The following is a 72,089-nucleotide window of genomic DNA, read 5'->3' on the forward strand; positions in this document are numbered from 1 at the left end:
ATTTAAGCACTAACTGACTGCATTCACATATTTCAACAGCACCTTTCCCTGATCCATGATTCCATTAAAAATAAATAAATCAGCAGCATTTGGTAATAAAATAGTGATAAAGCCCATGCACCAATACCACGGGAGCGTTCTCCACGAGCTCGATTGATGAACTGTTGAACATAATTTTATTAAAAAGAAAGGTGCATTATAGAGAAATTGTTCAGTGGTAATATCTAAAATGCATGATACTTCTTCCACTGCTGCCACAGCACCTGCTGCTGAGCATAAAGATGATTAGCCACAAACTAACCCACTACAGAATTATTATCAGTATATATTTGCGCGATGAAGAACTAATGGGAATTATGCAGATTGCATTTCCCTTCCTGCTGAAGGCAACCAACCTTCACCATCAACAGCAAAATGAAAACAGAACTCAGCTGTGGAAGAACAACGCAGGAATAGATTTTAGTTTATTTCCAAATACGTATTGTTGATTATTTCAAGACTTTAAGACACGTGTTTCTTTTTCATGTAATTATATGACAAGCAGCCCAGTATCGTTTTTAACGGCGTAAAAATTTCCCGTGCATTTTAATGGCTTTAAGGACATAATAACTCTACTGCTGTATGCAGCAACCAGTAAACACACATCAAAGCAGCTTTTAAGAATTATAACGTAATCAGAAGGTGGTGCAAATCAGCAACGATTGGTTTCCCTAATCTGATTAGAAGTGCTTGAAATGCTCTGCCTCCAGTCAGAGGGTGGAAGCTGGCTCCTGGCTGACTCCTTGTAGGGATGCCGTGGCTTGGGACAGGCTCAGCATAGAAGGGACCCAAACTAGAGGCCAGGCGAGGCCTCCTGATGGCACCACCAGCACAAAGGGCTTCTGAGGTTGTTCCATTTTGAAGGCCACCACCCTTCAAATAACTGAGGGCTCTTCAACTAGCAGAGCTCTGTCTCTGTTCAGCTTGAACATATCACCTTAAGAACAAATTGCTGGGAGAGGTATAAAATAAGAAGGAACCAATGGGCAGAAACAAAAGCAGGAATACTGAGAACTGTGTCCATATTTTCTTGGGCAGCTTCTTCAGGCACAGGGGAAGCGGCTGCAGGATGCAATTTGCTGCTCTTTGATTGTTTGTCTCTTTAAACTTTTGCCAAAGGTGATTGGAATGCCAGATGCACATTTTTTTGGTACACTTTAAAGCCCAAACAAATACAAATAGCATGAAGTTGGTTTGGTGTCTCCTTTTATATATTTTTTTCCCCGATATGGAAAAAGCAAATAGTAGAAAAAAAGGTATTTGCATTCTGTGATGAGAGCAGCCACAATGAGGATTCAGTAAATCGTTCTTAAAGAATCACTTACAGAGGGACTGCAAGATGAAGAAACATATTTATGCACATGGAGAGATGTGTAATCAGTGGTTTTCTTTTGTACTGTAATTGATGCTTCACAAAATACATTTACTTGAGTACCAGCATTTAATGTTTCAGACTGGAAAAACAAACAGGAACAAGTAAAAACAAATTCTCAGATGAACGGCTTCGCTGCATAGGTCTTCTATGGTTCACTTGAATCAACCAAATGCTCAGAACAACGTCTTTCATTCTAAAACTCTTTTATGCCAACAGTAAGAGCTCCTACATTTGTTGTACGGAGCAAGTAAGATTATTTAAATATAGTCTTAATGAAGGCTGACCAGGATGCCTTCAAATGCTTTTTTATAAAGTAGAATATTTAAAAATAGGGAAGGGTAATTAACTGTATTATAGTCAGTGTGTTGGTTCATTATATCTACAAGTGCAATTTAACTTTCCAAAATATATGGAATATTCTTCAGTACAGCCTGAAGCGTTCAAGGCTTACGAAGACTAAAAATTTCTCTGCGTGTGCTGAAGATACGGACTGAGTACTGGAAAGGAAATCAAATGTGTGTTTGATTAATTGATGTAGTCACATATTAAAAACTTTTGCTTCTTATCCCATTAAAAGTAACACTAATGAGCAATGGCTGTGACCTTCAAGTGGAAAGCCACGTGTGCTTCAACCCCTCAATATTTACCACCCAAATTTAATCTTTATAATGGACACCTTAAAAGGAATCGGATAGAAAATACTAAGAGCTGCTCCAAAAGTAAAACACTTAAGGAAGATTTTGATTAATGCCTCGTGATTAATCAATTGATTAATACAGTTTTCAATACAGATGTTAGGACACTGTCTACTTTAATCAACCATCCTGAAAATGGTGAAGACAAACGATCTATTTTTCTGTTGATTGAAAAAAAAAGAAAGCCTATTTTAGCAGTTATGTAAATTATAAGACAAACCCTCCTTACGATGCCCAGATTTTCCTTTTTCCCTTAAGCACCAGAACTATTAATAAGGGAAGTGTCATCCTCTTGGGCACGAACTTGGTATAAACCCTAAAAGAAGTCACACATTCAACCAAATGAGTGCACTTTTTTAAAGAAATTGTTCTAGAATTGCACTATAATCCATACTTAAAGTCCCTCTCCATGATATTTTTTTATTCCGAGCCGCTTTCTAATTTGTGATTATGCCTTCTACCATACTAAAACTGAAATCTTTATTCCAGTCAAAAATAATCACCCTGTAATTACTGTGACAAACTGCCCAAGCTGTATCATTGTGGCCATTTCGACTAATGATATTGTATTAGAATGCCTAGCAATAGACTTCAAATGGAAAATATAATTATGTGCATTAGTTTGTCTAAGCATTTATAAGATCACATATCCATCAGTTATCAGGTCTCATAAAAAAAGCCATATATCACTGTCACTGCTAGTTTTGTTATTGGAAATGTAGGCCGTTATGAACTCAGCTTAAAATGTGTGTCTTAAATTTCACTTATTCTGTTGTCCAGTAAATCCATGTAGGCTGATTTCCTATAAAATGAGCAGAATTTTCAGCTGATGGCACAGGAACAAAGTATTTGACGGTCTTGCCAAACACAAACTCAATGTTTACGGTACTATTTAAAGCTAACAGCCTTAATCTTGGAGATGGGGAGGCTCACGTTGTACTTCACTCACTGGGCTACTCAGTGGGCATACAGTTAAGTGGCTACACACATCTTCACCCAACTTAATCTATCTTTGCTCCTGTTTTGCAAAGCTACGGCGTTGTCTGAGCAATCTCTTCGCATCCAGTGCAAACTGAGTGCCTGGCTCAGCTCCAGCTGGTCAAATTGCAGCTCTGCAATAGCAGCTGCCTTCACTTCCCCCATGCTCTTTCTATGCGTGCTTTTCTTTGAAAAAAAGTAAACGGACTATTTTGCATTTTGAAAGGAAACATGACAAGTCTCTTCTATTAATGATCCCCAACATCCAAAAGCCAAAGTGGAAGGAAGACAACTGTTTCAGCCACCAAAACTGTGAAGAGAATTAAGTAAATTCAAAGCAGAACAAGAAAGATGTGCCTTTCTGTTCAAACCCTCTTACTTGTTTTATCTTCAAACAAGATACAAAGCAATCCTTTTGCAGCTGGGAGCCCACATCACCACGGCACCCCATTGCCAGGGTACACGGAGGCAGGAGCATCCCCCAGCATCTGATGTCATGGTGCTGCACAGCGAGGACAAGTTATTACATCATCTGTTATTACATAACCGTGATGAGTTACCCTCAGAAAATATAACTCACATTTTTCTTCCACTTTTTTGGGTCATCTGACATGCCTATCTGTGGTTTCAACGCCACACTTAAATAATATCTCTTGCTGTGTTTTGGTGCCAGCATAAATTTAAGCCATCCAAACAAGATTGTATATTTGAACTGACAAAGAATAAATTATTTGCATCTGGCATAACTGATGGTTGTGTCAAAGCCCTAGCATATAATTCTTAATCTTATAGATGCCTGTTTACTTGTGCACACGATAGCTGCGCTGAGCCTCTTCCCAGAACAATTACCAAGTTATTGCTATGGGCTAGCCTGGGACTTCCAGGGGAAGCACCATATAAATGCTGCAGTCCTGGAGCACTCTGGAAGGCATACTGTGGACCAGAGATCAACACTCTGCTTTTTCCTCTTTATTATCCAAGTAAAATGGGAATGGGAGTGTGTCAGGCGGGCGCAGAGCTGCAGGTATGTTTTTTGCTTGCATGTGCTCTCCAGCACAAGTACCCCCAAAAGTGAATGCTGGGCAATTGGAAGGGAAATGTTATTCACTCTCCTCCATGGTTGAAAAGGTGCTGTGATAATCCAGCCTGTGTAATACAATTTATTTCTTAAATGAAAACTGTCTTTCAGTGGGCTGGGGTATTTTATGGTCGGTTTTAATTAATATTGATTTTATATGTTCAGAAAGAAAATCCACCAATTCAGACCTGGGAAATGTTTAAGATATGTTGTTTTTCTGGGAGAATTTTCATTGATTTTTATTAATCCTGCTATTTGCGATGGCTGGGTTTTATCTGCTGCTGTGTATTTTATATTAGAATGCTAAAATAATCTATTGTATTTGGTATTCAAATACGTAACAGAAGAAATGTGAACTACAAAACCTTGGAGGGACACTTCTAGGATCTACCTGTTCTGCCCCAATAAAGGGCTGGGCTCTTATTCTGAGAGATCAATAGGCTACGAAATCTCTGCCTCCTTATTAGCAGAATTAATTTTAAAGTGGCAATACACATCCTAGAAAATCTGCTTCATATTAAGAAGTCCAGATGTTTTTGGTCTCTCTGTCTGACATTCCCACCATCAGAATAAATTGTATTTCCAGACTAATGTAATAGATAAGAGATATGAATAAATCTCATACAGTTCAGATGATAAAATTAACATGCTGATGATATTTTAATGTTTCCATATAATCAAGGGGGCATGGATCATGCTTCCACCAGTTCCAATGTAATTCTGTTCTTTAATCTTTTCTCAAAAAAAGAAAAAAAAAAAAAAAAAAAAGCATTAGAGAGGATTATACAGTAAACAGTATGTGCTCCAGTCTTAAAGCAAGTTGTTTGTGATACGGTTGAACGGCTTTGCCCAAAGGTATTGCAGCAGAGCAACTAATCCACTGGAGACTTGGGGTCAGAACCAGCATTCCTGCAGTGCAAGTGTGTCACTTACACATTGTAGCTTCCGGTGGAGAAGATCCACTGATCTGGAGAATAGTATTAACATATTAGAACTACTCGTCATCCATATGACCTTATACAAAGGACACAAAATCACACTCATGTTAGAGGCAGGAAATCTAACTGAATTTAAACTGAAGGAGGTCAGAACCTGGCCCAAAATACGACTGTGGGCTTAATGGAGCAAGGCATGGGGACAAGGGTGAATTGAAATAAAAAGACATTTGGTGACCAAAGCCAAACTGGATGCAAAGATATCAAAGGCAAAGGGGGGGCAGGGGAGGGACGAAGGGAAGTGAGGAGTGAACCAAACATGCAGACTAAGCCTTGAGCCTAAGACGTATTTATATTTAGGCAAAATTACTGGCATGAGTAGGAATTCATTGGGCAGAAGCCTTAAAAGGAGCTGAAGGGATCTGAAGACCCAATTCCCATTACATTTTTATGCTGCCTGCTAATCTGACGAACATACAAGGTTTCAGACTCCAGGTTTTATTCTTTAATGTGAGAAGCACTAGGATGTGCCTTGTTCAGATATTTCAAGGGGAGCATTAATCAGCTCCAGGACTAAAAGGCACACTATGAGATTGATAATGCATTATCTATATTACTCTCTTTTTCCTATATATATACTTCTTTTTTTAAGTACAGAAGAAAATCTTCCTTTTTGAGCTAAAAAAGCATGCAATTAAGTGTGAATATCATTACATTAAATTGACAGAAAAAGAGCAGGTGATCATGTACTACAGAGAAGATCAACATCATGAATGTAATATTCAGACATGAATAACCTTAAATTTGCATGTTGAATCCTTTTCTTGTCTTCTAAAGGCATTTAGATTCCAAGTCCTAATATAAGTTTGAATTTTCACATGAAAAGAATTTGCCACCCTGTTTACCATCATTTCTATGAAGAACCTTAACATTACTTTGAAAGCGACAATTAGCTGGTAACGCTCTCAGGCCTAAAAAATAACATTCCAATAATCTAAAGAGCTGCAATGAAGCTGAAGTTAATGAAGATCAGCTGCCAGCTATGTGCACAGACCATGCTCAGGTGATGCTGAAGGGATAAAGAAGTGAGCTCAAACAGAGGTTCCTCTGGAAACTAATCTCCATGTCTTATCCAGAATCAAGACATTCCCTGGGGAACCTGCAGAATATCAATATGCAATATGAAAAAAAAAAAAGCATATATACAATGCAAAAATGCATGAAAAAGGTGTTAGGAGGAAAGGAATCCTTCCGAAGCACATCTCAGTGAATGAAAGTAAAATATCCTCTATGATAATTCAGCCCCTTCACTGTATGGAAAGAAGTAAGCTCTGAGTGAACCACCTTTTCCTGTTGCCCCGAAAAGACCAATGCCATGTGCTAGAAACACAACAGGAGGTGCACAAACTTTCACAGAACTCTTACTACCACCACTTTAGTTCAAAATCATATGAATATATTCACTCAAAACACATTAATATCATCTTGCTACTTTCAGCACCCGAACCTTTCTTTTGATGGAAATAAAATTAGTGATATTGTATGAGAATGTCATTGTAATCAAAAGGACTTTAAGAAATAATATTGGCAAAACAATGACAACACAAAGAGTATTCCAAGTGAAAGCATGGAACCTTTTCAAGCTAAGAAAAGCTCCACAAGTGCTTTGTAAACTTGGAAAAAAGCAGCTCAGGGGGTAAGAGAGGTCAGTAATGGATGATCCACATGGTTCTAAAACATCTAAGATTGTTGTTTCCATGTCAGGAATGGGAGTGCTGAAAGTGTTCTTGAAGGTGAACGGGGATCAGAAATAGTATGCACAAGTTTGGAATTAGGTCTACATTCTACAAATCCTTACCATTTTTTTCTACTGGTGCCCAGTCCTTGCACTCCCACCCTCCCATTTACCACTGCATGACCTTCGAGAGCTCAAGCAGAATTGTGCCATTTCCACCAGAGCACAGGTCTCTTGTGCAAGGCACACTGGGACCATGCAAGAACTGCTCCCCAGCGCACGCATAAGGTGCCACAGAAACAGAAAGCTCAACCTCTGGCTCATAAGTCATTTCTTTCCAAGTGATCTAAGAACACTAAACTCTTCAAGCAACACAGCACATTTTAGACAGTACAAAACCACTCTGAACTGTCAGCATATTTCCAACAGATTGATGACTTCGAAGACCTCCAGTGTAGAGGGTAATGTTAAGGATCTGCAGTTACTCAGCTAAAGTTGAGATGAGCCATGCTTTCCTTCCAGTCTTGGATATTGAATTTGAAAACCCTCATAGGTTTTGCTGTCAGTGCTGTTGCTTAAAACAGACCACTGTAGGAATGAGTTAAAAAATGAAGAATTGAAAAAAGTTGAAAGGATATATATCTATCTTTTCCAAGCTACAACAGGGACAAAATTAAGAGTTTCATGGAAAAGTAAAAAAAAATTACTGTAATAAGTTCTTGTCCTTAGACTAGTGTTCTTCACAGCCAAAAACCCCTTAATGTCCCTAATGTAAGCATGAGGTAACACCTTTTATTATACAAAATTCTACCACCAGAATGCTCAACGTGACCTGAAATGCAACTTTCACATTGCATTTCACTGATTTTACTCAATTTCACAATGAATAGCCTTCAACATCAGACAGAAATATGCAACAGAAACTCAAAATAAAGCCAGATCAGGGCAACCAGAGCAATAAAAATACTGAAAGACTGTGTAACTTGTTACACTATAACTCTACTACTGTAATTCCTCCTTATTTTTTGCATAAACCCACTTATGGTACAGAAGTAAGATATTATAGTAACCATATGACTTCCCAATCCCTCACATTTCTTCTTTTACCCACCTATAATTCCATGAACTAATCACCCTGTAAATTTGGACCTCACTGTTCAAGATATCTCTAAATAATCAGCATTCCCTGTGATGTCTGCTAGAGTTTCATAAGTATAAAAGAATAAATATATGAACTGGAACATGTAAGAAACACCAGAATAACTAACAAACTTAACCCATGCATGGTGAAGCTGGGCATACATGTTGAAGTTTGGGAGAAATGTAATTCTAAGAGATAGTACAATACTCAACATGCACATCTCTCTAGGGAGTTGTTTTAGTGTATTACAAAACCACATATTTGTTAAACAAGAATAATAAGTACATTTTTAAGTACAAGGAAGATAGCCAAAACAGTCTACTATAGCTGGAATGGAAAGCTTTGCTCTAGGAGGAGCAGTTTGAATGCTCCTTCTATTGAACTTCCATCTGTAACCAAAAATTGAGGGCTGTAATATCCTTCTGATGTTACCAACTGCAAGGTCCATGGGAAATACATGACTTAAAAATCTTCATAAGAAAGAGGTGCTTCAATATCGCCTCCTGTGGCATTTGTGTTTGCTAATGAAAGCTACCTTTCTTCCAACCTCCTGGGCATAATTATTTCTAGTTGACCCCCAAGTCAAGCTTCCAGTACCTTTCACAGAAGAACCAGCAGGTTTTGGGCAGTTCCAGAAAGGTCTTTCATTAGCTGTAAAGTGGGCTCATAAATTCAAGTATTCATATATTGTTCCTACATTCCTCTTCCTCCTGGATGGAGGACAGTCCATCCCTGCTTACAGCCAGTGGTCAGGCATGATCCTGAGGACCACCCAATGCATACCCCAGACACCTTATAGAGCTTGTACTTCTTCAGTGAAGCACAGATGTGAAGTATTATGCACAAAACAAAAGGCTAAGCTGCTCACAAGGCTTTTTCCACTAATCTTCATATGACAATGCAATCTTTAATGAATCAATCAATGTAAAGTCTGTAGGCAGGAAGGTTCTAAACTTACTGTATAAAGTAGGCATTTAATTTTGATTTAGTGAGATAGTTATTACTTATTAATTGGATAACATTATGAAAGGTGAGTACGTGTATGTCAGTTACAAGTTAATTAGTTAGTATAGTGAGAAATACTACATACCACAAGAAGCTGCTTACATGCCCCTTGAATAAACTTAATTACATAGAAAGAAGATCAGGAGCACATTCTCTTATATGTATAAACATTAGTATGAAAAACAAATTATCCTGGTAAGTTCCTCAGACAAGGTATGGCTTCTGGAACTTACAGAAATAGTGCTTACATGATCAAGTTTGACTTTTTGTTTTATTTCACTGGTCACATTTTAGGGATGGAAAACTGTTTCCCATTCTGTCTTTTCCTCAAGCAAACCATTATGTCTGTTAATAACCACACTGCTCCTGCAGCACAGAAACAGTCGGGACTAATAAGACTATTCCCACTGGTATAATATGGTCAGAGCAGGCACCTTTGCTCACCTCACTTGGCTCACCTCTCTATGTTTAATGCATGTTCCCTCTCCAGAATGGGCTAAAATCAACTTTCTTAATTTAGTCAATATGCTGCAAAGATACTTCTGGATATTTACATGAGATAATCAGACCTTTTCATTTAAACAGCACATCAAATGCAGATCAGAAGACTGATCTTGCTGAATTTCATGGAGCAGCCAGGTAACCGCCGTGTGAGAGGGCTGCCATCCCGCCCAGTCAATGCTCATCCCTCTCCAGTATCTCCTTGCCACTCAGTGACAAAGTCAGCACCTCTCAATGCACACACATCCCAGAGAGTGTAAAAACAAGTAATAGTCTGTGTCATATGGTGACAAATACAGTTCAAAGTACCATTATCGCTTGTTCTCATGGTGATAATTAATCTCATCATCATTATCATAATGAGAAACCATGTTCAGAAAATGCTGATTGAAAAACTCTGATATAAAAAATACAAGTCATTCACTGCCCTGCCACCCTAACTGATTCTTACATTTGCTGTTGATTAGCGCAGTCTTCCAAATAAATTTTAAACCCCAATCCAAACTTTTCTAGTGTTCTTATGTTTCACTTCATGATTTTTTAAAATGTTCCACTCTAGCATGAAGTGCCAGGATTGCACTTTTGTTCATTAATTTATGATGGATCTTTAATCAGAATCTTTTTCCTGATTCTGCTCCACTCCCAGTGATGTGGTGACAGAGAAAAAGAGAAATAAATGGGGATGGAGAGAGAATGAGGGAGAGGGAAAGGAGGTGATAGTAAGAGAGAAGAGGGAGAGGGGAGGGGGAGAGAGGAAGAAAGAAAGCGATAAAAAAAAAACCAACAACAAGGAAAGGGGCATAAGGAAGGGAGGAAGAGAGATGGATGAATGGATGGAAGGCAGGAAGGCAGGAAGGCAGGAAGGAAGGAAGGAAGGAAGGAAGGAAGGAAGGAAGGAAGGAAGGAAGGAAGGAAGGAAGGAAGGAAGGAAGGAAGGAAGGAAGGAAGGAAGGAAGGAAGGAAGGAAGGAAGGAAGGAAGGAAGGAAGGAAGGAAATAGGTAAAAGGCACAATGGAAAAAAAAAAGAAATGAAAAAAATAAAAAGGACAGAAAGAAGAAAGAAAAAGATGAAAAGAAGAAAGGAGAAGAAAATGAAAGAAGGGGAAAGGAAGGGAAAGCAAAAAAAGAAAGGGCCTTAACTTAATGAATAATCCAACCCTATCATTGGCAAATACAAACTATGATAGATAAGCATTACATATTCCTATTTTTCTCTAGTTTTAAGCTCACAATTAGATACTGCAAACATAAGAGGGTAACTGAAACCATGGGATTTTATATGCCACTGGGAATGTTGTCTGATGTACATTAGGCCATAAGGATGTACTAAGACACTGCAATGCTATACAACATTACTCTTTAATATCATTTAAATCAAGATTGTTTAAAAAAAATAAAAAATAAAAATGCATATAGAATATATCTAAATTCTATACCATTAATCTATATGGAATGACCTGGTAGTGGTTGAAATTGTAGGGCTGCACTGTAAAAGGAGGTGGACCAGTTGATCAAAGTGGCTTCTTCCAATGTTTTATCTGTTCTGAACATATTAATTGACTCACAGCATGGCTATATACATATGCACAATCATTACGTGATAAATTAAAAAGGGGTACATAATAAGCTTAAGTCACCATAAATCATATAATAAACAACTGAATGAGAAAATTTAATAAATGATATGTTTCCACAACAACTTCATCCCCTTCCATTAAATCTGTATTCCCCTAGGACTTGTTCTAATATTCTCAATCCCTAAGTACACATCATTTATTAGAGGGAGAAGAAAAAAAAACACACCACCACAACTCACCCTTCCCGGATGTGTTTCTTCCTCCGACTTTTTAGTCTGGCATTTTCTCTTGTGTGGACAGAATTCAGTCCCCAGACTGTAGTTGTTTTGGATGGAAAATGGCTTCCTGCTCTGTGTAAACTTTTTCATTTTAAAAATGTCTCTAATCTGCGTCAGCATGACACCATGTGAATGGGTGAACAGGGAAGTCACAGGGAGAGAACTCCTTTCAGACTGTTGTTACGTCTTCTTGAGAACAGCAGCTTTGACTTCTGTTGCCTGCATCCTACACAAATGCCTTATGTGCAGAACTGCCAGCCAGCAAGAACTGGCTGAGACCTTCCTTTGGCATGGGCAGAAACTCCAATCTAAACCCAAGCAGCTTTTCAGATAGCATCTGACGCATATTTTGCAAAGAGAAGTTTCTTCTGCAAATAGTTTTGCTGCAACAAGTTCTATCTTTGCTAGAAAGAAGCCTTTTCCTAGCCTACAGACTTGAATTTCACATTAAGCTTCAGAAAGAAAAAGAGTATTTTTCTAATACAGAGGACACACTGGAATTGATACCGTCTTCCCAGCACTCATGAACACAAAAGCATTTTAGCATAGGGAAGGATGAGAATTCTCATTAGGAATAGGAACGTTTTCATAACTTTGCACAAGTCTGTGTGTACACCATGTCAGGATTACACGGTTCTTCATATTGCTCACAAAGAGGAAGAAAGCTGATACGGGATAGGGATACTGTGGCTAAAGTCCAAACTTCCTAAAGTGAAGAAAACGAAAAAAAAAAAAAAAAGTGCTTCATTTAAATTAGCAAAATGAGAGAAGGCTGGGGCTACAACTATTGCAATCACTAAGCAACGCTGGGGCAAATGCAAATAGGCATTCACTGGCTACAGGTAGATTCTCCCTACTAGAATAATACTGTCTAAATGTCATCTTCAGGCTGGGGTCAAGTTCTCTCATAATAGTAGCAGTAGGAGCAAACTGACTTTAGATTAGTTTGGTGTGTTTCTGGTTCATAATGCCATCAAACAATAAACACAAGTGCATAAAGAGAATTTCTCTATTTCCATGAGTTCTAAATACAATTTACAGTACCCTTGCTTTTTGATATCCCATTGAACTGCTTTAAAAAGAGATGGGATGTTATAAATAATTTTTCTTATACTAAAACCTTCCATCTTTTTCAACTAACTTGTCTGATTTCCATGATCATAAAGAACTGTATAATATTAAATTATAACAACAGCAATCAAAGGCATGGGGAGCAAGAGGATTCTCAATTGCAGCCCATGCATCACTCAATATCATCAGAGAAGAGATTGAACAGCACATCAATTCACATAACTTTCTCCCAGTGCCCATTGTCTATTTCAGTTTCTAATGATACTGAAGTGTCTCCATGATTAAAATTTAAAGCCTTCCCAGTAACCAAGTAATTTGCCCCAAACTCCTTATCTAGCACTCACCATGAAGACTCTGATTTTAATATACCATTAATCAAGCTCCAGCCAAGTTTACTACTGATACTTTCAATTACAGAGGAACTAACTTCATTCTTCCTAGTGTATCAGCGAGAGACCACTTCCTTGATTAGCCATAGACCCTAACAACAGACAGAGAAAAGAATTGGGTTTGATGCCCTTTACTGAAGGAACTATTTGTTGTGAATTACAGATCAGTAAACAGAATTGGATCTCTCTACTGCCCGATAATCTTCAGCCAAATTCTGAGCCATACGTATCATATTATAACAAAAAACAACAACCGATTTCAAGTTTTACAGCGTAATAATGTGTGATTTGATTAAATGGAAATTAATGCAATGGTGAGTTTAACAGGCAAGTTCTAAATATCAGCATATTTTACAACACAAACATTTACACAAATGCGCATGATGCGTGCTTAATTTAAGCATATGAATAGGTCCGCACTCCTCAATAGGACATCTCGTGCTCTAAGTGATGCACGTGCGCAAGTGATTGCAGGATCAGTTATCAGAAAATGATCCCTGGTACAATTTATAAGAATTCCAACAGATTGCAAATAGCTATGATTTGTCACACAACATCTGGTCTCTTCTCTCCGCAATCAAATGGACAAATGGAAATAACAATACAGACTGCGAAAGCGCAGCTTGTAAAAAACAATTAGAGGGAGAGGGACCCATACCTTCCCCTGCCAGTGATGGAATTTGCACAGGACCGGCTGGCTCAGCTAACAAAGAGTCAGCGTTTGTTTGAGCTGGAGTGCAATTCTCACAAAACAAGGATTTCATTCTGAAGTTGTTCTCCCAGCTACAGCAAGCACTTCAGGAAAGCCTCAGGCTGAACGGGATCCCATTCACGCCCCAGGGAGCCCCAAAGTTCCAGCAGGGCTAAGCTGCTGCCTACATCTGAATACAAAGTCACCTGAGCGGGAATGCTTAGGAATAATAACAGGGATAATTTGTGCAACACCATTTAAACAAAGAAATGAGATCAATATCCATTCCTAGTCTCTGGATGGCACCATTTGCTTGATTGTCTGGCTTGTCGTATTAAAAATAGGTTTCAAATTTAAAAAAAGAGCAATTATTCAATTCATTGGAATATCTGAGTTCAGTCATTCATATCCATCACATGCAAGCCATCATTCCTAATATCTGTTACCTAAAAGTCTTTAGCCCATCAGCATATTCTGTTGTACTGGAAGGCTAAATCCGCCATCTATTTAGGTGGAGCCTGTTTTATGGAGAGATTTGGGCAAGATAACAGACTTCCTCCAGAACGATGACCGAGAAGCTCTAGACTTGTTTTTTTTTCAGATGATGAGCAAATGCTGACGGCCCCTTGGAGGGCAAAGCCTCACCAATGACCCCACACAAAAGAACCCCAGCACAGCTTCACCACTGGTGAGGACAAGACAACGTTCAGTCAAGAAAGTTTACACGTTGGTATTCATCCAAAACAAAGTTCCCAAATTCCTATTGCTTACTCTTCCTTAGGAAGCACAAAAATAGACCCCTTAAGATTTTTCCTGAAGTTTTACTTTATCCCAAGCATAGTAATACCTTTTTTGTTAAGATTCATAATGTTAACCAATTCTTTTCTGTCAACTAGTAATTTTTTGGCAGATCCCTTTTGCATGATTCATGAAGGACCAGTAAAAGGCTAATTGTTCAAATTAATTTGCGTAAATGACTAAGCAAGAGATAACAAAATTACATCTGCACTTGTTTGGCAAAGATTCAATAGCAGCGGCCCTGTACTGCCAGCTGCTTCCAGACAACACTCTTGCAGAAATTAAAAGCTACAAATATTAATTAATACACTTTTTTGGTACGTTAATTTGCACTGAAAGGTTCCGGAGTACAAAACTGCTGAGAAGATGAACCATGATAATTAGAATTAATGGGATGGATGCATGTTTTTTGCAGCTGAAGTTTTAAAAACCCATGAATGGAACTGGGAACTTGGAACTGACATTCTCATAAATCTCTATGATAATGCCGCTATTAGTATTAGAAGGATTAAGTACTGTGGCTCCAGCGTTATCCATCACATGACACGTTGTATCCCATCTGTCACTGCAGCAGCTAAGACATGATAGCTGTCCTTGAGGAAGCCGTATGAAAAGCTTTGGGAATTCAAGGAATTGTGGTGCTGAGTGTCGGGCGACAAAATGAATCTCTCAAACCTCTGACTCTCCAACAGAAATAATGGCCGGTGCTCTGTACTTGTCAGCTTAGTGCTTTAACAAATACTCCAACTATGGTATCTGTATTTAAGTTAAGTTAAGCAGTCTGAATTAGAGATAAATCAGGCAGAAAAAAGGAACAGCCAAATGTCAGAGATTCTTATCTTTAGCTCGTTTCTCTCTTTGCAGGTTGGACGTCTGTGGGACCATTTTAACTAATGTGCCCCCAATTAATTTTGCATATTTTAGGGCAGGGAGCACCATGGGAGCACCACGTGGAAACAGCGCTCAAGTTTTACTTGGAATCAGTAATGAGAACACTTCCCTACTCCACAACATTATCTGCCCGTTATCACAATGCAAATCCCCTTCTCCATGGAAATGCTGTTCCAAGAAAACGAAACTGTAGATGAATTCTTCATTGATGCTTTACCTTTCAAATTAACTGGTTTTTAACTTGTAAAGCTGTACTTTCACGTTATACACATACTTTACAGGGACACAGATGCAGTGACTCTGCGCTACCTATTTTACCAATTAATTTTTCAGCGCTAACAACTGATTGCAGACAAGACACTTTCAAGCTTTCAAAAGCAAAAACTATTAAATAGTACTTTAATTCTATTTTCAAAGATACTTATATAGACATGCCATGTACATGGGGTGAAAGTACATCCAGAACACATTGCCCCTGCACAGTGTGTCAGAAAAAATATATCTATATCATGCTTTCCCAATTCCTTAAGCCCCACCTGATGTAATGGCTCACCTACCAAGGCTGACCAGTACATCCTCCATCCTCTTTCAGGACAGTCACTCTGGGATTCAATTCATCCAGCTCAAGATTTTGCACAACAATCTTTCCAATCTTTTCCTTTTCCTAGTTGAGTTTGTAAAATAATACCAGAAAAAGCACGTGACCTGCAACAGAAATGTATATCCTATCTTCCAACACACCATTTCACAGGCTCCCCATGTTGTTATGCCTTTACACTGAACTAATGGACCATTTCCCATGTCTACAATGATATAAATCTTTGTCTATTTGCCTTTTAGTCATCTGCATGAGTTAAAAAAAAAAAAAAAAGAATAAAAATAACCACCACCACCTTAAGTCCCATCTCCGATGACATCATTGAACAAGATAAAAAATTCTTCCTGACCCTGATCCTCAGCATCTGGACTGTTAATATTGTGCAGTCAGATGGCTTGCAGTCTCACAGCAAAGTCAATGCAAAGCTCCCCACCCCTCTCTGGGCATCAGACTGAACTGGGAACACAGTGACAGTCGGTGGTGCCATGAGCTCCGTTCTCATTCCAACACACTGCTTTGGTGTACCCCATTTGATAGAAAAGACTGAGAATCATTACGTAGATTCATCCTTCGGAGCTGAGCTGTACCATAATAATAATACTTTGATGGTAACCTACTTAATAACTGAATAAGTTCATGAACCACAACACAACGGATAGCACAGGAGAAATAAAGAAGTAGGAGCATGTGTAAGAACACAACACAAAACCACTTATTTGCTATCTAAATAAAATGGTTAATTATAAACAAAAAAGCAGGAAAACAATTCAAAATCAGGGATGTTTTGCATTTCTGCATCAAGTTATGCCCTGAAAATCCAAAGCACTTCCAAGACTCTTCAGAGCTGTTTGCAGGTTGTGAGTTCCAAATCCCCAGAGAGCCAATCACTGCCACTACAGCCCTGCAGACTGGGAAAAGAAGGATGAAGGGGATAGAAACCTTTGTCCATAGCATAATCTCAAATATATTAATCACCTCTATCCTTTCTCAGTAAAGCTGAGAGGAGTTGTGGTTCTCCTAGCATGGATTTTGCTCTTTTTCTTTGCTAATTCAAGATTCCTAGAGAAGTTCCTTCAGAGCAGGCACCTTTGCAGTGTTCTGCTGCTACATCTGAGGGCTGTCTTGTTTGCCCCTCATTCCTGTTACATAGCAGTGCTCATTTCCTGCTGATTTACTAAAAATTTATGGAGACCTGCAGAGATTCATTTACATGCCCTGTTCACTATTGGAACCCTTGACCCAGGCAGCAAATAGAAGCAGGTGGTACCCAGAGTGTGCAGCAAGATACCATGCAAAGCACTTGCAAGCACGCACACAAGGCCTGGTTTTGGAGAGCAAGTGAAGGTGTAAAGATGGAATTTTTGAAGTGATAAGAGGTAGCCAAGCTTTCATCACATTTTAGTATAATGTATCTCTATGTATCATACACCGCAACATCACCTAATAATTAACAAAAATCTCAACCCATCAGTAGATGCATGCTGTTTCTAATCAGCATTTGCACAGGCATTTCTCTTTGCTTTATTTCTTTTCCTGCATTTCCCTCTGAACATCCCTGCCATGCTTTGCATGTTTTGGTTGCTACCAGAATGTAAGAGTTGTAAAAGAGAACCAGAGTGGCAGCTGTAAAAATCAAAGTCCCCTGCTTCTGTGCCGAACAGATGCCACGTGTGCATCCATAGGGCTGTGTTTATCCGAGCAGCTTACCCTGCATCAGCCCTGCTCTGCAACACCATGGCAGAGGGTGGCGAGAAAGGAATGATTTATATTTGTGCATCAGACATCCTAATTCCCTCATGCACAGTTTCAATAGAAAGAGACACCAAGAGCTTTAGAAATGCGTTGCTAATTATACATCTCATCAAACGCTCAACACTTCCACTCGCAATGAGCACAAAGCACTTGTCTGCTCTGCCATCTCTCCCCTTCCTGAGTTGTCCTTTTTAATGGTCTCATATGCAAGGAGAGTTGGCCGCTTAAATATGTGAAATCTGCCAGTTTATAAGATTTAAAGTACTTTAAAAATGCAAAATAGTTTTTGTTTTTGTGTTCTTATCATTCAAGAAAACATTCACTTTTTTAATTATTATTATTATTATTATTATTTATTTTTTTAATTTAAAAAATCCCTTTGGGCTCTGGATGCCAAGTTTTAGCCCAGAGGGAATTTTTATTGCAGATATAAACCCCTGGAAATCAGAGTATGTATACATATACCACAGGGTCTGATAAACCCTTGACTGTGACACCGCTACTGAGGGCTGCTATAATATCTGATGACAAAACTGACAGATTACTTCTGATGAGAACGTGGAACCCTTTTTGTTTTTAACTTGACCCTGAAGACATGTCATAACATTTGTAATATCTGCAATAAAGTGTCAACTATACTGCTGTAAGACTGCTGGAGCTTGGAGTTAAGCATTCAGTTTAGTGCTCCTACAGCTTTCCATTTCAAATAAAAAGGACTCTTAATTTCCTTTTGGACAGTTCGGACCTAGTTTAAGTGCACTAATTTGTCTTGGCAAATATGAAGCAGTTGTGGAGAACATGACTACTGGAAAAGAAATCCAGAGCAATCGACGAGGCAGAATGAAATAAACCTATCAATTGTTTCCATATAAATTTAAGATTTACAGTTCAGTGCAAACAATCTTAGCAAGGTACTGCAATAAAGTGAGTGTCAACCAGCACCTCAGTAGTAAGGCTAACCTGATTTCAGTCTGTGGGAAATTAAGATTTGACTCTAACCTCCAACCAAAGCACTTAAAGCCTAATTCCAGAGGGATAAAAACATCAGTAATGTCTCCCATTCCCTGTAGTCAGCTGTCATGTTTTGGAACCCGGTCATTCAGTTAGGGAAACAACCCCTAATGGGCTGCTCTCACCAACCCTGTAGCTCCTACAAGCCCTTTTCTCCTGCTGAGCCACATTAGTGATGATGACCTTAAGAAAACTAATCTTGCCACTGATACAACAGCTACACTTTGGCTCAGAGATAGCATTTTTAAAGAGGCTCAAAGCAAATTGGAGCAGAGAAGCCCCACTTGCCTAAAAAGTTGTCCCAGAATTAATAGCTTGATATAAAAGTGAGCACCAGGCACATTTCCATGAAAGACAATATTTTGCTGCCACTAACAAGGGCTGATTTCTTTGTCTAAGTGTACAATATAGTAAAACTAAGCTTTATTTCCCAAGAGACGAAATACTTCATTTATTCGTGTAACTTCCTCAGACTTCGTATTCTTATGTGTTTCAGGACTTCAGTAGTTGCCTTCTTGTAATATTTCAGCTTTTAAGCTGTTTTCTTGCCTCACTGAACTCACATAAGATACATCTGAAAGCTTTAGTACAAATTTACTTCGAATAAAGTCTTCAATTCATTTTCATGGCACCAAAAAGACAGCTTTAATAACTGCAATGACAAATAAACTGGAAATCATTCCAGGCCTTTTCACTTAACTGACAAGTAGAACGCTCTCATAATGAGCCGCAGGTTTTACGTTTTCTCTTTGACCATAATAGCTTCATTTAAGAGCGTCAGACCCTGACACTTCATCATTTATCTACATTATTTCTCATCTTCTTTCAAATAAATTATGGAATACTAGACTGAGCACATAAAAACAAAGTGACTTGTTATCTGTAAACAGCAAGATAAATTGTCCAGAAGTTCCTCATTTAGTTCCTTTTAAATTTAAGGGCAAGTTATTGGTTCTACCTTCCTTTTTTTTTTTCTCTCTCTCTCTCTTTTTTTTTCCTATCCCAATTTTTTGCATTTTTTTACAGCCATCTTATTCTGTTGCCAGTGGCCTTTGTGCAGCCATCCAAAGCCTGATGATAGTGCAGTAGGCATAAAATAATTCCATTATCCCAAGGTTGGCCAGGGTAGCACAGAAAGGGAAATATATATATATATATTGAAAAAAATCAAATAAACAACTTACACGGATGTTTCTCCCCATCTGTAAAATTCCTTGTCCATAATACATCTTGTCATACTAGCAAATGTGACACATCCAAAGTAATGAACAGTGGGTCTGTAACTGCTCTTGCCTTTAGAAAAGATAGCGCCGATACTTACCATCAGCATAAGTCCCCCTTCCCTTGTGAAACACATTAATTCTTGTCTTAGAGCTGTGCTGAACACTTGGAGCTTGCATTTATTTTATTTTAAAATTATATTGTTGGAAATTAGCAACGCTGCACTTACATTTTAATTATTAGTGACAGATGAAATTAAGAGAGGTTTTGTTTAATAATATTATGCACTTCCAGTGCACCTCCCCCTGTGAAAAACCACTGAGCACATCTACCCGATGTCATGGGTAGACCCCCACGAGCCCCCAAGCCTTGTTCTGATATGAAGGCTGTATGGCCACATCAATGGCAAACAGCCATCAGCACATTTAACCCTGCCAAGTTAAAGGACATGTTAGCATTGGTGCCATCTCACAGCACGCCCTGTAGGATCAGCTTCAGGGCACTTCCCACACATTGCAGCCCTTCTCTGGGAGACAGTTTGGATTACTCTGGTTTAACAGATGGAAAATTTGATACATGGGCATGCATGTAGTAGGATGTTGATGGCTACGCTGAATACTGCTGTAGATTCTGAGCCATAACTGTCAAGACAAAGTAAAAACCATAGAAGTAAAAACTAGATTGGAGGCCTTTTCAGATTGCCCTTCATTTTATTTTGAAGGATTTCTTCAAAAAGAACAAAACAGCACAGTGAAATAAGGAGACCCACCCAGGAGTCCTTCATCCCAAGAGCATCCTTGAGAAAACAAGGAGCTGGTAAGAGCCTGAAGAACTCAGATCACTGGCAAGGACACCCTCCCCAAGTGAGCTGGCGAGCCCAATCCCACAGACACAACCAGCTCTAAAGAAGAGAACTGAACAGTTAGAGAAGCACTTCTTAGAAGGTTCCTCAGCACAGATAAGGCCAGAGCTTGACCTGCTTGATTTTCTAAATAATGCTTTTTCTCAAGCTCTTTCTTTCCTCTCATCCCTGAGCTCGGGGTGCTGGCATCGTGGGCACACAGCCATCTAGCAATTCAATCATGTTATCTGTGCAATGCAGGCAACAATCAAATAAAGACAAAAATAAGAGTTTAAGCTGAGGTTCCCCATCAGCTGCAATTCTATATACATAACATTTTAATTATATCTCATCTCCAGTATAATAGTTAGAGATGTCATTTGATACAGGTTTTTTTTTTCCTTATTTTTTATTTGAAAAAATTAAATCTAACTAAATTAGCAAGAATAAAGTAGTAAAAGTTAATTGGGAATTATCTACTCCAAAATAACTCTTACTGGTAAATGCTTTGTGTGGTTGTAAAAGGCTGATAAATATAATTGTATTTACGTAATGAGTATCATGTTTAATTTACTGTACTTGGTTGTTTTATACACCATTTTAAGCAGGCCTCATAAGCGAGCTTCATATTATTGCTTGTACCTCCTTTTATATTACAAAAAATCACCACTGGATGCAGCACACAGGCAACGTCCAACAGATTTTGAGCAAGGTATCGTTTAGCAGTTTGTCCAGAGAAATATTCAGGATGATCTATATTCATGTGACCTAAAAACAAGAGCGTTTAGAAATGCTCTGTACACTGATGGTTCATGCCCAAGTAAGTTGACGCAACGCGCAGCGCTCCAGCATATGCACTCTGTGGTGTGAGAATGGTGATGCTCATCTCTGAGCTCACTGTCGGATGGGCAATTACAATGTGCACAACAAAGGGGTAATGCTTGCTCCTGGCAGGGTGAGAGCTCATTTTTGCACTTCAGTTAGTGCAATTTTGGTCAGATGTTTTCACATTCCAGAAAGCACAAGGCAACCGAGCTGCTGACTTTGTGGGTTACATGGTTTGCTCCGTTGTAGGAACAGACTTGATACTGTGCCACTTTTCTGTTACTGATATTATAAATTATATAGAAAAAGCCTTGGCATCTCTCTTTGGTAATGATCTTCTAAACCAAGCAGCACTGTGTCCAGCACTGGAGATCTATACATACTCTGTGTATACATACTCGTGTAACTTACAATGCAGAAATCACCCAAGAGGAAGGTTTTTTTAATAAGGTTTTTCAATTATATTTTTGAATTTACGTTCATCGCACCTAATATAAACCACTTGCATGATCCCAGGCAATCAACAGGAAAACAACACTCTAAGTGGAGAAAAAATACACACAGAACTACGGCATGTGAAACTGCCACTCCAACAAACAAGTGACAGGGAAAATTCTACCTTCCATGTTCCTGGTCAGCTGCCTCTGAACTTCATGGTAGGAAAATCTTTGATTTATAGCCTTGTCCAATGGCATTACCCCTTAGCCACTGTCAGGGGAGTAAATCAGATACTTGCATTTATCTGCCCAACCACAGTGCCAAGTATTTTCAAATGTCAATATGCATATAAATACTTATTAAACTAAGCCATGAGGTCCCCCTCTGTTTTGAGAAGTAACTGCACTCTCTAGAGAGAGAGAAAGAAAAAATGGACAGTATCCTTGCTGCCATTCAAAAGGCATCTTAAAAATTCATAACACCATAAAACCGATTAATATCACACCCTCAGATTTCCTTGTTAGAACCCAAGGGACCTAAAATCTGAGCTTCACATGTAATTGCAGCACTGGTATCTGATGACCAGCTCTCAGAATCAACACTGAAAACTCCAATGACCATTTGGATTTGGAAACTCTAGCAATGCTGCAACACTTCTAGGCAGAGTCCAACCAAAAACAAACCCTTCTTTGGAATGAGGTGATTGGCAGCAAGTTGGCAGGAAGAACTTGTTGATTTTGGAATACCAGAAAATCACCATATACTTTTAATTAAAGAAAGGCCATGTTTCTCTCCTGCATGGTCCTACTCCAGCATGGTCCGCTTTCTGTTACTTCTATTGTGGATATGTATCTGCAAGATTTATTTGCATCAGATTAAAAGCAAAGGCTATTAATGTCAGATTCCATTGGGATCTTTTGTTAAGGCAGCTTTGTTTTAGTTTATTTATAAATGATCATCTTGAGGCTTGTAAAAAGGCCTTTCCCTCCTCTTTTATTCTAGTGACATCGTAATTGATATTGCTGATATTTCCATAGAAGGAATCAATTCAGAATTACAATTTTTCATTGTAACAGAAGCTAAACTGGGTCTGTCCCTATGTGCAAGTTGTTAACCGACTTTACAATATCAGAATGCTACAAAGTAGTACATTCTGCACCAAAACTTAACAGTAACAACAATAATAACAAATTAACTCACATAGCATCTATTGACCACAAACCCAAACCCAAAAGCCAACAGAGAGCAGCAGCGCCTCATAGAGCTGCTGGCAGGTGGAAGGCAGGAGAAGGAGGAAGCTGCTGGAGACAGCATTGAAATGGAGAAAGCAAGCAGACAACTCCCAAATGACCCCAGCTGCCATCGTCCTCTCTATCACATCTGAGGTCCCTGGGTGCACCTTGTGCCTTGGAGCACACAGTAGCTGCTGTCTGCATGGTGCTTCTATACCCACCATAGGATGAGGGGCAAAAGTCAAGATTATGCCAAGCATACGCTTCCAAAGGAGGGTTATTGCAGGGAACAAGATATCTGGCTTGACTCTGCTCTAACCAAGAAAAGGAAGAGGCTGCTGAATGTATCTTATTGAAATGGGGGAATAAACCTCTTTATTCAGAATAGGACTTTTTTGGTAAATCTTACTTGAGAGCGAGGTCCTGTATTTCAAATGGCTTACCTTACTTCTGCCAGTTTTCTGATTGACATTTGGGTTAATCCTCAGCAGTACTAGCAACCTGCATATTGTCACTTGCAACTGTTGGCCCAACAGAGGGATTGTGCTGAGATTTCCAATAGCCCAAGATGAAAGATACGTAAAGCTCTCTCAAGCCAGATTCCCTTTGCTCTCAATTGAGGTGATCAACTCAAATCTCTAAACTCTTCCATACATTTTTGCCTCCAATTATAAGATCTCTTAAATAGAAAGACACAAAGTCATGAACAACATCAGAGAATATCTATACTAAACTAGGTAAGACATTCCTTATGATCACAATTGCATCAAATGTTACTTTTCCTATAATACGGATTCAGAAAATAACATGCTAATGTTTGCTTGACTTTCTGCATCAGCAGACCTGAGATATTTCATGGCACAAAACTACTACTTGATACATAGGAGATAATGATTAACCAAAAGAAAAAATTCAATTGACAGAAAGCACTTGGGAAAACAGAGAGGACAGGTCTTGCCCTAGAAAGAATCTCCTCTCTTCCAGTTCAGTGCACCAGCACAAGCTTGTAATATTACCAGCTTCAAGGGGTACCAGCAAAGGCCACTGAACACAGCATAATCACCAAGTGTGTCATAATCACAGAAACATCTGCTCCAGATGTTTCTGATACATGGAACATCACCATTTTTCACAATAGCCTTCAAAAGTTTACATTTCCTATCTGCAGCAGATTGATTATTATTATTATTTCAATTAAAATTAATTCCCATTAAAGGTACTAGATGACAGCTGCAAAGACTCAGAGCCTTCATTTATTATCGACTAAATAATACTATAATGGCATCAGCTGTGCAGGTTTATCTCTGTGCTCTACTGGTATACAGATATGCAATATTAGAGAAGCCCCCCAGGTGGGGATTTTAACACACAGTAATGGACCAACCAGAGGAATTCTAAAATTGGCTTCACTCAAAATAACTAAAGTCATGCCATGGGTCCATTTATAAGGCAACTAACATGGAAGACACAGAAGTGAACAAACCGATTACCCAAGTTCTGAAGCAAAACTGACGGTGTAACAGAAACAATGTCATTATAAAAACATCAGAATCATTTGGAAACACAGTATTTGAAATAAAGTACAGTATATCTATTCTTCCACTCAAAAAACATACTAATCTTTTTCCTTCTGACACAGTGTTACGTGTCTCAGATGCTGGAATAAGGCAGTGAAAAATAAACCAATTAAGCCATGATGAGCTCGAGAAGGTATGCATGTATTAGTTTCTTTTTCCCTTTTAAGGCTGTCACATTTCTCTTGCCTCTTGTGTTTTTCAGCTGCAAAGGATTCCTGTGTTCTGTCGAGACAAAGGATGGGCTCTAAAACTCTGTCTTCTAAAGTGATGAGGTAAAGAACACCGCAGAAGTACTTGCCAAATCATACCACCATTATTAATTCAGGCATGATGAAAGTGTTCATTTTAGCTATAATCATGTAATTCATCAAAATACTAGTAGAGCATATCATTCTGAACTATTACACTGATACAGCACCTTATTGCACCTTCACCGAAAGCAGGAAATGTATTTTTTGATGCTTATCTACTGAAAAGCAATTCAGTTTTGGGATTTTGGAAGTACTATCTTATGCTACAATAAAAAGGAAATTTCAGACATATTTCCCTGTGCTCATATGATGTTGTTGTTATGTACTTGGGTGATTATCTCCAACGATGAAGTTTAAAAATGGGAGAGCACTGAGATGCCGCTTTTATCGAGAGAGCAGAAGGAAGGAGGAATTAGGTTATGAATATACAGCATGGGATGAAGTTTAAACGTAGATTTTGGCCTCTCTCTGCCCACCTTTAAAATAGCTTGAGGCCAAAATCCGCCTGCCATAAGAACCTTTCAAAAAAGAGTTCTCCGGAGTTCTTTCCATGACAAACGATACTTGTAAAGAACTGAACCCCGTGATAAATGTCAGGATGTTAAAAGCACAAAGGGCAGCCCAGGCTCTGCCAGCACGGCACATCCCCACTTGCTGTCTCTCACTGCCTATCCGTCTCTTGCTTGGCGCACTTTGTGAGCAAGTTGAAATTATGGAGGGGGTAAGAAAGAAAAAATGGAAGAAAGAAAGAAAGAAAGAAATGTGAAATTGAATAAAGCCACACTAAGTACAGGCCTGGCTGATTCTTTTCACGAATTCGTTGGCGCGCCTTTGGCACGGAGCTGGTCGGCGCTGCAGCTGCGCAGGCTGCTGAGTGACACACCTAGATAATTTCCCAAGAACAAAAAGTCGCTAATTGTCCACATCAGGAACACTTCATTATCGCAAATAGAAAAGCAAAAAGTTATCCATTCTCAGGCACGGGCAAAATCAAAGAAAATGAGATTAATGCATGCTAAACGCATGCAGGGCTACATTTAGAAGAGCTGGCAGTAGGCTGCAGTACCCCTTTTTCTCTCTTCCCTTTTTTGTCCTTCTCAGTCCCAGTGTGGGCATCCTCCTACATGAATACAAAGCAGAATACAGGGACTGGAGGTGGGAATGGCGTGCAGCATTTATGTGCACCTGAGCTTGCCAGACCAACACCTGCTGGGTCCCTTCATTCCTTAATGGGGTGTCAGCTTCTCATCTTGCTAAGGCCAATGAGGATTTATAAAAGCATCTTCTCATCTGTAGCAAGATATCCAAGGCAAAGGAATAAAATGTCAGATCAGCACCAACAGGAAGGCCATCAGCTATAGCACATCCTTCCACTACATGAGCTGAAGGACCAGGGCTTGTGTGGCAGCTGAGGAGGAGGAAGAAATCACTTTTGAATCACCCTTCCTATACTGCTAATTCAGTACAAATACAGCACTCCATCCTCCTCCATCCCTTCCTTGCCACACTGGCACAACAGATACATCAAAACAGACTCTATGTTTTCAGCACAAATTGAAAACAGAAAATAAAGAGAAAAAAAAGGCACTTACAGAAAAGGCAGAGGGATGCCATGGAGCTATACACAGATTCCAGCAGTACATTAGAAATGCACTGGAACTCAGGGTAGTCTGACAACTGCACTTGGTAGCTAATTGTAGAGAGCAGATATTTACATAAACTCTCCAAATAAAGAAGTGTAATATAAGATCAGGCTACTGAGCTGGGAGAAACTGATCTGTTATTTCTGATATATATACACACGCCTGTCACCAAGTCACAGTCACCATCAGACAGAAGAGAAAGGGTATAGCACATGTGCATGAGTGATGCTTTCAAGTTCTGGAAACCTGAACTAGACTTACACATCTAACTTCTATTCTCATCTTGTTTGCTTGCTTTGTTGTTGCTGTTGGTTTTTTTCCTTTTTCTGTATTTGTTTCTTGACAAAACAGAACAGCAGTTTAAATGCAATGCAAGCATAGTATAGGCACACTGCATATAAGTCTCCTCCATACAACTCTGACAACTGGATTTATAAAGGATGTTTATGAAATAGCTCAGTTTTGCATGTGTATATATTAAAGCTGAAAAAACAGTAAATTATCATTGGAAGCAATGTTCTATGTTGAATATTAAAGTAAGCTAATAACATTTACTATTCTATTCAGTAATTATTTGAGAGTAATTAGAACCTAACAGCTACCAGTTTATAGCTATTAAGTCTCTTTAGCACTACAACTTGGCCTTTATATGATCCTTTTGTTTACTTTGAGCATAATTGTCTCTGCAGCCCACGTTTCTTCAAACACACACCCCTTCGTTTTCACTTCTCAAAGCACCCAAAATACAGGGAAATTAGTAAACCAAATACAAAATAAATGTATTTTCACTCCAAGGAAGTTCTTCCTGTTCTCCAGCTTCAAAAGTGAATAAATGTAAGCACGTATGTAAATTAACAAGTTTATTAGGACAATCAGGTGTAAGGTGCATCCACACCTACTAGTTCTTCCAGAAGGAAATCATAAGGAACAGTGGAAGATACACTTTCCATATCAAAGAGAACAAAAATGCCAGGTTATTTTGTCCCATTTTCTATGGATACTGAAGCAATGCCAGACCCGGAGGATGGTTCGCTTCAGAGCATGTGGCTATGAATGGGTTTACAGATACACAGATGTATCTGTAGTGCACCCAATTTGGCAGCCAAAGGTCATCTTCATAATAAATAAACCTTACGTGTTTACTGTTAAAGTTGCAACGCTGGAAGACAAAAACCAAGTGTAAGTTTAAATACTTTGACAAGTGGATCAAGCTCATAGAGTGCAGTGTCATATACTGCCCATTTCCTACAAGTTGAAGCAATGAGCAGCTCAAAATCAAAGAGTAAGGATTTGTGCTAACAGGGATCCCAAAGCACTGCTTTGCCAGGATGGATCCAGCAGGCTGCAGGCTTTGTGCTAACACCAGAAGTCATCAGCAAGGTGATGGGAACAGCCATGGCATTTCACTGCTCCTGAACTTCTTCACTGAACTATAATATAGGCTCATTTCTTATTTTAAATCATCTGAGCTCATAAGTAATATTTCTGAAAGAAGAGAATGTTAGATATAACGGAATAATGATGAAAATCTCATTTACTTAATAAAATTCCTTTGATTTTAAATCAAAACTGATCTCCATCCATTTGAACTTTAACTACCTAATTTTGTCTCGCGTTTCAGATAACACATGGTAAATGTAATTTGTCATCATAAATGTATTATTATTTAATCATATGAAAGTTTTGGTTTATCTTCAGAAAATATTTATAGTAGTTTTAATACACGGGATCCATTCTTGACAGAAATGATGAAACAGATTTATCACTCTTGACAAATTATATTGCAAAACGTCCTCTCCTGACTGCTTCCAATAGAAATATTAACAACACACACAACGGGAACACTGCCCGTGGTTCTCATTTCTTTACCTTATAACACTGTACCCTCCAATCCTTTTTCAGGGAGCCTACCCAGCACTGAGAGCACGAGTTACTTATAAGAGTAATTCTATGAATGACTGAAACCTGTAGCCCTTTAAATCAAACCAAGTAGTGTTTTATTAAAGTGCCCAGCAAATCAATCTAAATCCAAGGATAATAAAGCCCTAATCAGGTGGTAGAAAAAATAATAGGTTGTCATGCATGAGGAAAAATAGGCAATCATGGAATGTTTTCTTTAATTAGGTTGTGTAAAGTGGAAGGACTGAGCAGGAACTGGCAAGACATTCATCATGAGCAAGGTGGGAAATTATTTAGATTACTGAGGAAGGAAAATTGAGTGTGATATACTAAGATTTGACTAGACAGAAAATTAAAACTCTTTCACTATTCACGTCACTTACTTTTGGCAGTGTACTGGCAGGTATGAATGTCTGAAGGAGGATGAATCCAAATATTTCTGCAACTTAAATACCTCCTAGGTCTTAGGAAAACTTCTACTACCGCTTCCCAACAGGGCCGGATGAAAGTCCATCCCCACAGAGTTTCATTTGGAGAACAACTGCAACTGCTACTCTGAAATAAAGTGGTTATTCCTATTATCCCACGTCATCAGTATGTTGGCAGGTATGGAAGCTGATTTACAAACACCACAAAGCAGATTATTTACAGAGCCTGTTCATTTCCCAAAGTTAGAGAAACTAACTTAGCACACCAGCTCATTAGTAGTTGTAGTTTTGCAGAATTATTTCTGAGCCATCTATTGCTGAATTCAGCTCTACGTATAAAAATATCAATGGTACAAACACAAACTTATCAATGCTAACAAAAAAAACCCACAAAACTCCACAGCCTTTTTGAGACATTGTTACTATAGAAATTATAAAGCTCTTCAATTTGGTTGGCATTTTTAATAGCTACTCTAGATCCTTGGGAAGCACAGCATGCACACACAGAGGACTCGAGTTCTTCCCAGTAGTGATATCATTTCAGAGTTGGACTGGGAGAGTTTCTCACCTTCTCTCTCATTCCACTGCCATGTCACAATGGCACATGAATGATTATTGTGGAACTCCACCATTAGAAATAGTATCAAAACAGTTGTTCTTTCTCCTTATCGACTATTAAGAAAGGGAAATCTTAACTTTAGCAGTCCCTTCTCTCACCATTACAGTTGATGGTGGCTTCCATATCACATACACAAAGTTCTTAAACCCTATCACTAACCTTAGCAACAACACCTCCTCCTAAGATCAGTATAAGAACAGAAACGATGCTTGCCCTGATGGAGCACCTCCGGGTATTTTTTTAAGCAGAGCAGCAGGCTGGCAGGGAAGCAGGGCACTGCCATCAAACCTGGCTCATTCTACACAGAGCCTGACAATACACTGAGCTGCTGTTTCTCCTTACTGACTGGCCTGACCCTAAGCAATGGCATTCCAGGTTTCCTCCCTGGCTGCTCAGCCGAGCAGGAATGCACAGGGCTGCCCAATTCAGTGGCTCCGAGCACCAAGCACGAGGGCTGCCACCTCCAGAACAAACCTACAAATCATTTGTCACCAACTTTGATCTACCTTGTTTCAGGTGGTTTCCTCTCTGTCTATTATTTCTGCTAAGAGACCCGTGAAAATTAAATACAGACCCTATCAATGCTTGAGTGACCTAGTGCTCCATCATACCAACAGTGTAATAGCAATAAATCATTTCAACTTTAATCTATTGTTATTGATGAATGTACAATTATTTGTCATCTAATATGCTGAAAATGATGACCAAAGAAATAGATCAACTTTTTTTCTTCTTCCAAGTACGGCATTGATGGATTGTATCCCTAAGCTGTTATTACACTTATAATGTACTCTTCTGCTATGACAGCACAGCTAGTTTTTTAATCATTCCATAGTAATCAACTTAAGACAACATAGCAAGACTCATAACTCATGTTCTTTTCATTTTTGTCAGTGATGGGAAATGAAAATGTTTTTATTCTTTTGAAATAATTCTTACCTGACTAGGCTGAAGATTGCTTTAAAATTGTAAATAAATGGTTGTTTATTGAGCTGGAACTGAAAAGTGACATATTAAAATGCCCGTTTCTGAAGAAAACAAATAATAATTTAGGCCTGAGTAGAGCCAGAATTGGTTAAAAAAAAAAAAAACAACAAACCACTTTGTTTTTCTTTTAACTGGTTCAGTGATAACCAAAATCTGGGCTGGCTAGTTAAGCTACACGCTCCTATTACTATATGTAAGGGTGGAAAGAGTCTGTGAAGACAGGTTGGCTTAGTAAAGCGATCTATGGGAATGTTGTCAGAGACTCCTTTTGGCAGCCTGTGAGCACAGGAGCTCCTGTTCCACTTCCTGGAGTGACTCAGAATTAAGAAATGTTTGGGAATTGCTCATCACCTTCAGTTTGGTGCAGCAACTGGCACTTGGGAAAATCTCACGGGGAAATCACACAGAATCACAGAGTGTCCCGGGTTGGAAGGGACCTCAAGGACCATGTAGTTCCAACCCCCCTGCCTAGCAGGGCCACCAAACATACACCTTTACTAGATCAGGTTGATAAAAGGAAAATACCCTTCATTTCTCATGGCATCTTCAGGCTCAGAAGGCCAAACACTGCTCACCAGGAGGTGCCTTGGTGGGGATTCCACATCTCTGCACCACGCAGCACTGGAATTCTCCACAATGAAACTTGATGTTACTTTTGTTCCGAAATCTCTTTACTGTTTTGACTTCTCCCTGTGGCCATATAGCAGTAAACAGAACAGAACTGTCCTCATGGCTGGCAGCATCATCTTCCCACACCATGACCCTCTCAGTACATCATGTACAGCTTTTTGCATCAACCCAAAGCAAGGCAAATGTTAGCTAGTGACCAGAAAGGAGAACGAATAGCTGCACTCATGTGCACAATGGCCACATCAGGTCTATGAAAACCACCTGCTGGAGACACATCTCTAACCCAACTCCAGAATTGCAAATCTCAGCTGTAACCACCCATGCTTTTCCTGAAGCCCACGAGCCTAGTGAGAAACACAACTTTCAGCTGATTCTATAGCAATTGCCCATTTACAGCCTTCTCCGCTCTTTTTGTTTCAGTTGGCAACACAATTTGAGACGAAGAAGGAGGGGTGTTCAAATAATGTCAGGAACCACTGCAAGGAAAAATGTTGAGATGCAGCCATATCTACTCCATCTCCAAGCTGCTCCACGAGGAACAAACCTCCAAACAATCCCAGATATCATTGCTGCTTCCGAACAAAACTGCTCCTTCAAAACCTTTTAGAAATTGTTTATCTTCCTAACTGCGCAACTTGGATTCTGGAGCTGGTCAGCATGCAGCGTCCCCAAGAAAAAAATGATAGTGAAAACGCTGCTGTAAGCAATGAGAAATGTAGATTACTAAATGTAACAAGTCTCCACAAATCACCGACTTCTTAGGTTGCAAAGGTCAGTCCTGGCACAGTTACTGATATATCCCACTTCGTGATGTCTGCACTCTTGTAAGGCTGAAATAGGCCCTATATGTCACACAGATTGGGTTTGGACTGCTGCGGATGGAGCAGCCATCACTCTACAGATGCACAAATACTGAGTATCTCGTTTCACAGGAAACTCATGAGTTGATTGTTTGTCTTCCATCCTAAAAGAGCAATAAATTCCATAAATTCCACCCCCCCCCCGCGCCCCAAAAGGAAAGAAAAAAAAGTCCTTTATATTGTTGCAGTTCAAAAAGTTGTTAATAGAACTGAAAAGTTTTGCTCTGATGGTAGGTATATAAAATATGATAAATCTATAACAGGCAATGTAATTTTTAAAAACGTGGAAAGTGATTTAAAACAAACGTGGAAACCCTTAATGCACCACCTCCATTAGAAAGCTCCTGAGCACAGATCTGAGAGCCCCATCCATCACCTCCACAGCCAAGCGACAGAGGAAGCGCTGGGCTGGCAGGGCTTTGCTGGTTCTGCAAAAGGCCAAGACCTCTTGTAGTTATTTTATGGGGAAGGACAGCAACATGTCACATAGGCACAGAGATGCACCCAGTGCTGCACTAACATCTCTCCCATAGGGGAGAAGGACAGGATGTGAGAAACACGTACCTGTTTAACTCTGTTCAGAATTGCTTTGTATAGTGTAATATTTAGATAGTACCACAGTATAAAATATGTATTTCTAGAACAAAGAACGCTGCTTTTTTATTCTGAGGATTGTTGTTCCCTGCTTGTTTTGCATGCATTTCTCACCCCAACTTGTTGCAAATGCAGGTACAAATTTCCCTGCATTGCCTCTGTTGATAATAGCAAAGCATTTCCTTATCAAACCAGAGCATCTGAGCAACAGAGGGGCATCCCCATTAACTCATTATCAACTGGGATAACAGATCCACCAAGATATAACACTACGTCATCAAGAGCGCACAGTGCTCAGCAGCAAGAGCCTGCTTGTTGGTACTGAAGGTTTGAATGTCATAAATCGTGCTCTTTTTCCATCAGAAATGGCTAACAAGTAATGAACACGGAATGCTACGCCTAAAACAACAAAGAGACCCAACAAGTTACAGCTGAAGTGCTGCCTCTTCCCCCACCAGACAGACTCCACTTTATTTGCTTCCCCTCAGCACTTGTTTAAGGAATTATGAATGGTGCTAAGCTGCTTGGTGCTCCCAGCCTTCAGCCATCATTACCAGTTATCTTTAGGGGTAATCATTTTTCTAAAAATCACCACCCATTTGATACCTTAAAAAAACAGCAACATTCATTTTCATTTGTCACATAGTAGGGTATAAACTGACTAAATGTTAATAGCATTCTTCTTGAGTAATCAGTTCTACGTGATTAACCTAAAAATTGCCAAAACGTTGTTTACTATTCATTTGTATCTGAAGAAAAAGAGATCCGTGATCCATGAGTTAGAACAGGATTAATTTAGTTTCTGATCTGTATTAAAACTTGCCACAATGATTCATAATCATTTCGCTCCATATTTATCCTGGCAAAACAATTTAATCCAGAGATCCTCACAGTATAATAATGCTGCCTCAAAGCAGCAAAGCTTTCTGATGCTTGCTATCAGTTTCAAGATATGAAACAGAGAAGCGGTAGATTTAGTTGGTGGGTTGGTTGTTTGAATGGGGTAACATAGGCTTAACTTTTCTGGGCTTTTTCTTTATACAGAAGGAATAGTTGGTGGTCTTTACCACCATCTAGTGGATCCAGTTCTTTACTGCAAGTGACATCGGAAAAAAAGTGGAAAAAAAGTACATAATATATATTTAATAAAGAGCATTGGGATCAGAACGCTATCCCAGATCTTAAACCACAAACGGTGACTAATGAGTGATTCTCACTAATGAAAGAGCCTGAAATACAAATTATTCCTCTTCTGAAGCACTGGTGGAGCTCTCAGAAGTCCATGGATACCTTATCAGCCACATAAGCAGTGAACAGCTTTTACCCCATCCCACGTCAGCGCTGCTCCTTCCCATCCCCATTATCTGGGTCCCATTTACAGCAATGCAGAGAGAACATAACATGCAACAGATATCCTAGCTTTAAAAATGACTCTGCTGTTCAATCCTTGAACAGCAAAAATGCCTACAACTAAAATGCACCTGCAGGAAATTCTTATTTCCTCATGGAGGGTAAATCATGACGCTGATGAATGATAACCCTTACCCCATCACACCAGAACCAAACCTCCCCAGCCAAGGACACTTCCCAAATGGCCACTGCAGTGTGGTGGGAACAAGGAGCAGTCTACTGGCTTCCCAGTGTGAAAGAATCAGAGAATCATGGTATCCTTAGAGCTGGAAGAGACCTTTAAAGGTCATCAAGTCCAGCTCCTCTGCATTGAACAAGGGCATACACTGCCAGATCAGGTCGTCCTGAAACCTCCCCTGGACAGTTGGTGTATACATGGCTGGGCAATGCCACTCTCTTGGAACACACAGCTCCCTCCCCAGCACACAATGTGAACTACAAGCAGCCTCCCTACCAACCATGCAAGGGGTTATTTTAAATTTAGGCCTTTAAAAGGGGAAAAAAAAAGACGAAGAGAAGGAAGAAGAAGAGCCCCAAGCAGCTTCTGTAGTGATAGCCAATGGCTGGGCTATGTCCTTCCTGCAGGCCCTCTAATTTTGCACCTGATTAACTAGTAACTCAGGGTTGGAGCCATGCTCCTGGTGACTCAATGCTCTGGTTGACTGCCTGACAAGCTCCACAGGCGAGAGTGCAATTTACTTGTGTGCCCCAATTAGCACTGCTAATTGGGGCACAAAATCTGCATATATTTCTATTATTATTTTTTTCAAGTTGTCAAGCACCACTCTGGGAACAGCAAGAGGGCATGGAAGGAGAGATGGGGTTGACCTGCTCTTCAAACACGTGAACAGAGCTCTGAAAGTACTGTCAGATGGCACCTACAGGAAGGCAGAAGTCAAAGAATGCTAAATTCTCAGGAAAGCAAGAAATAAAAAAGGCACCTCGGGATCTTGCAGTAATCTGGAAACTTTCTGATAATGCCAAGTTTTGTAAGTTTTTTTTCTTAGAAGCACACAGCAGAGCAAAGGATTTTATTATTAAGATGTACAGGAAACTACTGAGGCTTAGGTGCAATTATTTCAGCTGTGTGCCAAATGCCACAGGTACTAAATAAATGCTGGGAACTCTTTTAGTATTATTTTTCTAGTATTTGCATACTGAAATAGCACTTCAGATGCTTAAGTGCCATTATCATGCATTAATATTCGTTATACATCCATGGTTGTAAGTTAACTGTTTGTGTAAATATAGGCATGAAAGAATGTGTACACTGTTGCACATGCAAAATTTAGCTGCTTTAGGGGCAAGAGATGCTCCTTGGGTCACTTTGGTGGCTGATGCTCCAAAAAGAGTCCCCGATTTGAATATAAACACCAATTCAAAGTGAGTGTGTAAAATAAATAGCCTAGAAAATGAGATGCTTTTTGCTATTTTATTATGCCATTTGATAACACTGTAAAAGAATTACTGTACACTTCTCCAGCTAAAAAAAAAAAAAAAGATAAACTCCATTTCAGAAGTGCAGGCTGATTTTATTTTGATGTATTATAATAATAAAAGAACAATTATCTCTTTCCTAGAAGCCTCAAGCCTGAATCACTGCCCGGGCTTAATTCAGGACTCTGAGGAAACTCGTGGCATTAAGAAGGGCCATCCCACAGGGCAGGTACCAGGGACATCAACCAACCAGGACTTCAGCAATGGCAACCTGGGAAACTTTATCACTGCAGGCACCAGTGGGACATCACAGCAACAGCACCAAGACTTACTGGTTTACTTCACTTCATTGGAGCATGCACTGAACTTAAACCAACCCTTACTTTGCAAACCACTGATGCTCACATGTGCAAAGATGTGTCTTTGCAATGGATTCAGAAATGAGAGCTGCACTGCACATCTCCCTTCTGAGCCAAAGGAACCACCTATAGCAGGAGCTAAGCAGGACCAAAGATCTGCCCCTTCAGTCACTCACACAGGTATACCCACATGCTATCAAAGTTAAACAGAAGCATTCCGACTTGTGTAACTGCTTTGGTCTCAGCAAATATTTATAGCTTATCTGAATCACTTACACCCTAAAAACTGGAGAACTGTGACGCTGACATCAGCACCCTTTGTCACCCACACATTTCACATTCATACTTGCATAAGAAAGCTTTTATTTGGCCCAGGTGAATTATATCCTTTCCCATAAAATAATTCCTGCATCCAGCATTTCCTGGATTTAACTACACAAAAGCTGAAATTTCAGCCAGGACCATGACAGAACGAGACCATTAGGACAACTTCTAAGGGTAATTCAAGGGACAAAAGCCCACACAGCCACACTATGTCTCCCACTATGCAGTGGGAGAGGTTAATATTAAGACATAACATTCTGAAATAAATATATGTCAAGAACAATGATTTCAGTAAAGCAATTTCTCAACCATTCCTTTTTTTTTTTTCCATGGTAAGATGAAGGAGCATAAGGGGAAGGAGTCTGATAAGAAGGAAAACCCAAAGAGGAAGGAACAGACGGGAATTGCTTGTAGCTGGGAAGGAAAAACTTTGCAACAGTAATTAATATGGAAATAATCTTCACCCACTCTGCAGAAAGCATGACATATGTTAAGGTCATTCCAACTCAGAAAATCTTTTCTAAGCTGAGTCCTTAAAGGAGGACGATTTAAATTAATGGGTACAAGCAGAGGCCGAAGGAGAAGGCAGCAGATTTCCCCAAGCACACCCTGACCCAAGAGCATCCTCTCTAGGACAGCAGAACTGCTGCTCCTTGAAAACCGAGCTGTCAACACAGAGGTGCAGAGGGAACTGTAAAATCAGTCATTTCTTCTCACAATATATTTAGGAAGGGCACAGAGGAGTTACCGCAATTAAAGAGCACCATTATAGAAGGCTGGTAATGAGAGGCGGCTTCCAGCCCCACAAACCTACCTGGCTGCACGTGTCCATCTGTCCTCCTGGTGGTTCGTGCACAGCCACGTTTTCTCCCTGGCAATGACAAACTGTCTGCTCGCATCCCCAGGGTGGAACAGGATTTCCCATGCAAGTCACACCTGCAAAAATACATTCAACATGACAGAATTAATCAATGACAATATGGCGGAGGCAGTTGAAGAGCACTTCCACAGAGATAAGCCTCAGTTCGTACAGAACTCGGGGCCTCAAATAATTCATCACCCCTTTATTAAATAATTAGATATTAACAGAGGACCACTGATTAGACTGCACTGATATCATAGTGTGTATTTTCTCTCTTGACTTTGTCACCGAGGTCACCATACAACCCAACGCCGAGGAGGAGAGAGAGACAGTGTATGGGCATGGCTGTATAAAGAAGCCTCTCATTAACCCCACCGACCCCCCATAATTTCACATGTCGGCAGCTAATCAAGGGCTCACTGACATCATCAAGGGAGGGAGAAGAGATTTCCCGAGGGACCGATCACTTCTCACAGGAGAAAGTCTATACTTCCACCGGATGGTTATGCATAGTTTGTAAATAAATAAAGAGTTCTTTCATTATTTTTAATTATTATGGAAATATATTTTTCTACTGTTGGAGTCAATGGTTTATTTTCTGCATGATGGAGATGGCAGTTGAAGGAGTCAGACCCTGGTAGCCCAATTTGTCCTATTGTTGTACTTTGTCACTTCAGAAACATACTAAGAATTGTCTTCTTACTGACTTCTAGGCTACAGTGCCTCTAACGTCACTGGTTTCCCAGCTAGAAGAGGAAATAAAAGGCACGCCGCACTTTGGTACAGAGTTGGATTTTAATCATTTCGTATTTACTTAATACTTTTATCCCAAAAGATTTTGCAAATCTAATCAACAGAGCAGTTAATTCACTCGTGGCACACATAAAGCCACATCCGCTTTTAACAGCGCGCCGTGCTACCGAGAGGTCATCAGGACACGGGGTCTGCAAAGCAGATCTGTGGACACTGGTCAGAGGCTGCCAGATTTCAGACCTCGATTTCAACAGGATATTATGGAACCTGCACAGATGATAGATGGCCAAACATAGCCCATGTAATCCAAAGTGCTTCATAAAGCCATGTGTTCTCTCACGCCCTGCCCAAATGTCTGGTACAGACAGGGAGCATCACTTTGCAGGGACATATATTTTATAGTTGAAAGTAGGCAGCTGATCTGTGTAGTCTTTCTGAGGTGCATTGCACAGGCAGAAATTCAACAAAAACTATCCATTTTTTAAGATAAATGCAAATCCCACTGCACTGACGGCATACCTCAGTCCCTCCCTGGGACAACACAGAGTTCACACCATCATTTGTTATACAGCATCCCCAAGGCTAGCATGTAGCACATTACACTGCCATGGGGCAGATACTCCAACCAAATATAATATATCCTCTTATCACCATTATTCGTTGAACTGATGGAATTCCTGCAGCTGGACCTGATTTAGCAGGAAGTTGAATGCCCCTAGGTGACCATGGGTGAACTATATGCACAATATCTTTGAGACTTTATCAATATCTATATGACATATCTTCATATACACGGATACTCATCTAACATCCAGTGGTGGGCATTCCATATGCCCTTTCTTTCAGATATGGAAAACAACTTCCCTATACCAATCAGACATCAGGTATAACGAATAAGTCACCATAAACACAAGCTTAACCTGAATAAACAGATTAGCCCTAATGTATAAGGATGCCTTGTATCCAGAAAGGGTATACAGATGGATGCCCCTCAAGTAGCAATGTCTCTATTCATCTTTATGAATGGAATCTTGTAGAAGGTTACGAGGAAAGGCAGTTGATGCACTCAGTTTTACACAGATCTTCCTTAATAGTATTTACTTAATGTTTTAAACTGTCTTTCTCCCATTTTCCTGACTATTATTATCTTTATTCCCAAAGCTCTACTTCTGTTTGGCATCTCTTTTGTTCTTGGGACTGACTAATTTGCAGCTGTGGATCTCACAAATCAGTCTTATTCTATAGCTGCAAATGCTGGAATCACAGGATTAGTTACTTCAGGTTATCTTCACCCCATTCCTTCTGTTTTGTTGAGTACAATATTTTACTCACAAGGGAATGGTACGTAATAAGCTATGTTCTAGTTCAAATTGTGACCATGTGTATAATAACACAAAGCAATTAATAGCAGCGCATCCTGGAAAATGCTGCAGTGATCATTTGCCTGCCGTCACGTTACAAACACACCAAAGTCAAAGATGAAATTGTATTCACCATGTAATGAGAATACTTCCTGTTTATGTTGACATGGAAGCTATTCTTTCCCCAGTTTTTGCATAGTGGATCATCGCTAATTTTTGCCACACTCTTAGGTATGACGTCTATAGAATCATAGAATCACCAAGGTTGGAAAAGACCTAAAAGACCACCCAGTCCAACTGTTCACCTATTACCAACAGCTCCCACTAAACCATGTCCCTCAACACAACATCCAATCACTCCTTGAACACAGTTGTTAAGAGTATCCACTAAGAACCTTTTGCTTGGTTTGTGGAGTAAAAGATCTTGAATGCCTTGCATAAGCATAGGCATCCCATGCCATTGCTGCAGGAGCTGAGCAAGGGACATGCAGAGATCTCCATGCTCCTGGCATGGCAGCTTGGGGGCCAGGAAAATGACACACGAGCAACAGAAATGACAATGAAATCAAGCCCTAAAGGTCAGAAATCTGGATGGGTATTTTTCGACTCGAGAACTGGAACAATTGATGAAAATAAATAAAAAACACTGCTATGGTACTGAAGGCTTCTTAATTTTCAGGTTTGCCTATGTTCAAAAACCAGAATTAAAACATAACAAAAATATGTACTGCACTGTTTTAAACTGAAATTCTGATTTCTTTTTTTCTGAGTATTACTTATAACCACAGCGAGACACAATTCCAGCTTTTTCTTTAGCTCTTATCTAGCTCTCCTACAAGTTCCACTTAGGAAGATAAACCTGAACCAGTTTCTACATTCAGTAAATAGTACATCATTAAGAATAAGGGTTGTTAAACCAAATAAGCCCACTTTCTCCCTGTGACCCATGTACCATCTTCAGGTGTATCACCAAATAACAACTAAATGATCTAATCACTAGAACAAAATCTATATCAAAATGGATACAGTCAATAAAGAGAACAAAATCCAATTTCAAGGCAAAAAAACTCATTTTCTGAGAGTAATCATTTTAATGGGTTCATGAGATTTATAGAACGAGCTAATTTGCCATACGCAAGCCAGTTTTCCATTCTCTTGGGGTTACCATGGTGTAGGAAGTTCAGAAAATCTATATATAAATGGGCAATTTTTAGCATATGTAGAAGGCACATCTGATAACCTCATCACGGCCCGCAACCTTGATATACAGTTTGTTCTACTTTGGATACAATATAATTTCACACCTAAAAATAGGTACTTCAAGGTACTAAAGGTTAAATATCTGTTCTCCATTCCTACCAAATCAGAACTTGCAAAAATAACTTTTTTTTTTTTTTTTTTTTTTTTGCTATTATTGCTATCTCAGCACCGTGAAGTGGATTCAGTAAACCTGATTTTGATTTTCTTCAAGACTACACAGAAATACATGTAAATTGCTTCTTTCAAGATACTGCGTGCTTTGTTTTGCTTTAAAATTCATCACTAGAAGCAAAGCCTGGGCTTCAATAACTTCTGAATGTCAGCACATCTCTGATTTCTAAAATGTGTGTTTTAGTCAGGGATATTGCGAGCGAGGAGCCTGTTCCAGCTCCACGATAATGCCAGCATTAATTTTCACTTATAATTGTTTCCTCCTTAAACAGCCCCACAGAGAGAGACTTGCATCCCTTCATTACACATAACTTATCGTGGCATTAAATTTGCCTAAATTGTACTCCAGAGCTGCCATACTGCTGACCCTTAAGTCTGTAAACAAATACATTTGTTCTCTATATATTTATGTTTTGTCTTCTAAATTGTGAGAAAATGAGCCTGGAATCTTCATATTGTAATTGTATCATCAAAGCCTGTTGAGAATACGATAAAGTAACCAGAAGTTAAATTATCAATAAGAGTCATTTATTTTGCATTTTTATTTTAAAGAATACTTATGAGAATTGTGATAAATTAGCAGTGACAAACTACTTCTTGCAGGCTGATTTTGTGTGGAGAGTTTAATTAAACATTGCAGCTGTTTATCTCTATGGTGATTAAATTTTCATATGTAAATTACATGTATTAAGATCAAGATACTTATGTAAATGTCACTTGCCTTAATGTTTTGTGTTACTGTTATTAACATCTAACCATCAGCTTGTAATCTTCTTGTATTGCATTACGCTGGCATGCACTACACGACTAAAATAAGTAGATTTATATCTTAATAACAAACAAGTTTTTAAAAAGAACATCTCACTGTGTAATTGAGATGAAGATAAATTAAATAAATAAAAAATAAACTGCCAACTGTGAGCTGCTGCAAATTTCAGAGCCCTGTTGGTGAAAGCCACATTCATTCAATGCCCCCATCCATTTGGATGGATACCAGAAATCTGTATGTCTATTTATAATAACGTTCCCCTCTACCTGGTAGCGAGTGAGGGTATTGTGTTCTTTGCTGCTGTCTCACTGGCACATAAAAAAGACAGTACCGTTACAGTTGTGATTAATGAAGAAATAATAAGCTCATGATCGACCCACATCTATACCCAGCAACCAACCGTACCAGACCACGAATGTTTCCTTGGCAAGAGCACTGTAAAGGTCTGGATACTGCAGACACTGAGATTTGCAACAAGATTTTGTGTGGACTTTTTCTACTCTTACTTTATATCAATAAATATTATTCTCATTCACTTTGATGATAAAGATAAGCAACAACTTGGAGTGAAAGAGCAGGAAGATCTGCCATCTAATCTCAATTAGTAAAGATGGAAGTTCCTCACACAAAAATATGCAACTCCCATGAAAGGAAGACTTTTCATTATGCCAGTCATGCTTGGAGCCTACCAAAAGGCACTCACTGAAAGCAGGAAATCAAACACATCACTTGCAAAATACAAATTACGAACCCAAATTGCAGTAGGCGATACGTAGAAAATGAGATAAAAGCAGTTAGGATTAATTTATTTTGAGGAACCTATACGTTATATAGATTGTTTGCATTTATTTGTTACTTTTATTTGATGATTAGGAAAAAAAGGAAAAGATCACTGGGAGGTGGAGGCTTCATTTACTTATGCTGTCATCCAGGAGGCACGCCACTATAAAAGAGAGCACATTATCTCAATGATCTACTCAAAAGCAATGAAATGCTTTGAAGATGCCCCAAATAATTGTATGGATGTTCTGATGGGCAAATTGAAGATGAGCATTGTCTAGGGGCTTAGGATAAGTTCAATAACTCTCTCAACAACACGATGAGCTTTGAAGAAAGAGCAGTCAGATAGCTTGACAGCGTAAGAAATTAGCCCGTATTCTAATGGATATCATCCCTCAGTGCTAATAACAACATCAGCTGACAGTCTGACTTTGTACTCAGAGGGTGCCATACATATATTCATCCCAAGTCTCCTTTTTGTTTTAGAGTTTAAAATTACATCCCATTGACTCTTTTGGGCTCAATTCAATTTACTTACAAAGTTTCCTATTTCCAAATTAAAACTACCCGATATAGCTCCTTTCAAATGGAGTCACACATTTAACTGTTGGAAAAGTGCTTTCCCTGCACCATACTTAAGGTCTCAACAGAGGATGCTTTCAGTGCACAAATTATCCTGACATCTTTGTCAGGGGTTTGAGCATGACTGTTCCCAGACACCTCAGCTGTTCTGCTCTGCATCAGCTAAAGAGAGAAGAGCAAGATTTAGGAAACAAATGCTCCATCCCTGGAGGCATTAAAGGCCATGTCGGATGGGGCTTTGGGCAGCCTAAGCTGGTATTAAACGTGAGGTTGGTGGCCCTGCCTGCAGCAGGGGCTTGGAGCTGTATGATCCTTGGGGTCCCTTCCAACCTGGACCATTCCATGACTCTGTGATTCAGCGACCTTCCTTTTAGAAATGTGATAAAGTCAGGGAAGAGAAGACTAGAAGCAAATGATGCTACTGAGCTTTTTCATACACCATTCATTCACAAAGACCATTACAAGTTTACCTTTAGAGGCTTTTTGTTGTGCTTTTTTTCTGAATTAAAATAACTCCAGTTACAATGAGTTTCATTCTTTCAATGAAATCAAGTCAGACTTCAAAAACACCTGAGTTTGCAGTTGCTCCCTCCCATGCAAAAGCTGCTTGAGAAGAAAAATGAATCTTTCTAGCTTTTAGAGACAGCCATATCCTCAATCTATTGGAAAGAATTCTAGATAACCTAAAAAATGTGGTGGTGGTGTTGGTTTTTTAATTGCTGTTTTAAAACAATCCTCTGAGCAACACAATCCTATTGATGGTAAATCTTTCTCCTGTACCAAGCAAGCATCTTTGATGAAACAACTCCACGTTTGCCACCTCACCAGCTAAAATGGGTTGGCATTTCTTGAACTGCAGAAAGTCCTACCTGAGGCAAGTAAAATTGCTGACATCACCCCAAGTGCCATCTCCAGCATGGGAGCAGAAGTCTCACCAGCTAATGGGGGGAGACAAGGATGACAAGTTCATTTCTGTTAGCTATCTTCACCTGCAGCTCCCTACTCTAGATGATACATTGGGCAATGAAGTGTTAGGTAAGTGAAGAATCTGGCCCTGCATATGTAAATGGTTCTCTGCTGCTAGTGTGTTTGCAGCATTGCAGTCTGAAGCACATGGATTTATCACTATTACGAACCACTACGGATCACACAACAGAGTGTGGGACTATAAAGCGACAGAGGATAATCAGCAGGGAGAAAGCTTGTACCTCCTCATGCAAACCTCAGCGATAAATAACCAGGAAGAAAGAGTGCAATACTAAATAGTTGTAGAGTTTTTGGAAATTACTACGTTATGAATCTCTCAGAAGCTCTTAAACATGGACAGATCTTGATAAAGTTCATCAAAAGGCATTTTCCTTTAACTAGAAAAGTTTCCAGGGCTGTTGAACTTCAGCTTGCCATGAAACATCCTTAATGTGTTGGCTGGCTGACTAATGAAAATAAAAACCCTGAGAAATGATCATAGCCAGGATAGTTGGCAGCTGATTCACTACAATTACCAGAAGTTAATTAGAATTATTAAAATAACAAACACAGTGCCACTGTTACTATGCATCTACATTTAATAATGGAATCCAACAGTGCACCCAATTCAGGAACTACATTATATTACTTCAAAGCCTTTTCTTGCTCACCAAATTAAACGTTAACTGATTATCATCTCCAAATCAGTTGGTGGACTGAATCCTATTTACCCAAGTCCTACAAACCGAGCTGTAGAACAGAACTACGGTTTGTCATCCTGGGCAGTAAAACAACTTGCTGTTCATTTCTGCCTCTTCCTTCCCTATCCACAGTATCACATTTGGAAAATGAAATTCTGAGGTTACGAGCAATTGGTGAAATGATTTCATCACAGTTTCACCTTCTATCACTGATTTAATGTAAATTTATTTAAGGACCTGCTTGAATAAATTTCAGGTAGTCAACAACATCTTTGCACCTGCACTTTAATTGGAAATCTCCGATCACATTTAACCCACATTTGCCTCACTGTTGTATGAGCACAATACTGTAAAGTACCTCATTTTATTTCCACGGCTAAACTGAATTATGCACCACATGGTACACAGAAACTAATCTTGAATTTTTTATAATAGCAGATTTGAAGAGAAGTTGCTGACACATGCAGGGAAACACACAAAGTTGTTGGCACAGTTCTATTCCTAATGAAACAGCAGCCCTCCCAGCTCTTCTACCACGTATATATGAAATAAACAAACAACCTCTCCGAAACAAAATAAAATCACCATTATAAATACTCTTCTTAATGTTTTAACCCAAAGCACTCTTAAAGGCAATTACCTGCTGTAATGAAACATAAGCAAGAGACAAAAAAAATACTTATTGGAATAAAAAAAACGTGGAAGCCAGGTAATGGATTTACACCCATTCTTCCTTTTGCCACTGTGAGCTCAAATGGCACCAATTATTTAAGAGGTAATTATTTAAGAAAAATGAATCTGAAGTTCTAGATAAGCTGTCCTGCAACAAAAGTAGTTTAGGAAGAAGCACAGAAATATAACCCAGACGTGTGCAAGTTTTTACTGTAAATTATAATAGTAATTAAAGGTACCTTTACAATTCGAGTGAACCCTGTAATATATTAGAAGAAAGATGTGTGAATATATGAACCAGTGTCCATAGTAGAGGCACAAAAGTATGCATTGTATCTTAAGCGATTAATTAAAAGCAAACCTGTAGGCACAGAAATACCATTTTTATATACTGTTCGTATTGCTTGTCTTTCATTTGCTACTGCAACCCAAAGAATAAGAGGATTAATGGTAGTTGCCTGGCAAAATAAAGAGAATATATGTGATTTATCAAGTAATTAAACATATAATTGAGTAAATCAAGTTGTTTAATCACCTTTTCTTCACGGTCCATTCCATGAAAACACAGAAATAACAGTGCAGTGTCACTTACAGAACAACAGGGAAAGAAAGAGAGAAGAGCATTCCCTTCTGTTGGGATTTGATGTGAATGTTAATTCCAAAGGTCCCAAACCAACCCAGGTGGCTGGCAGAGCAAAGCACACTGACCAGGTGAGCACCTAAAAAACCAACTATGAGTATCTGTATGCCATACATACAGACCTAAGCAACAGGCTGCTCAGGTATCACTTCAGAGACTCTCAATCTTAAGACAAATACAACTCTATCTCGCCAAAAAACAACATTTGCCCTTGTCTCAATCCTCTACAAACAAATGAAACCAAGCAGACTCTGCCACTCATCTCCTTGAGCATCCTCTCGACATTGCTCCTCTTCCAAACTGCTCCTTTCTGTTGCTCAGAATATCCAGGGATTTTTACTAATTAAATAATTTCACACCGTATTATCTATGGTTAACATGAAACCAAGCTTTACTAATTTGATCTCCGTATGTCTAGCACCATTTATTCATGCTGTATCACCATCTCTGAACACCGATTATATTTGACCTCTTGGTCTGCGTTGTTAAGCCTCCACAAAACTCACAGCTAAGAAAAGTCAAGAGTTGAACATAACCCAACAGAACCAATATCTGGATGTCACTAAATAGCTACGTGAATTGCACATTGACTGGATAGAAGCATTTCCTTGTTTAATAATTTTGCATAAATTTTCAATGAATTTTTACATGAGTTGTCAAGGAAGCGTGGCACTGGAAAAGGAGTAATTTGGGGACTCCTCTCCCCATCCATTCCCTCTCTCATTTCTCATTCCTCTTTCCCTGTTTCTCAGCTCACCCACTGATGATGTGCAATTCCTTTCTTTTTTATTATTGTGAAAACACCTTTTTGATTTCAAGGTCATGGTGAGTTTTGCATGTCTAGAGCTGTGTCCCCATTAGAACACAAGGGAGTGTACATCCAATGTGATCTACCATGCATCCTGTGCGGCTTTTGCCTTGAGTGAATGCATGGATTCACTTCTAAGATCTTTCTCTGTACCTGTTCAAACCATGGTGCTACTTTTGGTACCACTTCTTGCTGACGATGAACTTAATTAGAGTGAAAACAATATAATTAAGAGAGTCGCTCTGTCCAACCTGTGTGTGGGGCATCAGTTCAGAGCTGAGATGTTTTAAAGGTTGAATCCTTCATTAATTCCTGTGCAGTGAGTTTCCACAAAGACCTACGATAATGAGCTGCAGCTTGTAAAGGACAAATCTTAAGACCACCATCGTGGGCCTCAAAGGTCTGAAAAACTGAACCTAGAGGTGTCCAAAGCCTGTCCTGCTCACATCAGAAGGGAAATGTCATTTTTAAAGCTGATTTCCATTGCTACAACTGAGTCAAAAGGAGTTCTGTCACTGACTCAGAAGTTTTCATGAAACCAGGCCTTCATGTACCAGTTACTAAATCAAAATTCCACCCAAGAGAAGTGTGAAAATATTTTCAGCATATTTATCAGCACCTCCTCTTGCTCAGAACAAAAACAAGATGGGTAGATTACATAGGAGAGAGCTGCAGAGCTTGGGTCCTGGGTGTCACAGTGGCCTAAGCTGCTGCCAGCTCCCATCACTCCCAGCCAGGGTGACCTCATGCCATTTTTTATTCACCAGCTCACTTCCAAATCCTTTAAAAAAAACAAATGAAGTTAAATAACAAATAGCATAAATATTTTAATAGGCCTTCACATTACCAACTGCCAGACCAGCTGTCTAGACTGCAAGAGTATTTGTGGCTTATTTTAATTTTTAATATATATATATATATATTCAATTTGAAACACATACATCTACACGACAGAAAGCATCTTTTGATGTGATCCCACAGCCATATCCACAGAGCAGTGCACAGCCCTGGCCCCTTGGCCATAGCCACGGCACTGCCCCTTTGCTACATGAGCAAAGCGAATACAAAGCACCCCGGTCTCTGCATATTGAGCTCAGCTTCCTTCTCAAATAATTATCAGCATAGAGAAAATAAGCCAGGAGAAAAAAAATACATGTGGGAGTGCAATGGCTTTTCTGACAGATGACCCTTTATTTTGAGTGTTTGATGCCATATTATTTGAAAATACGAGAAGAAAATGATTGTAACTCCATACCCCAAAGGGATTAGATCAGAATGAAGTGAGTTAAATATCTGCAGCTGTCTATTTAAAATGTGTTCATTGAGAGAAGGAAGGATCTTATAATCTTTAAAATACCTCTGGTATTGCACCACAAAATAATAATAGTCCTAATTAAATGCTCCCATTGCTGTGTTTTATAAGGTAAATGCAACTTTAAACGTTTGTGAAACTAGAAGTAAGGTGGTGATTTCCCAGAAGCAGAAGTCACATTCAATGGAAATGCACAGAGTATAAAAGCTTTGCCTGCAACATACGAAAATCAAACCATGATGATACTGAAATAGAGGTCAAATGAAGACAAATCTCCCATCTCTTCATGTCTCATACGCTCCAACCTTAGTCTAAGCAAGCTGAATTTCTGAAGACAGTCGTAACTCCCATTTAAAAAAAAAAGTTGAATTTTAAGGAAAAAGAGCTGATGGGCTTTTCTTCCCCACTACAGAAATATGAGATCCCATGGAGGCAATGCAAGAGCCTTGGTACGACAAGGGTGTAAAGGCATAATCACAGCCAGTTTTCACTCTGAGCATCCATCAAATTTAATAACCACCTGACCAACAGGATGAGGGCTGCTCCAAAAGTAATGCCTCCTATTCTATGATGTTTGCCCACAACAGAGGCAGATAATGGTGGTATGGCAGTAGAGGCTGAGCCTTCCTGCCAATATTCTGTTACACTTTGTTAATGTTTACTAAGCTACAGGAGTCAACATGAAAATCATGTCACAAAGTTACGTGAAGCTTCAGGAACAGATTAGGCTCTGCTAAAAAGATTGTCTGAAAACATTTACTATTGTTTACCCTGGTGTACTCTAGACTTCTGTCTAATATGATGTTTCTCCTGCCCACCTAAAATCCTGCCCTGCCCAGTGGAGCACAGCACTGCTAATGGGCGAGCACTGAGTTCCCCAGTGATGGTCTCCCAGCAGCTCAATGCAGTGACACTGGTCACTGTGCTCTAACACAGAGTTTACAGCCAAGTTTGCAGCTCATCCTCAAACAAAAAATGATAAGTGACTCAATGGCCCTGAGATCAATGGAGGAATAAGACATTTTAGCAGTGTTTCGCTCTTTCTCTGCCTCTCAAGAAGTGGCTGTATTAAAAAAGACAGGGCAGTGACAAAGTGGGGGGAAGGAGGTGGAGAGGAAATGTAAAACAAAATAAAACAAAGCAAAATGAAATGTAATAAAATAAAAGTGTTTTCTCTGCAGGGCAAGCAGGAGGTAGGTCTGTGCATTACCACCACACGAGGGAGCCATCCCTCCAGAAATGCCAGGGTTAGGGCAGGCCAAGCCATGCGATCCCAACTCCAGCCAGCATCCCAAGCAGCAATGCAGAACAGCCACGGAGGCATGAAATCCACACTGCTGAGGCAAAACAGTTCCTATTTAATCCAAATGTACAGAAAGATGGTTGTAAATAGTCGTAGCTGGATTTTTTTTGCCCAAGAAGCAAGATAATAAAGGCAATCAAATTCTCAGGCAGTGTAAGGCAAAGAACAAGACACATCTCCTGGAAATCAGAGATGAGAGAGCTGAAAGTCTTATATTTGACCCTGTAAATTGTGCCACTGCTGGCCAGAGCAGTTCCCTTGTGGTCACCCTCCCACCAAACCACATCTTAACACCTGCACAGAAAGAATGGGATTAAATTTGCTAAAGCCTTAAAACTGTTCCTTCCTAATGTTTAATTCCAAAACTAAAGATTGGGGTTTTCCTTGGCAATCAAAGGTTGACACAAGTACCTCCCAGTGCGAGGGCATCGTGCTAGTATCCCAGTGTCCATCCTGGCTCCCTGAAGAAGAATCAGAGCAGTTTATACTGCAATGTAATAACCCTAGTCAATGTACAATTTGTCAAGAGTCTTATCATGGAACCAGAGAATGGCCTGGGTACAAAAGGACCACAATGTTCTTCCAGTTCCAACCCCACTGAACCAGGCTGCCCAGAGCCACATCCAGCCTGGCCTTGAATGCCTGCAGGGATGGGGCATCCACAGCCTCCTTGGGCAACCTGTGAACAGTGCGTCACCACCCTCTGGGGGAAACGCTTCCTCCTAAATCTTCTTGGGATATTAAGATATAACAACATTTCTCCAGCCTTATGTGACTTGTGGGGAGCACCAAACTCTGCTTCCTCCTAATCACCATCACATGGCTAAAGATTTGATAATACGCTGTACCCTTCTTAGGAGAGGTCTCATGTTCTTCCTTTACTTTTTATTAATGTCCCGCAGTTCTCTCTAGAGCTCAGCGGGAACAAACCCACGGAGAGAAGGAACAAAAGCTCGTCCCCTCTCAAGCTGCACGGTGCGGCCCGACCACGTGCGCTCCGGGAGGGGGAGGGAAGGGAGATAGCGAACGGGACTAGGAGGGAAAAATGAAGGGAAAAAAACAATGATCTGAGAACGAACGGCAACTTAATGATCCCAATAACACTAAACAACAACGAGAGAGCTTCGACAAGGAGAAAAACCAAGTCCAAATCTCACCAACGGGCTGTGGGAAGTGAGAAGTCCCGACCACGCTGCCTCCTCGCAGGCAACCGGATGAAGCCCCTTCCCCTTCCCGACCTCCCCTCCGGTGCCGCTGCCGCCCCCTCCCCCATCCATGCCCATATAAGGCAGTCCACAGAAAAGAGGAGAAAAGGAAAAACCTTGTCTCCTTGGCTGCCATTATCCCACATGATGTTCTGATGTGGAACAGCGACACCAACCAAGTTACAAAACCATAACAATTCACTGACTTGGTCTATAACTAAAAGAACAGCACGCAGGTGCTTTACTCTTCACCTTTTCACTGATGAGCTGCATGTCGCACCATGCATTTTTGTCACATTTCCTTATTAATAAAGAGCAGAAGAGCGTTTCAGTTGAGCTCAGAGGGATGGACTCGATGATCCTTACGGGTTCCTTCCAATTTGGGATACTGTACGCTTCTAAAAGCCTCGTGCTGTGGCCTTCCCAAGAAGTCTGGCCTCACGGATTCCTAAGCAATTTCTTTTTCAGACTCCTGAATTAGCCATTAACCTTTACCTCCCACCTTAGACACATGCAAGGCAACACAAGCTTTGCAGGAAGCTTTCCTAGCACTGCCATCCTTGGCCATGCTGCTGGGAGAGGCTGCTACTACACAATCAGAATAAATTCCTGTGGTTTCATCCAGAGCAAGCATTACGTGCAAACTTTTCCTTGGATGCAAACAGGCGACCAAGCAGAGTTCTGTATGCCTGCTGGTATGTGTATGTGCACACAAACCACGTGCTGCATTTATCTTCCTTCTATTCATTCAGCACATGCTCTCAGGATGGACCACCAGAGGGGTGGTGGGCATTCTGAAATCCTGGCTGTGCAATCAGCCACATCACATCCCATTACAGGCAACACATCATAAAACAGCCTTTCATGAACTAGCAATGAACTGCCACCGATACCTGGAACTGCCTTCCAAAAGCAAGAATGTAGCAAGTGAGCAAAGATCCTAATTTGTGCATTTATACAATGTCAAAGAATATGTCACTGATGTTTCCATTCATCTCCGTTTGCCTGGCAGTAAGTCAGGCTGCCCGCAGAATTTTCTGTCAACAGTGCCCAGTTGCAATTATGGCTTTACCCAAACTGCTCACCTAGTGCTGGATAGTGTTAAATTAACTCCACCTAGATGTATACAAACATGCATTTTCAAGCAGATTTCAATTTCATCACTTTAGCCCGAAATCACTACTAGAAATAGGTTTTTAGGGTCTTCTCACCAGTTTTTCTATTGCGTGCACTTCAGTAGCTCTTTTTGCTTTAGGCAGAAAATAAATGTCTGACAGACCTCGTGGACAGGAATCCTCCTTAATTTCATCCAAAGACGCCTGCAGTCTCTCTACCCTCCTACACAGACCAGCCAAAAATTTCCTTAAATGTTTGCTTAGCATAAGGCCTACAAATTGTTATCGAAAAGCTGGGAATAGAAAGGCAAGGTTAGAAAGCTGCCAGATAACTGATAAATACCAGTGAAATGAATATTCACATCTTTTAATGCACTTAACTAACAAAGAGACCTTTCCCAAACTTTCATTTATATACATTTGCCCGGGAGCTAAAAATCTATATAAAATGTGTCTTCTTGTGGATCTTTTGACATTCACAGTTAATGATTGCTTGGATCAAGAGTGCTTCCAATCTGAAACACCTTGAATTTGCAGACTGTTCCATTCTGACAGTGTTCTCACTACAATGGCTTGGTGCCACCTACATGGACTTACCATGGAACCACCAGAAGAAAAAACTGCCTTTTAGACAAATAAATGAAAAGTAAGAAAATCTCAAAGGAAAAGTAATTACAGGCAGATTTTCACTGCTGATCTTCTCGATTTGAAAGAAAAACAAAAGAAGATTGAAACCACAGCAGCTTTTGCACAGTATCTTTGGAAGCACCATTTGCCTTGAGGTCAAGTAGGTGTTTCACATCCCTGAAAACACCACACCAAGTGAAAAGTTAAATAAATAAAGAGTAACACATCATGTTTTGGGGAAAGAACACAGATTTCTACGTATCGGAAGTGCTACTTTAAATAGTTTCCTATTCATCTACAGGCCCATTTGCCAGACCTTCCTTTTCTTTAGAAAAGTTTGCTTTACTTTAGCAATTTATTTGTCCTCATCTTCATCTACCACAGTATGAAAACCAACAGCAATAGAAATACTTCCTGGTACAGAATAATGCTTTTACTTGGACCATGAGCTACTGCAGGGTGGACACTGACAATCCTTGTCTGAGCAGGAGAGACTCAATGTCCCATTTGCAAAGCGGTCACCTGCACAACAGTGACAAATGTCATGCAGATAAACAGTAATTATGAAGATGCTGGACTTTAAGGGAAGGCAATCAGTTCAATCACTGAACTGCTGCAGTTCAGATTACAAGCTGTTTTTCTAAACCAACTCTCTCTACCAGCTCCAAAGTTGACCTTTCCACTGAAAATCTGTATTATAAGTTTTTAAAAATTAATTGCTGTTTGAATAGTTTGCTTGGAAAATAAACAACAGAAAACTCTCCCAATAACAATTAGGGGAGATGATAAAGCTCACATTTCTAACTTAGTTAATTTAGCATGTCAAAAACCAATCTTTCCCTGGTAATTTCAATGCACTGAATGTCACGGAAAGGCCAAGTGACAGATTGCTGCATTTCAGTCAGAACACTCATCCTACTAAAAATGTAATCACTGATGTTCAGACTTCATTTGACTGCGCACTGTACAATATTTGGATTGTGGGTAGCCTTTGGCATTTTCTTCCCCCCTTCTCATCCAATCAAAAATGAACTTATGTTACAGACTGAGGTCCAGCACAACTTTTGAGAACTGAGTGGAAAGTAAACCAAAACACTTTTGTTTATTCCTGCCTTCAGATTTAAGGCTGATTAAAGTGTTATCGCTGAGTAATACTGAGTTCAGATTTAATAATGTTGCTGAGAACTGAGAGTGTGTTTCCAATTCCTACTTGGGAGACCACAGTCTATCAAAAACAAATTAAGATCCTTTACTAATCATTATCAAGCCCTGTGTTTAATCATGTTCCTAGACAACAGCCTGAACTTCATTATCACAGTACAGAATAGGCTCCAGTTATAAGCTGAATATCAGGGCTCTGTCTTCTCAATAGTGCCTGATTTTCAGCAAACTTTTCATGCATCTATTCATTATAAATTATTTTGATGTACGGGAAATGTATTTATCTTCTTTTCCAAGAATGGTTTCGTAACCTCTCTATGTTCCAGAGCTAAATAACACATATGGTTCGTGTTTAACAACCTCCATTTGGTGCTTCATATGTGTACTTTTTCTTTCTGCTTCCAAACCTATGGCTGCAAGCAGCACTAGCACTGAGGATCAGGCACCAGCGTGGGTGAACGCTCTCTGAATAGGCTTGCCTTTCAATTGTCAGACAGCAATTGACTGAAATCAGAGAAAAAAATGATTATTCTGACAGCGTTTGATATGTCATTGGCTCAAAAACTCTTTCTGTTCGAAGTCTCCGATGTCTATCAGATATTCAATGAGGCATATGGCATTTTTTGATGTGATATCCATTATTGACATGAAATGGGAACCTCTACGCTCTTGAACAAGTTTCCCATAGTTCTGCCCTGACGCAAAGAGCTTCTTCCACCAGCATCTGCTAAAGGTCAGACAACATTTGTCATTTCAATTTGTGCTCCAGGTGTGCAGAAAGCCTGGCAAATAACTGACTTCTGCCCAACCTGAAGCTGCTGGCACCACACAAATGCTGGTGGCAGATGAAGGATTTATGGTGGAAGTTGAAGAGAAGACGCAACCTTTCATGTGATGCCTCATTAAGGCTATATTTAATATATGCATTCAAATACAGGTCAGCTAAAATGACGGACAGGTGGCCTAATTCATGATGGAACATGAACTGCATGTCACAGACTGTACACGGGAGACTAGCAAGGCTGAATTTAGCCTCTCTGTGCTCTGCTTTGCACAGGTCTTATCTTTCCTGGTATGACCTGGCGGACTTGAGCAACCTCACCAGAAAGTTAATTCAGCTGTGGGAAGAATGCTGCATGCCTGAGCATTAGACAAGACCACTTTCAGCCTCCAGACACCAATGCATGACAAAAAAATTGGAAACGTGTATTTTTCATTACAGCCCTCATTAATAGCCTAAGGAAGTGCCTCCTGAAAAGTATCAGATCAGAAGTTGTAATGAGCATTATAATTAATACTACCCCACTGCCAGGGAATTTAGATGTAAATTTGATAAGCCATATACACTGGAGAGTCATGGCTGTTTGCAGGCAGTGTCAAAGCAACCTAAAGACCAAAACCAATGGTGTACCCCAAACATGTAAATTTCTCATGGGGCAAACACATATCTACACCAAAATCTTGAGATACTTTCACAACTGGCTTCTGAATCCATAGTCAAAAGGGTAAAAAGAATTCATAATTCAAAGGGAAGTAATAAGAAATCAGAAAAGTAGAGAGGAATTGCCATCATCCCCCGTGGTTCGTGGAGAAGGGCTGCTGAACAAGTTGTTTTACAAGAGATGCAGCAGCTGGAAATGCATATTAAGTTTTGTATCCTTTCTGGATGGGTAGAAAGAACAGCACCTCTAAGTAACATGAAAACCTTCGTTCATTAAACAAACCTTAAGGGGAAGTGTAAATGAGAAGCGCTTTATATTCAGTGTCATCAATTCAGCCGAAAACATGTTTGCACCACTCCACAAAATGAATGCTTTTTATAGTGCCTTTCCTGCCAACATTGCCTCATGAACGTAATAAAATTAAACATGTAAAACCAACTCTGGGGCTGGCAGTTAGCAAGTGCATTCCAGAGAAACAGGAATACACACTTCTAAACAAACAGCCCTTCAAATGCTAGGAGAAAACAGGTAAACTGAGTCAAGCAGAATGCAGAAAAGCATTGAATCATATCTCATAGGAAAGGCAAGGAGCCTTTGGCAGAAGGACTTCCTGCCCAGATAACCTCTTCAGCCACTGGGGTCTTTCCATCTGCATTACCCAAGTCTCCAGGTCTACAGCATAGACAGTGCAGGCAGCACCATCATAGCTGCTTTCAACTCCTTAGCAAAACAAAAAGGTCTGGGTGATAAGAAGGAAGGGGGATTCTGTGGGTGTTTTTTTGGCACAGAAAAAGCCCAACCCCTTTCTAATCCAGCAAGGAAGGGAACAAACCCTCCTAACACAAAGCTCAGAGGGCTCCCACCCCGACCACCACCCCTATACATCAGTTATCTCAAAGCAGTTGAAGGAGGAATACAAAGCGCACACAGATTTCCAGAGTTATGCCACAGTCATCAAATACCAGAAGCATTTTGAAACCACTCTTGCGGCCCCGAGTAGGAGCAAACCTCTCCAAATAAGGAAGCATTTCTCCTCCAACGTGCTGAAATTGGCAGCTCCCCTCCCGGAGTTTATGTAAGATTTCTCAAACAGATTAGCCAACAAACAAATGTCAAATAGCCTCCTCTCTGCTCTGGAGGGAAATCAGCAGCTTTCATCTGCAGAAAGAGATTCTGATAAGAATTCAAGCTGAGACACAAATCTCCATCTTGCCACAAGGAAAATTTCCAGATAGGTTATAATGAGCAACCAATGAGATGCAATGCAACAGAGTCCGCAGGCCTTGTTCTGGTACATGGACATTTGAATTGCAGTTGTTATTGTCAGAACTGAAGCGAAATTACCATGCTGCCATTTGGCAGCCCCCTTCTCGCATTCCCAGAAGGTAATCAGCATTTATAGAAAATGGGCCTTCCAGACCAAATTACAGCAACACTGCATGAAACAGCAACAGGATGGGAAGGAACATGGCTGACAGATCCACAAGTAAGAAATACTGAAGAGAAGAAGATGTGATAATGACAACAGGTTCCAGAGGGCACTCAGAGGGGTCAAATAACACCGCATTTTTAAGGCCATTTCTAAGAGAACTTCAATTCAGCATCTCTTTCCAGAAGAAGGCTGCAGGGCAGGACAGCTTCTGAAAACTTCTTGGAAAGATCTTAAAAGCAGGCAAACCCAGTGCTGGTTAACCAGGAGATGCTGTGGCAAGCACTTAGCAACGATCCTTCCCAGGTTGTTTAACCTCCACCAGCCTCCCACGGATGGAGAATGACAAGGAGTTATTACCAGTGACAATGAGCTCTTTCTTCTGCCTCCTGTCCCATTAGGCCCTGATCTTTGAAGCTTCTGCACAGAAGTTACTTTGAATATCTGAATACCTAAAAGGTGTTGGCAGGGTTGTGTGCACAAAAGGCGCTTCATACCTGTGAGAATTTGTGCAACGGGGCCACAGAACACAAAATCTCAAGGTAAGGGATCCTGATTGATTGGCTCCTGAAGTGCTCAGTGCTGTGAAGCTCAGTCAGTGACAAACAGCACTCAGAGAGCCACTGAAAAATGCAGGTTCAGGTCTTTAAATTGCCTAGCAGAACTATCTATGTGTACAAATGCACCCACTTATCTATCTTCCCTTTTTGAGTAAAAACAGCAAACAAAAATAAGCACACCATGTAGAGAAAGTCTTTCCTACGAGGCAAGATTCAATTTTGTTGGCTTTAAAACCTCATAGCACATTCATTGCTTTTTCTTTCAAGATACTGAGCAAGCAACACAGGGGTCAAGCCAGCATCTGTTTCACCAACAAATCACAACCTTAGCAAGATACTCACACATAGGCAGCAGAGGAAAAAAGGTACCAAAAATAATCAGCTGTTCAGAGAGAATGAATAAAACAGACTGATTCATGCCTGCAGATGATAGGTAGGATGGCCATTTACTAGTTTAAAGGAACTAAACAGAGGAGGAACTATGGAGAGTAGGTTTAATTCTCATTTTCCACCTTATGTTTTATCTGCACCATGGGTAAAGACAAAAGTACAGCAGATAGTGAAAAGGAATAGCAAAATATATCTGAGAAGATGTGATAAAGTGGTTGAGCTTTTTATGACAGTGGTGCATATGCTGTTCTCTGCAAACTCCACTCTGCTCTGATCATCCCTTCCTCCCGCATGATGTCGGTCCCAAGTTCTTTTATGCGGGTAATTAATAACTCTTATCCAAGGCTTGATTTATCTTTCTTCAACATGTGCAGATCACATGGAGATGAACTGTGTGAATTATTACCCTGCGGAGCCAGCAGAGAACTTTGTTTTTGCTGTCCTGACGCTCTTATTTCATAACTTGAACGAATAAAAAATACCATACATATATTTCAAGAGCGACACAAGCAATTTCCTTGCGTAAATACATGCTTCTCTGTTATTTATTATTTGGATTTATAAATGTGCTCTCGTCAGTGTTTGAGCAGTGCCCTGATTTAAGCTTCATGTTCTGAACACCATTTCTCCCCCCCCCTTTTTCCGTCTCCTGCAATTCAGAGGTTACATGACTCAGTTCTTGCAGCCACAAACTGATTTTTCGAACACAAGATTTCTCTTGTTTGGCTCATGCGCTGAATGCCAGGAAATCCAATCATAGTGTCTGTATTGACTAAATCTTTGTTTAAAAGTAAGTAAGGAGGCTCAGCCTGCCTCTTGGCCTCCATGATATTCTGAAGACAGCTCTGAGGGAGGTCAGAAATGGCTCCAGAAAAGAGGCACTGAACAAACAGGGACGCCAACAGTTCAGGCTTCAGCCTTTGATTTTTATTTGAAGAAAATGGGTTCTCATCCCAATATAGTACGATCAATCGTTATATTGCATGGAGGAACAACCAGGTCAAAGGTGCCTTTCTTGTACAACTGGCTAAGATAAGTATAAGGAACAACCTCTGATACCTCTTCACTTCCATGACCCCTCACTCCTCACCTTTGCCTTTCAGTCAAGGGACAGCTGATTACAGCTTGGCAATGCCAAGGAGCTTTGAGCAGCTGAGCAGCTGTGGCAAGTACATCTGACTCTAGTTTATTAACTAAAACCCATTAATGAACACAGACAATGAAGGTTTCTCTAGAAGTTCAGACAGTGGAAGTTCTATGTTAAACCTGTCAACGTTATGTTCTACACAGGCTACAGAGGCTGCAGCCAGCAGCAGCTCAGTTCAGATGCATATTCGGAATGTATTACTCTTTCAAGGCCACTGACATCCTCAGAAACCTTCACTGTCAGTTACTCAGACAAAACCGTGAGTAACACAATAGCATGTGAGCACCAAGCCCTGGGGCTCTCTAAGTTTTATTATTGTTTTTTTAAGTGGAAGGAGTCGCAAAGTCTGTCTATAAGGATCAGTTGTCAACGTGAGATCAAACTGATCTCCCAGCCCAAAGCCAAAGCTGTTCTCACTACAAACTCATTATTGTTCCAGACCAAGTTCTCTCATAGGAGCACTTGTATGTGAGCTGTCAAGTTTAAAAGCCCAACCCATTGGAGACTAACATCATTTGCACGGATTTAAGCAAGGTACCAAAGTAAAACTCACAGAGGAAGGATTTTGTGTTTCTTCAAGGAAATGCATTCACACTGTAGCTGGTCAGATACCCCTCCTTTGCTCACCGAAGTTGGTCTGTTGGAGGGCAAAAATCAACAGCTGTTTGTTGGAGAGAAGAGTGTCTGCTCCATTACACATAAAGATACCTACCATTAGCTTTGCAATGTGCTAATTAACAAAATACTTCAAAAATAATAAAACGAGAACAAAAAAACATGGAGAAACTATGCTAACCAAAGTTAGGGATCAATAAATCTCTTCCATGCCACAATAATCTCATGCCCGTATGAGCCAGTGGATGAGATACACTGAAGGATCCTGATAAACTGCAAGAAGTAGACAGGGATTAATTAAATCAGAAACAATAAAGACATATTAAAAAGATTTCTAGAAAGGATAAATCAAATCACAAATACATTATTATGTATGACCTGGGGTCAGCAATAATCTTACTGGAAAGGATCTTCATATCAGCCTCTTCCTGCTTACTACCTGGGTGCTCAATGAGCCGCACCACTGACGTATCTGAGCAGCACCCAGGGGCTGGTAGAGTCTTTCCTTACGCAATGGGGAGGATGGCATTTGCTCTTTTCAGACAATGAAATGAAGGATTAAATCACTTGCCCAAAACTATGCAGGACGCTAAGAGAGGAGGAAATTCAGAGCAAGGCATTTTTGTGACTAAACCACTTCACCTTCCCAGTATGAAAAGAAAAAGTCAGGGATAAAAACCAGCGATGCCTTATAAGCAGACCAGAATCTTGTAAGAATTCCTAAGCAAGAGCCAGCCCTAGAGAAATGGTAAGGACAGGTCGCTATTATCAGAGCACCTCAGCTTAAAGCATTAATTTGGTTTTCAAATGGAACTCCTGTATGACTTTCTGACATCCACAGCAAAAAAAGCCCCACTCAAGACTTTTCTCAGCAGTTTCACTCAGCTTACTTAGTTGTGCCCATTGTGTGTTCAGTATTTGTTCCAAGGTTTTGTTTTCTTGTCACCTCCATACCCACTCTAATGCCCTTGTTTACCATACGGGTTTCTACATGCTCATAATTGTCTGAGCTTCCTTTCAAGTACCTTGGAAAAAAATAAATCACAGTATGAACTCCTGAAACAATGCATGAATAAGTCATTTCCAGCTTTAAATACACCTCTGAGTAAATGATCCAGAGGCTTTTCAAGAACCATTTACATAACAGTCGCTGATACAGTCTTCAAATTTTCATGTCAATCTCAAAATGGCATTTTAAATCACCCAATTTTCCTAAATGAGGTGATGAGAGAATTTCAGCAGTAGATTTTGCAACTTCTAGAGCTCTTCTTTTAATTACAAACCTTTAAATTTTGAATTCCCCTCTTTTTTCTTCATTAGAGGTAGAGTGGAGATGTCAGAAACGCTCTGCATGTATAACCCAATCCAATGGCAGCAGGGGTAATACTTCAAGTAAGACATTTTCTCTTACAACCACAAATGCCATAAATTTCAGCAGCTGTCAATCCCACTTTGCAATATGCAGTTTGAAAATAAATAAAATTTGGAGGCTTTGCTAAATGTGAACAACCAGCTACTGCAGTACTACTGGCAAGAAAGCGATGAATCACAAGATGCTCAACTGGTTACCAATAAAGTTAGCTAATTTCCAGTCAAAATTCATAGAGAAGTAAACAGAAGAGAAAGATTTGACTTTTACTTGCAGTTCTAAAGCAATGCAAAGATATCTGTGCTTCACTGGGCTCAGAATCCAAGAGGAGGCTCAAAGGTCAATCTCTTCCTCAAATCTTACTGGAGAGGAAATAGCAGTGAGAAAGCTTAAACAGCAGGATGTTACATGCAGAGAAGGACCTAGATACGGTTCTTCAGACAGCACGATCCCTGCTAGCACACTGAGGAATGTATGCCAATTCATGAAGTGTATCATCAAGGGGTCACAAGCTCGATGTGCAAGCCACACGTAGGCTGCTATAGGGCAGAATCAAGGAGGTTTTCATCGCCTCGAGGTGATGTGGGGCCGTGCTGGAAAGCAGCTCTTCCCCTTCATCACAAAGACTGACCCAAGGGCTGCTGCTGCCAGCCTGAGAACGAGCAGCCAGTGTTGAGATCAACTCCTCTCGAAATGTCTCTGTGCTCAAAGGTCCTGGAACACAAAAGAAAGGGCAGAGACACAGATTGTGTTCTCTGGTGCTGCAAGAATCTCTTTGGAGACCACTCTCTACATCTGCAGCAGTCCTGATTTGTAATTTTTTTTATATTTATTTTTTTGCTGAGCCAGGAGTTTAGCAGACAGAGGGATAAAAGTGCACATCCATTGCAGTTGACACTTTGCTTGATAGAACTAAAGAACCTCATGGACTGGGAGACGTAAATTAGTGTCACATTTCTTTTTTGGCTTCAAATCTGAATGCCAAAAAACAGGGCAGTTGACTTTGAAGAACCCTACGCCTGGAGAGCAGAGGGAGCCGTTGTGACCCTGGGAGACTAAAACCCACAGGCAAGCCTATTCTTCAAGTACACTGAAAGGGCCATGGCCTTGTAGGTGCTGGATCCAGAAATACAGTGTGATTTAAAACAGCTCTAAAGAGGTAGGCAAAGCAGCTGGGGGGAAGGGAAATTGTCAGAAGGAATTGTACTCCAGGCTGAAATATAGAAAGAACAAGAAGCAGGCAATGCAAGGATACTAAAAGGGAATCTACAAAGAGTCAGAGGGTGAAGACCTGTGACCTTATCCCAGAATGACCGAACATGAGCACTGGGTCAACCAAACATCTGAAAGGACACAAGAAGAAGAGGTGCCATCCATCACTTTCATTACCAGCTGCACCACACAAAGGAAAGGGAGATGAATCCATCCTGTGCTGGGGATATGGTTAGGATTCCTCAGACAACCCTTATGTACGAGGATTAGCAAAAGGACAGCACTGCCAGAGGAGAGAATGTTCTCAAAGACAATGCTAAAATTAAAAAAGGAGGGGAAACAGTGGAGACGCCAGCCAAAATCAGAGGGAAAACTGCTTCTTGTTTTGTAAGAGAAATCTCAGAAGTGCTTCTTTCTGGTAGAAGTCATGATTTGATCAAATTTCAACAGCTAGTGGTGCCAACTCTGTTGCACAATAAACACTGGAGAAAAGAGTTTAGAGAACATATCAGTCATAACTACATGACATGTTAGTGATGCATGTTTCTTAGAGTGAGAGCAAACAGTATAATTCAACTTCTAATGAAGTCAAACAACCCAAAAAGTAAAAGAGCAAAAGGAAAGTCTCTCTCTCTCTCTCTCTCTCCCATCACAAAACACATTAGCAAAATGGAGTGTTCATGATTAATTCACATTCCTTTCCGATCGTCTATCTTGCTAAAGCAGCATAAAATCCAACTCTTTGTTTCATCCCTCTGAAGATATAGGAGACATGACATCATGGCATCTCATGTAACAGTCAAACCAGAAAGCACAGCTGAGCGGTTTTGAGGTTTCCTAGCCAACATCAGGATGTCTGCAGCAGTTTTACCTATCGGTGAGAACTTCAAACTGTCTCCACAAGGAAAGGATTTATGAGACACTTTGCACAGAGCTCCGCACTTGCTGCCCCTGCTGTGTGTTGATGGACAGAAAATTCTACAACTTCACGCTCAGACTCTTAAATTAGGCCATAAAAATGCAGAAAGTGCAGAGATCTCTACAGCTACAGGGATACTCTGAAAGGGAGCCCTTCTCTGGATGGAGAGATAATTAGAAGTCAGTGACAATTTGTACAGTTTTTAAGGAGAGGAAAGGTTTTTCTTTCATAAAGGAGAAAGCTGAAACACTTCAAGTACACCGCACTCCTTTGTAAGAGCCAGCTTTCTGAAGCCATTTCAATTAAGCCCAGCAGCTCTTCAAAACCTTTCAGATTGTTCCAGATCTCACCTGACTTCATTCTACATTTTCCTGCAGGAAAAAAAAAGTTATTTTACTTTGAAAATCTGCATAATTAAAAACTGTGCTGTCTTCTGATTGATAAAGTTTCAAGTGACAGCTTTGCAGCAAGCTGCCTCCCACACAGCAGCAATTTGTAAAAGCCTTTCAGAGTTTTATGTAACTGAAAAACCCGACTTGCTTTCAGCCAGGTCTTTCTTTGCAGCACTGGTTTAAAAGGGACTGCTAGCAACTGCAAACGATATAGGCTTGAATATAAGATTAATTGAAACGCCAATATTTTGGCCTGATTATGAGGCATCAATAGACAGCAAGGTTTTCTCATCTTCCTCTTCTGAATTTGGCAAATTTGGAAGGAATTTCCTACTTAAAGGCCAACTTCAGCTTCATTTTACCAACAAATCTGGACACACAACACACGTCTGCTGTCAGCTCAGGTGGACTTTCTATTCCCAGCAGAGCAAAACCCAACAACCTACAGAAGAAGGAAGAAAACATTACATTCATTCTTTCCCTGGGCTTCTGTGAACACAGGTCTGCATTTGTTTTCCATTTTCAGCTATGCAGTATATTCAACGCTAGAGGGAGTAGCAGAAGAAAGCTGAATATTTCTTTCAGCCAAGAAGGGACTATGAACAAAATCTGAGTACGATGGGTAAAGGTTTCCTCTGACTGCACAAAACTCCTGCAGATCCTTCAAGTCGGGACAGTCCAGTGATCCAGGCCAGATTTAATGTGACATCGTGTCTCAGAAGAACTCCAGTCCTCCAAAGCTAACATAAATCCAAGCCAGGAGTGTCTTTTGGACAGATATCTGCCTATCCAAGCACAACTTTAGCTCTTAAGGTAAACTGCAAGTGAAGTTACACAACCTGCACTGCAAGGAAACACAAAGCAGTGCAAAGTTTGCCCAGTTAAACTCAGTGAAAGATGTTTTTACTAAAAGCAAACAACATTTAGTGGAGTGCTTGTTTGTTTGAAATAAATAAACGTGGCTGGTTCCTATATCTAAATAATTGTGGTATTTAGAGATCAAACACTGTAACATTATATAAGTTCAGTAGAAAAAGTATTAAAAACAGTGAAGCCCTAAGACCTTTTAAAGAAGATATGCCTAGCACAATGCTTTACTGCTTTAAAACCACAGTCTGCTGTTTCCTATGGCTCAAAATAAGGATGCCTCCAACCACCATGAGCATGAATTTCTGTTTGCTTTGTGTTTTGATCATTCAATATATACAGGCTACAATCATTAAAAAGAATTCATACCTCAGGTGAGATTATCAGGAATAAAAGCCTAGTCAGAAGACGGCTGCCTGTATGATGTATTTTGCTCAGTACTTTTCCTTTCCTTTGTAGTGAAGAACCAAAATCAAAACTCGGTCTGATTTCCCAAAAGGTCATAAAGACACAAAGAAATCTGTAGGGAAAGGTACTACAAATCAGTGCATACTGAAGCAAATACAGAGTACAAAGACTCTGAACTCATCAAAAGAAAACTGGTCAATTTTCTTTTGGGTACAGAGTGAGAAATCAGAGACTGACAGAATAACCTCATCTGTAAGGGCTCCAGAGGCCTCTGATCCAAACACCCGCACAAAGCAGAGCCAGCTTCAAAGCCAGCTCAAGCCACATGAGGCCTCACCTCCCTCCCCACTCCCCACAGGGTCTGAAATCCAGTTATCCCAACTCCCAGCAGCCAGAGCTGCCATCAGTCCGCACATCCCCAGCCAGTGCTTCCCCAGCATCAACAGAGGAGCATCTCCCCTGCATGACCCACCTAAGACACACCAGGAAACCTCCTGCATTGCTTTCACCCGAACTGCTTGGTCTTCATCTCAAAAAACATTCTAAAACATCGAAAATACTCTATGAACTAACAGATTCATGAGCAAAGTGGAAGAACACAAATGTTTCATGCCGCTTTCCTGCCCTGATGCAGGTTAGACACCAGCCAACCAGCTGCAGGCCCTGCCTGCAAGCCTGAAGACTTCCATTTCATAAAGTGACAGCAGCCTGAATGATGAGATAGAAATGCTTAAGACAACCACCTCAGAACACCCTTTGTAGGCACATTTGAATGATTTGCTTTTTTGCAGTCAGTTGACTTTTCTCTTTTGTTCCAGCTCTGTTGTGATCTCTAAAGATCCAAGTATACTCAATGCAAGACTTTGGCAGATAATAGAGATTTTTTAGAGGTTTTCATTTGTGAGTGATATGCTCTTGCTTGGGAGTGTTCCTAATAGCAAATATATATTAATTATGCAAATCAGAGCACTGCAGACGTACTTTCAGCATCTTTTTCTAGTTACTTATAAGAGGAATTTGCTTTTTTAAACTGGCCTCTAGAAGAGAAGTAATTATTTACTCTCTGTACCTTTGGACTGTAAGAAGGAGTCCAAATTCCCTTATATTAGAGAAAAGGAGGAATTTTGACTCCTGCTCTGCACAGTTTTGCTGCAAACTTTGTTGTGTGTGATTGCTTCAAAGAGCGAATGTGGGAAAGAAAATATTTGTATCATAGTAATGGTCTCATCTATCCGTATCACTTGACACCACAGCTGCCAGCTGTACGGATAAATATCATGTTGCAGATAGATTGTGTCTGTGAAGCAGCGAAACTGGAATGTTAATTTAGGCTCAGCCATGCTCAGACCAGGGAGGGCTCTGAGCATGCTCAGGTTAAAAGGGATCTCCACAAAAGCCCATGCTTCACTCTGAGCTGCAAGCTGTGTTAAAGTTCTTTAAGATTACTAATTTCTCTAGCTTGTCTACAGAGGTTAATAGTTATTAGAGAGAGAAGCATCAATACATTCAGACCAAGAAGCCATCACTTAGAAAACCCTTTGCACTAGTTTCTCCATGCTCCCAGTTTCCTTTTAATATTATTTTCCTTGCTGGCTTGTCCCTTATAGTTTCCCAGAATGTGTTCCCTGTCTTAATCCATCTTTTTTATCCCCTTGGAGATGAGGTTCTGCAACAAACTCATCTCCAGACACTGCACAATATACATGGTTCTATTCCATTGCAGTCCTACTATACTCCATTTTGCCACAGAGTGGGAAACACCAGAGTTTACCTCACAGCAAACCCATGACAGCACTTATGCATGATACCACAGCAGAGAAATTTGCACTGGGGCCATCGGTAGGTGCTCACCACACATCCACAGAACCAGCTGTTGGTGAGCTCAGTGTCCCCAGTGCCCATCACACGCACTCTGGCATAGGTTTTCAGACTTGTTTTCACTATGGGCTTGGCTGCTGTAGCCCAAAGATGACCTATTGTTCATTTCAAAGACAACACGAAGCCTGATACCTTTTCTTCCAACCCAAGTGAAGATATTTACCTTTTATCCAGATGCCCACCCACACATATGTGAATAGACCAAAGATAATATCTGCCACAACGAACAACTAGAGCTCCATCACTGTTTTCATTGTGTTAGCCCAGAACTGTTTGTCTTTGACTCATCCATGTAAGCAACCTCCTGTGGCTTAATGAACCAACACTCATCACCTGAACCAAACTAACTCACCACACAGGATCCTGGCCAAACACGAGGTTAAGAGGTAATTGGAGAAGCTACAATAATGTCATTAAGAATCTAAGCCCTCAGAAGTCACAACAATTTTTTTTTCCAAATTAAGCCAAAAATGAGAGGCTACAAAAAAGAAATATTTTGTCCGATTGAACTGCTGAAGTCATTCCGACACCTACCATCCAGGGGAAAAGAAATCAAAGTCATCTCTGCCTCACTACTTCAATTACTCATGCTTCCCAACAGCCCTCTGAGCCATTGTGCTTTTTGTTCCAGTAGCCAGTCTTTGTTCTTCCTAAACAGCGTCTCCTGCTGCACATTCAGAGACAGAAGACTGGACCAAGATGGTATCTGTCTGTTCCAGTAGCTCATTTCGTGTATTCTTATCTACTTTCATAGATAAAACTGAAACAACTTTTACCTTCACACTAGAATAAGCAGCCAGAGCTAAAGCACTCATATATCAGGAAAGGTTCCAGTAGACCATTAGAGGAGAAAAAAAAAGAGAAAGGGAGAAGAAAATATGGACTTCCTTTACAGTCCTGCAGGCTCTGCCTGTGAGATTTGAGCAAGTCTGTCTTGAAATGTAGTGGTGAAGTCCTTTCTATTGTCTCTGCTGCCTTTAAATCACTCCTGTCAAGCCAGGTAAAGGAAGAGACTTTGCTCTCAGGTTACAGACAGTGAATATCCCCATTGTCAGCCAACTGTTACAGAACTGCAAGTAAGCAGCGTTAATTATCTAATATCTAGGCACTTTTTTTGCTTCATACTAATTTTCCATCCTATTAGTTTTTATATCAGAAGTCATGCAGAACTGAGTCTGTAGACTCTATTTATCTTTTGCACACTGGTACAGTTAAAGTTTCTCCAATTGCAGACCTGAATGAAATTTTAATATCCCTCTTCATTTGTCACTGATCTGAAAACTTGGAATAGTTTGAAGAATCTCTTCCACACAGGTCTTTTGTTTTAATTGAACTTTTCTTTTTCCCACAGGAAAGCTCATTTAGTCTGACTTGCCAGTAGTAAAATTGCAGTTCTTTGGCTAATTAATTTTTATACCTGAAACTGAATACAGCTGACAGTTTGGTGGGTTTTTTGTTTTTTTTTTTTAACAGATTTTAATAGCTCCCTCTCAGAAATTCCATCCGTGGCATATATGAAACCACGGAAGAGTTAGGAAAGTTTTCAGGAATTAGAAGGTTTACCAGGAATTGCTGTACAGGGTTGTGAAAGGTTTCCATCCAACAGAGCTGTAGCACGTGCAAAGTCTGGAGCCAGCGTGGGCTTCTCCTATAGGAAGGCTGTGCAGTAAAATGTGAGCTGTAAACTTTTCAACCTGTCTTCCATCAGTAAAAACCCACAGACACTCTGAAGGCCATTTTCACACAGAGGTGAGAAGCACTGGTTGTTACATTAGATAAACCCATGAGAGCTGAAAGAAACTTGGTGGGATTTTTTTGTTACTTACTTCCTAAATGGGCAAATTTTGCCTGAGAAATACCACTGAGATCAACGTGATTTCAATTAGAACTATTACTGATCTTGGCCTTTCACACTAAAATGCTGGTGTTGTATGAGGATAGTCCTCAGACATTTGTCCTGCTCTTTTCCATAGCCTGCAACTTTCTATCTAAATAGTAACTCCTTTAACTTTCAAAAATCACCCAGACATTTACACCAATGTTCCCAAATATTTCTATGGATTCTACATCTTTTCAGCAAGCATTTATCACTCTGGATTTTTGCCTAGATGATGGAACGATATTTTACTGAAACATATTTGCCAGTGTCAGAGTTAAGATCAACACTAGCAATTACAGTAAGACCTGGAATAAATGTAAGCCACTTACCTTACGCATACATATGATCACGTGCAATGACCAGAATACCTAAGAGGTGACATTTCATGCCCAAGTCACATATTGCGCTTCCAGCTATACATACAAGGAAGCATCATACCCTGAGGTGGATGGTGGGGCACAAAACATCTCATCACATCTTCATATGTGCCATGTCCCTAAACAACCAATAAGCCCAGTAAACTGAAGAACAGGATCACAGAATCACCAAGGTTGGAAAAGACCTCTAAGATCACCCAGTCCAACCATCCAACTATCACCAATAGTTCAAAGTAATTCAGAACTCCCAAAGAAGCAACCATGGAACTCATTACACAGATGCTGCACTGAACGTTGGCTTGTTTGGCTGTCTGTGGTTACCGATGACCCTCTGACCAGTCAGACCTTCATCCCACAGGTCTTGAAAGCACGGTTGTGGAAACTCTTACATTGCAACACGGGCACACTTAACGCTGTTCTGGCCAGACACCAAAGTCATTTGTGTACAACATCACACAAATTAACAATCAAAAAGTTTCAGGTGTACCTTTTATGAATTATGAATACATAGTTGATCCCTTTGAACACTGACAGCTGCGGGCCAGCCCTCAGGACATGCAGTGCAGGTGGGCTAGCTGGGTCCTGCAAGGCAAGGCACAGAAATGCTCCTGGAGGCACATGTCCCATCAGAGCAGCCTGCGTGACCTGAGCTGCCTCTCCATATCAATGCAGCCACCTGGAAGGTGACGCGAACAGGATGGGACAGCAACAGGCTTAACTTTCTCTAGACACTGAATGAAAGAAGGAGCAGGTGTCTGTCATGTCTAGGCTTGCAAATGCTTCAGTTATGCAGGGAAGTGTCAGCATCACAGATGAGCTGATCTGGTTTTGGCTAGGAAGGAACTCCTGAAGTTCAGAAAGGGGGTGCAGTGCATCCCCCAACATCCACCACCCTACAGCACAGCTCTCCCCTTCATCTCAAGCCTCCTTTGAAGGCTTGTTTTCTCCACCATCCAGCCTCAGTAGAGACCCCAGCCCATTCAAGCAGTCCACATACCGACTCTGATCCACAGCAAGCCAAGACACTGAATGAACCCACTCTTTAGACTTGTTTCCCAATTTGGGAGATCTATTTATGCATTTGTGTACATGGCAAACACACAAAGAATGATATTTATGCAATTCAGGGTGTCTGAAGAAGCAATAGATAAGCACAGCTTTGTCAACTCTGATCTTCACCTTTTACTATGATCTTTTCACATGTGCATATGCAAGTGAAAGAAATGCCATATTTTATAAGAGCATCCTACATGGGGAACATATAGGTGTAATATTATGTGAATTTTGCATAATTGAACAGACATGCTTTATGTTGTGCATGATATTTAAAGGAAAAGATGGAAAAAGATGGACTGAATAACAGAAAGACAGAAATACCGAGAAGGACTTTCCACCATTAGGAAGGCCACACATTTTCCCTATTTAAACAGCCAAGCTGAAATGTTCCCTTGCCAGGAGACAGCACAGGTCTGATCTGCTGCCATGCACCACCACTGAGAAAGGCAACGCCTCCCTGTGCCAAAAGAAAGGCTCTGGGGCTGAGCCACATTCTCTCTATGTGGGGCTGGAGATGAAGAAGTCAGAAGGATCATTATGGTGTGAGAGCACAGAAGCACAGCAAAAAGCAGAAGCAGAGCAGTGGGGCAAACTACAAGCATAGCGTAGATATAGGTACTCTACTAACAGAAAAATGAGGTCTTTGTTCTTAGTTCTAACCAAAACCAAGGTGGCTTAGTCCTAGAGAGTTGGTTTTCAAGAAACATTCATCAAGCAGTGAGACATAAATCAACGACGCTCTGCTGAGTAATTTCATTTTAATTACCTGAACAGCAAAGCCTTCAGAGGCATATGTGTGACTGTTTCTTTTTTAATACGATGTTATTTTGCCAGTTACATTTTTATCTTGGTCAGAAGCCTGGTGGCTTTTATGTGTGTTTTTAGACCTTATAAGTAACCAATAACAAACAGTAGGGTGCCTATAACTCAGAGGCAGCCCAGGATCCTGTCATTGCTCTGCTAAGAAATACTTTAACGTGCAGCAGAGTGATGCTTCTGCTATTTTCCGACCTGTAAGGGGAAGAAGTGACACCTAAGGCTACGTCTCCATTATTTATACCACTTTGATAGATTAAATCTTTACCACAAGGATGAGCTTTTAAAACGTGCCTGAAAATGTTTAAGGATTCCACAGGTGCTCTCACTGAGTGCAAACAAAGGCTTCTTTTTGGAGAATGAAAACAAAATTAAAAGGTAAGAAAGTCCTGGGAGCTATGGTTTCTGCTTAGAACAAATCCCTGACTGGACACGTTGGATTTATTTATATTTAAGTGACATATTTTCAGAGCTTACAAGAGCAATACATGTAAATATGTATTATATACAGATGTGTGAGCATGTCTGCATGCATGTATTTATATCCCTGTGTATACATAATACATATATTTGAAATGCATATATATACCTGATCATATCAGTGATTCAAACTCCTTGCTCTGATATCCTCTTTCATCCACATGAGACTGTCCTTAAAGACTCTAGAATCTAATGAGAGAACTCTTTTCTTTCAGCAACATTCTCTGCAATTAATAATAGCCAATGTAGGTAATGATAATGAAAGGAGGAGACAGGTAAAGGCCTTCACTAATAATGAATTATTGCTGGTAACTTGGTTTCATTATTAGGTATGCAAAACTAAGAAAACAAACAACACTCTTAGCTCAACCTCTTGCCTACAGAAGCACAGATGTCAATCTTATTTCAGAACTCTCATGCCAGTCCATTCTGCAAATTTCAGTTTCAGATCCAAATCTGGCATTAGCAAAGAACCAACAGCATTACTATGTGAAGTAAATACTCCTTAAATAACATAAAATATAATTTACAAGTGAATGTACAGCACAGAACTACTGAGACAGTATTCATTTCCACATATCTACAAAATAAGCGCTCTCTCCACATCCCCCCTTTCAGAAAAGATTCAGTCCTGGAGGAAAGACTCCAGTTAAGGTATTCTTCCATCACACAACTCCCCAGTTAGGCCAACATGGAGATCCCTGGTTGCTAGAGATCATGACAAGACAGCACTCATTTAATGGCTTTTAAATTCTTGTCAAAACGTGAATTGATGGTATTTCTCTGACTGTATTCGCATACAGTGTCAAACCATCTCCAGGCTCCAAGTTTCATGAAATATGGCTAGAAATAAAGTAAGCCAGTCCATTTTGAATTTCAGGACATTTCATATGTTGTCACAAGTACATAAAATAAGAACTGAGACATGACAAGAACCCTGTATGGGACTGTGAAGCCAACAGATAGATGAACATGAATGTCTCTGAATTCTGATTTATTTGAATATATTTCTTAAGTCTTGCTGGCATTATTTGTACATTTGGGGATTTCAATGACAAAGGCAAAGAATGTTATGATTATTTTATATTTAGAGTAGGACCACAACTTTTGCCATTTTGCAGCAAGCAACGCAAAAACACTGTGAATGTTTTCCATATTGTGAACTTCGGTTGGTTTCCTAATTACCACAAATATATCAAACATCCATACCATGGTTCTCATACTGATGTAAACAATTGAGTAACAAGTAGATAAAACTGATGGAATGACTTCTGCAGCGTCCATGACAAATCTGAGGGATAGAACCATATTCTCCTATCTCTTCTAGTGATGCGTGGACCTTAGAGCAATTGTCTCCTTCTGTTTCTGCTGAAAGGAGATGAGCTCTGAAGTGATTCAGTTCCTTACTTTGGAAAAGCGTTGTAAATAAGGTAAATCCTGGGGCAGACAACACAGGCTATTAAGGGACACATAGGTACCTAATTCTAAGAGAACAAAGCCAAGTGGGATTTGTATAATGAAACTGCCTGCTATTATTTGGTCTCATTGTGTTCAAGGAATCAGAATGTGTGTTATTTACATTTTATGCTGCAGGTAAGCACAGTTCAAGGGAGCATATACCTGACTTTCATTGTCATGTTCCTCCCATTTTTTAAGCTCCTTGACAAAAAATAGAGGTAACCCATAATGGGA

The sequence above is a fragment of the Coturnix japonica genome, chromosome 7, assembly GCF_054131305.1.
Source record: "Coturnix japonica strain WE chromosome 7, WE-NBRP24, whole genome shotgun sequence".
In the NCBI taxonomy this organism is placed as follows: Eukaryota; Metazoa; Chordata; class Aves; order Galliformes; family Phasianidae; genus Coturnix; species Coturnix japonica.